The following is a 72,089-nucleotide window of genomic DNA, read 5'->3' as shown; positions in this document are numbered from 1 at the left end:
TGTTAAGGATATTGGTTTGTAATTTTGACGATCCGTCCTTCTACCCTTCTTATATACAGGCGTCACCTGCGCTTTTTTCCAGTCGCTCGGTACTTTACGTTGGGCAAGAGATTCGCGATAAATGCAAGCTAAGTAAGGAGCCAATGCAGTAGAGTACTCTCTGTAAAACCGAATTGGAATCCCATCAGGACCTGGCGATTTATTTATTTTCAACCCATTCAGCTGCTTCATAACCGCAGGGATGTCTATTACTATGTCCTCCATACGCGAAACTGTACGAGACTCAAACGGCGGTATGTTTGTACGATCCTCCTGCGTGAAAGATTTCTCAAATGCTAAATTTAAAATTTCAGCTTTCGTTTTGCTGTCTTCCGTTGCCAGGCCAGACTGATCAGTGAGTGAATGGATGGAAGCCTTCGACCCGCTTACCGATTTTACGTAAGACCAGAATTTCCTTGGGTTTTCAGCAAGATCTTTTGCTAAGGTATGACGGTGGTAGTGGCTGTATGCTTCGCGCATCGCTCTTTTTACAGCAGCACGAATCTCTACTAACTTTTGCCTGTCCTCATTCTCCCGATCTTTCTTGTACCGCGAGTGCAACTGTCTTTGCTTCCTGAGCACTCTCCGAATTGCGCTGTTAAACCACTGTGGGTCTTTTCCGTCCGTAACCCACTTTTTCGGCACATACTTGTCCAATGTTTGATTTACAATGTGTTTAAAATTTGCCCATAATTCTTCCACGTCCATCGCACCGGAAGTAAATGAAGTCGATTCTTTTACTAAGTGGGATGCTAACAATTGCTTATCTGCTCTTTCTAGTAAGAATACTCTCCTAGCCTTCTTGACCGACTTTTTAACTTTTGTAACCATAGTCGTAATGACAACATCATTTCAAAATAGTGCAGTTCAAAATAATGAAAATACTATGTCTAATGATACTAGTAGGATATCAAGTGGAAAGTATTGACGTTAGTAGTGCTGACGTTGTAATTCAGGAAACAAGTTGCGTCAGTGTGAGTGGAGGCTCAGGTGGCTCTGAAGTGGTGACGTCACTTGAACCCACTGGCAGCTATGAAGTTCTGTTAGGTAACTCGGTACCTTCTACTATCTGCAATGCTCACGTTGAACTTCCGAATGTTGTTCCAAGTGCCAAAGGTATTCTTAATCAGGAATGGTTGAGTGTATTACTGGTATCTATAGGGGAGAAGTTAGAGACTAACGCAAAGTAACAAAATGAAGAGTTAGTTGAATAACTGGAGACCAGCACAAGAGTGCAATTAGAAGATAATGCAAAAGAATTAAACGAACGGCAGAGATAGGCATGAGATGAGACTAGGACTAGCATTAAAGAAGTCAAGGGACTATTGCAAAATTTGGAAAACAAGTTCTTTAGTAGGGGGATATTTTGAGTGAGTTTAATGAGCTCAGTAATCAAATTTTGGAACAGCTGCAATTTGAATATGATGGAAGAGTTACTGGTGTTGAGAAAAAAAATCATGTTGAGTTGAGAGGAGCTGTGGAAGGTCTAAATAAATCATTACAAGAAGATTTAAGTGCCTTGCTCAAGAGCCATGCAAGAGACAAGACAGAAATTTCAAATAGGTTAGATGCTGCTCCAAGTGAGGAGTTGGGGATCAGATTATGGAGCAAGTAACTAGTCATGCTACAATTCTGCGAAACCTCATACAGAGAGTAGAAGCACTAAAAGCCAATACTGAAAATGGATTTTCAGGTAAGAAAGGGGAAGTGCAGAAGACTGCCATGGAGCTTGAGAAGCTTCCAGGAGAGGTAGCACAGCAAACTTAATGTTGAATGACCCTGACTTCTGTGAATGCAACGATAAACTCGAAATTTCGTTTCGAGTTGCCTAGTGCATTAACAACGCAAACACTGAACATGAAAGTGGGTTCATTAGGCATTCATTGTAGCTCTTCGAAGTGAGTCATGCTGATCAACCGCCTGACCAAACATGTGTAGTTAATCAGTGACATAATTCTCACCCTGCCAACATACAAGAACACCACTGTGAAGACAGCATTGCTACAACAATTGCTCACACTCCAGAGCAAGAAGTGCGCCAAGTGATCTACACTCCTGGAAATTGAAATAAGAACACCGTGAATTCATTGTCCCAGGAAGGGGAAACTTTATTGACACATTCCTGGGGTCAGATACATCACATGATCACACTGACAGAACCACAGGCACATAGACACAGGCAACAGAGCATGCACAATGTCGGCACTAGTACAGTGTATATCCACCTTTCGCAGCAATGCAGGCTGCTATTCTCCCATGGAGACGATCGTAGAGATGCTGGATGTAGTCCTGTGGAACGGCTTGCCATGCCATTTCCACCTGGCGCCTCAGATGGACCAGCGTTCGTGCTGGACGTGCAGACCGCGTGAGACGACGCTTCATCCAGTCCCAAACATGCTCAATGGGGGACAGATCCGGAGATCTTGCTGGCCAGGGTAGTTGACTTACACCTTCTAGAGCACGTTGGGTGGCACGGGATACATGCGGACGTGCATTGTCCTGTTGGAACAGCAAGTTCCCTTGCCGGTCTAGGAATGGTAGAACGATGGGTTCGATGACGGTTTGGATGTACCGTGCACTATTCAGTGCCCCTCGACGATCACCAGTGGTGTACGGCCAGTGTAGGAGATCGCTCCCCACACCATGATGCCGGGTGTTGGCCCTGTGTGCCTCGGTCGTATGCAGTCCTGATTGTGGCGCTCACCTGCACGGCGCCAAACACGCATACGACCATCATTGGCACCAAGGCAGAAGCGACTCTCATCGCTGAAGACGACACGTCTCCATTCGTCCCTCCATTCACGCCTGTCGCGACACCACTGGAGGCGGGCTGCACGATGTTGGGGCGTGAGCGGAAGACGGCCTAACGGTGTGCGGGACCGTAGCCCAGCTTCATGGAGACGGTTGCGTATGGTCCTCGCCGATACCCCAGGAGCAACAGTGTCCCTAATTTGCTGGAAAGTGGCGGTGCGGTCCCCTACGGCACTGCGTAGGATCCTACGGTCTTGGCGTGCATCCGTGCGTCGCTGCGGTCCGGTCCCAGGTCGACGGGCACGTGCACCTTCCGCCGACCACTGGCGACAACATCGATGTACTGTGGAGACCTCACGCCCCACGTGTTGAGCAATTCGGCGGTACGTCCACCCTTCCTCCCGCATGCCCACTATACGCCCTCGCTCAAAGTCCGTCAACTGCACATACTATTCACGTCCACGCTGTCGCGGCATGCTACCAGTGTTAAAGACTGCGATGGAGCCCCGTATGCCACGGCAAACTGGCTGACACTGACGGCGGCGGTGCACAAATGCTGCGCAGCTAGCGCCATTCGACGGCCAACACCGCGGTTCCTGGTGTGTCCGCTGTGCCGTGCGTGTGATCATTGCTTGTACAACCCTCTCGCAGTGTCCGGAGCAAGTATGGTGGGTCTGACACACCGGTGTCAATGTGTTCTTTTTTCCATTTCCAGGAGTGTATATTAAACAGTTAAGTAGGTGATCTTTACAATTGTGGTGCCAAGCACATTCTCTGGTGGACCCTCACTTTGATGCTGGCCTGATACTCTGGATATCGTGGATTCTCGATCTCCTGCCTTAGCTACACCTTGCATATGAGGCACAACCGTTGGATAAGAAACTCGCCTTGATGGACAGCACAGGCAATGCACCTATGTGTGTAGTGTCCTGCGGTAGTCAGGAAAGAAGTAACAGTCAAGTTTGAACACACTTCATTATAATTAAAGAAAAACGCCTTCTTGGCATGCACTATTTTTTAAGCGCAAGAACAACAAGAAAACCCCCACAATTCTTGCTGTGGCAAAAACCAGATAAGAATACAGGACAACGAAAGAAAATTATGACCAAAATCTACCCTGCCAAATACGAGATACAACGTGCTACTGAATGCTACGGTGAGTGTATACTATGCTAGAGTCGGCGTAAGTACTGGCCGGAGCTGTTCTAGTGGTAAATAAACACTGCCGGTCTGACTGTCCGGGCGTGCTTATAAGGCAGAGTCGGCGGAGTGCTACATGGGTTCACATCAGTTCCGATTGGTGGAACACTGTCACATGTTGTCAGGCGACGTAGTTCCGTGTTTATTCGGAAAGCCTGTTATTGATGTTCAGATGTGTGTGAAATCTTACGGGACTTAACTGCTAAGGTCATCAGTCCCTAAGCTTACACACTACTTAACCTAAATTATCTTAAGGACAAAAACACACACCCATGACCGAGGGAGGACTCGAACCTCCGCCGGGACAGCCGCACAGTCCATGACAGCAGCGCCTTAGACTGCTCGGTTAATCACGCGCGGCGAAGCCTGTTATGGTTTAGATCCACTAGCGATGTTTCGCTCTGCGCTCTTGAAGGAAGGTTGGCAGCCCATCTTGTTTGTCCATTGTGCAGGCCCTCTAACTGATAAGGGGCCACTACGACAAGTCAGTGACACTGCGACCACCACCCAGTCAGTCGGCATGCACCCCGAACAAGTACACCCCTCCAAGCACTGGACAGCAGAATTCACATGGCACCACATCACCAGCAGACAGCATTGCGTTAGCTGATCCCGTCATCTTGCAACTCCAGCATTGTTGAAGTCATGTGCAATTTGGCGACGGTGCACGCGACAGTCAGCAGCTCTACTCTTACCCAAATGACAGAGGCAGGCTGCAGAAGGTGCGACAGCTCACACCACAACAAGTCGCCTCTCTTCCACGAAGTTGACACCTGTTAAGGCTGTTTGTTTATCTAGGTTCAATCTACAAACAGGTACAGTACTTTCTTATTGATACTAGTTCAAACATATGCAAGGTACTCTGCTAACTGTTCAAACCGTATTCCAAAGCTCTTGAGTTGCAGCTCTATACATCTAACGACGCTAGCATCTGTATGCATGGCATTACAAACCATGCCATACAACTTAAGAACGAGCTACGCTGCCGTTGGGCTTTCTGCAACACCGACATCACTGAATCTGTACTAGGGATCGACTTTCTACATAAATCCGTCTTTCCATCTATATCGATCATGTCAGTCAACCCTGACAATGGCAGAGGAGATCTCTGCCGAAAGTTCGTGGGCAGTAAACCACTTGACGCGGCTTGAAACCCGACAATGTTTTATTATCTTGACGTTATTGTTCAATTCGTCCAAACAGGACCAGCGTGCTGTTCTTCTTTTCTTGTCTGCCGAAGTACAAACACCAGTAAAGATCCATCGAAGAATGAAGAATGTGTGCGGGGCAGCTCGCCTGCATCATTCTGGAATGCTGCTGCGTCATGACAACCCACATCCCCCTTTCGCAAATGTCGTAACGCAGAAGTTACGCCAACTCAGGCGGGAGACATTCGAGCACCCGCCCTATAGTCCTCATCTCTCCCCATGCGATTATCACAACTTCAATCCTTTAAAAAAAGTCCTTGAAGTGTCAACGATTCCCGTCGGATAAGAGGTGCAGCTGGCAATAACTGACTTCTTCAAGCAGCGGAACACAGTATTTCACCAAACAAGTATCTTTACCCTGGTGCGTAGGTGGGATAATTGTCTCAATGCTTACGGTGATTTTACCTGATTGGCATACCGATTCTGGATAGTAAGGCCTACGAGTGGGAACTTTTTGATCGCCTATTATATATAGATTGCTAACACATAGGTATACAAGGAACGCGATTGAGCTCAAATATTAAGCCATAAAATGGAAATAAGTGTGGAAAAATACTGACAACCGCATCCTTAATTCCCGCATACTTTCAGTTGGTATGCAATGGTAAATGAAACAGTACCAATACCACAGAAATCATACAAAATAAAATAAAGTCACATGCTATGCTGTGAATATTGACTGATACCATAGCTCACAGAGTAATATCCTGAGAGAAAATGTAGGTTTGGAAATGGACACTCTTCATTATGAACAGGATGCCAGAGGAAGCAATACGTTTATGAACAGTACGTCTGAGGAAGCAATACATTTGAATCCGGTCAGCTTGGAGTGCTTACCCTGAATGAAAGAACAATACTACAATATGGCCTACAGGCCATTACGTATATTTTTTCCTCACTAACATGAAAGCAACAATGCAGGAATACGTCCAGCACATTGCAGAAGAGCCCTTATTTCGCAAAGAAATAGCCGAACTACAAGAAAATGTCCCAAATATGTCTTTACCCGACCTGACCTAGCCGAGCGGTTTAGCGGCGTTTGTGTTGTATTATATTTACTTCATGTTTCAGCTTCAATGTGATAATCCATCCAACTGTTGTGTACCTTGCAATACAGACGTAACATATATGACGTAAAGAAATGTTTGTTGTAATTATATTTTTTGTGTCAGTCATGTAGTATCCTGGCATTTGTTTCATGATGTCATGGCCCGCATCTCGTGGTCGTGCGGTAGCGTTCTCGCTTCCCACGCCCGGGTTCCCGGGTTCGATTCCCGGCGGGGTCAGGGTTTTTCTCTGCCTCGTGATGGCTGGGTGTTGTGTGCTGTCCTTAGGTTAGTTAGGTTTAAGTAGTTCTAAGTTCTAGGGGACTTATGACCACAGCAGTTGAGTCCCATAGTGCTCAGAGCCATTTGAACCATGATGTCATGAAATTGCATACTACTGAATACCATTCAATAAAAGTTCATAACTGAAAAAACTAAAAGTCAGAAAATACTCGACTACTGTTCTGCAACGCTGGGTTTCAATCCCATTGCCGTGCTCCTTTCACCTGTGGCAAAGATTTACTAACGTGAAAAATGTCTAGTAGCATTGGGGCACGGAGCACACTGGATTTCCAGTTCTGAGGTTAGGTTAGTATCCCCTGTTAGTGCTCTTTGATATGGAACCCACGTGTTCGATAAATATTCAAAAATGAGACGCACAAGTTTTTTCTAAGCATTCCCCCGTTCAAAAGCTCTCATTAATTCTTCTCGGAACATGCTGCTTTGGGAAACTACAGTGCTTTCCTTTTCATTTGGGGTCTTCCATTTTTCTTGAAGCTTGCAATGTCTGATCCCAAAATCTCGGTCCTCACAGGAATCCCATGTTACTCGCACTGTTATGCAGTGTTTTCTAAATCTCATTTGCATCCACAAACTGGGCACATCAGTTATTTCACAGATATTCTGTTTATCATGTACCGAGCAAACACGATGCTTCAAATGAAAAACACCACAGTTGTGACTGTAAATTTAAAACAAACGATGTTCTCGTGCTAACAAGAAGTTTCGTGGATCTATCTAATTTATGCGATGCACGTGTCTGAAAACTTTGAAATTCATTTAACACTTCGCTACAAAATCCAAATATTAGCGCTATGAAGGGGCACAGTACCGTGAACAAATTGCAAACATCGATTACCACGAATGAAATTTAACTGCAAAGAATGCCAATACATCTATCGGTTAGTACTAAACCAGCAAATCGTCTATCTTATGAAGTGAAGAAGGGTACCCAATCTGAACAGCTGATACCCTGGCTGCCGCAAGCGGCAGGTGAGTACCTCAGCACGGGTGTCCACGGCTGAGATTGGCCGGCTACGTCTCCAGCTACGAGGCGCCCGAAGGTTCCGTTCCAGCCCGGCGGATGGGCGCTAAAGCCGTCTTCCTTGAGTGACGCCGACAGCCGGTCTTGTCAGCACAGCTTGCGACGGTCAGGCACTTCCATGGGCTCAACTGGAAGCGTAGCCGAATGACGACATGCTTGTGGCATGGGGAGAGCTGCGTGGGCTTGCTGGACCGCTGCTCGAAAGTTCGGGCCATTGCAGTACTAGTTAAAATCTCGCAGCCGCCGTTCGTCGCATTAAATTTTCGACCAATGGCAATCCTCATCCCACACTGCAGCGTACAACATTATTTTTCCTTCATACATTCACTGTCTGCTTCAAATGGTGCAGGTCGTAAACAATAGCATGTTATGTCTCATTATTGTCCTTCCTTTATGTACAATATTTTGTCTATATTTTGTTTATACACTCCTGGAAATTGAAATAAGAACACCGTGAATTCATTGTCCCAGGAAGGGGAAACTTTATTGACACATTCCTGGGGTCAGATACATCACATGATCACACTGACAGAACCACAGGCACATAGACACAGGCAACAGAGCATGCACAATGTCGGCACTAGTACAGTGTATATCCACCTTTCGCAGCAATGCAGGCTGCTATTCTCCCATGGAGACGATCGTAGAGATGCTGGATGTAGTCCTGTGGAACGGCTTGCCATGCCATTTCCACCTGGCGCCTCAGTTGGACCAGCGTTCGTGCTGGACGTGCAGACCGCGTGAGACGACGCTTCATCCAGTCCCAAACATGCTCAATGGGGGACAGATCCGGAGATCTTGCTGGCCAGGGTAGTTGACTTACACCTTCTAGAGCACGTTGGGTGGCACGGGATACATGCGGACGTGCATTGTCCTGTTGGAACAGCAAGTTCCCTTGCCGGTCTAGGAATGGTAGAACGATGGGTTCGATGACGGTTTGGATGTACCGTGCACTATTCAGTGTCCCCTCGACGATCACCAGTGGTGTACGGCCAGTGTAGGAGATCGCTCCCCACACCATGATGCCGGGTGTAAGCCCTGTGTGCCTCGGTCGTATGCAGTCCTGATTGTGGCGCTCACCTGCACGGCGCCAAACACGCATACGACCATCATTGGCACCAAGGCAGAAGCGACTCTCATCGCTGAAGACGACACGTCTCCATTCGTCCCTCCATTCACGCCTGTCGCGACACCACTGGAGGCGGGCTGCACGATGTTGGGGCGTGAGCGGAAGACGGCCTAACGGTGTGCGGGACCGTAGCCCAGCTTCATGGAGACGGTTGCGAATGGTCCTCGCCGATACCCCAGGAGCAACAGTGTCCCTAATTCGCTGGGAAGTGGCGGTGCGGTCCCCTACGGCACTGCGTAGGATCCTACGGTCTTGGCGTGCATCCGCGCGTCGCTGCGGTCCGGTCCCAGGTCGACGGGCACGTGCACCTTCCGCCGACCACTGGCGACAACTTCGATGTACTGTGGAGACCTCACGCCCCACGTGTTGAGTAATTCGGCGGTACGTCCACCCGGCCTCCCGCATGCCCACTATACGCCCTCGCTCAAAGTCCGTCAACTGCACATACGGTTCACGTCCACGCTGTCGCGGTATGCTACCAGTGTTACAGACTGTGATGCAGCTCCGTATTCCACGGCAAACTGGCTGACACTGACGGCGGCGGTGCACAAATGCTGCGCAGCTAGCGCCATTCGACGGCCAACACCACGGTTCCTGGTGTGTCCGCTGTGCCGTGCGTGTGATCATTGCTTGTACAGCCCTCCCGCAGTGTCCGGAGCAAGTATGGTGGGTCTGACACACCGGTGTCAATGTGTTCTTTTTTCCATTTCCAGAAGTGTATTATGCTAATGTTTATTTCTGACGTTTCTGCCGAATATGAACCCATTCTGTGCACGTAATATGAAAGGAATCCGTCAGAACCATTGCGTACATTTGTGTTACCTAATTCTGTTGTTTCTGGGGTTTCGGTGCCTCGGGCTTGCTGTAAGTAATGCAAGCGAATCTTAAGGAAGGAAAAGAGCCGTGTTGCTTTTTCTCACATATTGTATCTATGTTTTGTTATCATAATTCTTTTTGCCATGCCCCAACCCAGTGTTTCCATTGTTCCATTGTGCTTGTCTAGCTTGAGCGTGTGAGACGACTGTGTTTTCTTGTAGATGAAGAGAGTCTTGTAGTCTGCAAGGGCAGTTTAGCCAGCGTAGAGGGTTAGGCAGAAGGGCAGAAAGGTTTATCAACAGGCAGAGAGAGGGGATTTTGCACGAGAGGTTACAGAAGGGTTGGTATCCGGTAGCAGTGGTCTTTGCCTTAGCGCTCACACTCTGTCTGGCTTCTGGAGCAGAGGAGTGCTGGTCAGTAGAACCACTGCACACTCTTGTTCGAGCTCTCGGTAAGTCACGTTGCATCTCTCGAAGACACTCCGAGATGTGGATACAGGCACTGGAACGGTCATGGTATGTTTTAATTTTGTTTCACAGAGAGTTTTCAGATTTACAACGTTAGAAGAAAATGTGAGTAATTTTGAGTATGATTTCGTATGTGCACGAATCTCTATAGACTGTATAACTACCACCTGGGGTGGTAAGGCAAAGGAACTATGCTTAATTAGATATTTTATTAAATCGTTTCACCCTCAATGTTTTAGATAAATTAGAGGGGTCTATTTACTTTTAACACGGGTTTGGTATTATAAATTTCCCGAGTTTTAAACGACTTAATCATTGGGTCTATGTTTCAGTCAAGTTTCCCTGTGATACTGTAATAGGATCGATGTCTCTTGCTTTCGTTGTCTTTCATAAGTGTTCAAGACTTCTGTGCTTGTCTAGGATGCAGGCAATTTTTCATCAAGATTTAGTTTTTGTGGATAAACGGTAGGGTTCCGTACTTCATGTGGTCGTCAGAGTTTTGCCAAGTATTTACGTTTAGCTGTCTGTTCGTATTCACTATTGAAATGTGCAAAATTTGCTTCATAAAATGAACACCTATTCGCGTAGATGAAATTTGTTTTTCTGATTTCCAGTTTAATATCTTTTCATGATTTTCTTATGCGACTGATTCTGTCTGTCCACTCTCTTCAGATTGTGGTGGGGCATGCTACAGCTTTCTGTAAACGACTGCTCTTTTTCTTTGACGCAGAACGACTACCTACATGTGCAGCGGGGTTTTATTAATTTAGGAATCTCCAGGGTTTTCGTATTTGTTCATTGTGAAGCCTTGCTTCTCTGTCTAGTCTGCAGTATGCTGGTGTGGCAGCTTCTCTCTTGCTAATCGTGTTTTTGTATGACTAATCGAGTGCTTGATTCTGTTTTCAGTTCTTTTGCTTATTAATCCAAATATTTCCTACTTTGCCCTCACATTACTAAGCAATGGTTCTAGGTTTGAAATAAACCACAGTACGTTCCCTATAATCTGATATTTATGGTTAATCTTATTATGAATGCAGATTATTGGCTTACATAAAGTTCTGATTGCCTCATATAAATTGTGGTTTCCGTTGAAATTGAAAATAAATCTTATTTGTGAAGTCTTAAACAAAGCTTAGGTCTTCTACTTTGCAAGCCATGTCCCATCCTGGTCCATTCAGACGTAACTGATGTACAAAGTAGTTGCCCTAAATTCAGACAAAAAATGTTGCATTTCCTTTACCCAAATTAAATTTGAATGTTACTGAGCTTGATTTATGGTCAATGATAGTGAATTTGTCCCCCAGTAGTCACAGGATATGTTGCACATTTCAGAAAGGATGTTCCGCTAAGCTACAAAGCTCAGAGTAAATTAAATTCTTTTACTAATAACAGTATATAGCTTTAAAATGTTATGTGTGAAAATATTGTATGGTTTACAGCGCCGATAGACTTTTAAGTATAGGTTAAGAAAAGCTGGGGGCACTCCTTCTGTGTTAATGAGGCAAATGCACCCACATGAGTAAGGTGGAAGGCACATGGAGAGACTGCCAACTAATGACAGCTAAAGATAGTGAGCACATTCTGACTTGGATATGAGGTTAAGAGCTACACAGCTACATGGAATTATTTTCTCGTATCGTCATTAGCACCGATGGTAAAAATGTGGAATGTTTAAATAGTAGCCATGCCACCTGTTAATTAGAACGCGAGCCATGTAAACGGTGATGATAAAACCACGTAATACTCTATGATACCTACACAAGGCTTCACATAGTCGCCTCCCTGCATTGTACTGTTTTGTTTAATATTGTAAATCACGTGGGCCAGTAGTTATTGTGTGTTATTTTGTCAATATAGACTAATTTACGTGTGCATACTGACTGTTATTTAGCCGATTCACATTACCTGTGATAAATTCCTTGTCCAAATCCAAAAATTTACCTGAGCACCACGTACAAAAGGAAAAACTGTCATATTTTCTCGACAAAGACTGTCAGGAATTTTTGCCGATTGAGACTACGTAAGTGGCACAGTGACTGAGTTGTACAGTGTTCAAGAGAAGTTAACTATTAATCCAAAAGAAATTAAATCTGACGGTTATATTCAACAAAAAGTTGTGATAAATGAAGAAGTTCGGTTTAGCATTTCATTGTTTGGGAAATGTAGAAAGTGTACATCCATTTACTTGTATTTGTAAATATGTTAGGGCTGCAAATTAATTTCCTCGGTTACTTTAGAGGTTGCTTTACTCAAAGCCTAGTAGAATTATTTTTTAACCGTTAATGTGATTTTATGGCTAGTTAGTGTCTCACAATAAAGTGCATAATCAACAGTAACACGTAAAAGTTGCCTCAACAGCTGTATCATGAAATATTTTATGTAGACAGTTAATTAGTCATTGAAATTCCCGGTTTAATTACTAAAGTTTTATAATTCAATGAAAAAATTGTCCGAATTGGACCGACGATCATAAGTTTACCTTGCTATGACTCATAATTACACTTTTGTATGACCTAACAGAAATGATTTACAATTCGCTTTGTTTTGTGTACTGACTGCGGCATACTTCAGGAAAAAATACGAGGTATACAGGGTGTTTCCATAATACTTTTACAAACTGGAGACAGGTTTCTTACAACAAAACAAGAAAAACAGTTCTTACAATATGTACGAAACCCCTTCGTTTTCGAGTTATTAATAAAAGCTGGCACCTAAGGAGCGTCAGAGGGGTTGCCTCCCCTCAGGCGCTACAGCATCCGCGGTGTACCACTCAGCTGAATGGGTGTCGAAGTCTCTGTACAGGTACATTTTTAACGTACTCAACAAATGTGCGTGGATGCACAGAAGGAATTGCCGAACTGGAGGGTTCTTAAAGGACCCCTTTGCCCTTTTATTCACGCACATGTCAATGTTGCATCCCTCCATGATCACTCAACAGGAGGACACGAAACAGGGGCATTGAAAAACCATAAACACGCTTCGCCTCTTCGGATCACGTTCGAATTTCGTCGAGTGCTTTAGAAGGGTCCGTAGTGGTTCCACCTGGTACACCAGAGCAAAACTTGCGGTCTCACTACACTCCAAAGGGGTTAGATCTTCTTCAATGGGGTTGCAACCCCACGATGTCCTTGGAGGAGGGCTGAATCGTCTGGGGCGTGTCAGCAATGTCTAACGTTGTCAAGAACATCGTTTTGTTGCTCATGACTCTGCGATCTACATCTACATCTACATCCATACTCTGCAAGCCACCTGACGGTGTGTGGCGGAGGGTACCTTGAGTATCTGTATCGGTTCTCCCTTCTATTCCAGTCTCGTATTGTTCGTGGAAAGAAGGATTGTCGGTATGCCTCTGTGTGGGCTCTAATCTCTCTGATTTTATCCTCATGGTCTCTTCGCGAGATATACGTAGGAGGGAGCAATATACTGCTTGACTCTTCGGTGAAGGTATGTTCTCGAAACTTTGACAAAAGCCCGTACCGAGCTACTGAGCGTCTCTCCTGCAGAGTCTTCCACTGGAGTTTATCTATCATCTCCGTAACGCTTTCGCGATTACTAAATGATCCTGTAACGAAGCGCGCTGCTCTCCGTTGGATCTTCTCTATCTCTTCTATCAACCCTATCTGGTACGGATCCGACACTGCTGAGCAGTATTCAAGCAGTGGGCGAACAAGCGTACTGTAACCTACTTCCTTTGTTTTCGGATTGCATTTCCTTAAGATTCTTCCAATGAATCTCACTCTGGCATCTGCTTTACCGACGATGAACTTTATATGATCATTCCATTTTAAATCACTCCTAATGCCTACTCCCAGATAATTTATGGAATTAACTGCTTCCAATTGCTGACCTGCTATTTTGTAGCTAAGTGATAAGGGATCTATCTTTCTATGTATTCGCAGCACATTGCACTTGTCTACATTGAGATTCAATTGCCATTCCCTGCACCATGCGTCAATTCGCTGCAGATCCTCCTGCATTTCAATACAATTTTCCATTGTTACCACCTCTCGATACACCACAGCATCATCTGCAAAAAGCCTCAGTGAACTTCCGATATCATCCACAAGGTCATTTATGTATATTGTGAATAACAACGGTCCTATGACACTCCCCTGCGGCACACCTGAAATCACTCTTACTTCGTAAGACTTCTCTCCATTTTCGACGGCGAAACGTGTGGGAATCAATGCCCCAAGGGAAGAGTTTTTTCATTGACGACCTCTTTGATCCCTCCTGAGGACTTCTCGTGTCGATTCTGAGTGGCGTTTTACCTGAAATGTTTTCCTCGGCAACCCAAAAGGAAACCGTGTGGCGCCAGCGCTGGATGTCGCAGTTCTGACCTGCATAGCAGAGGCATCAAAAGAAGCGACGAAATGAGGGTAAGAAGAAGTGTAATGACCTTCCAGTCGCTTGACACGTCCACGATCGTCTTGGACAGAACTGTGGTGTAATTTGGTGCTAACGTGACATCATTAACCCATTTACACCTCATATGTTCTTCTGAGCTGTAGCTTTTTTCCTGTATGTTTCGACACTATGCTGTTTGAAGCTTCTCCCAGTCCGAGTGTTACGTCATCGGTTGCTATGCTTTTGCATCATTACAGAGGAACGTTGTATGCACCCTTGAGCCAAATGTCAGACTTATACTTCGCATTGGGATATAGTTACAGGGGTTTCGCAGAAGTGACAACTATTTTTTTTAAGTACTTGCAGTGCATATTTCGTCCATAAGGGACGTCATTATGAGGGCTGCAACTTTTGATCAATGCAAATAAAACAGTTTCTGTGTGACTGACGCAGTAACTCTTTTATTTGTACCGGTAGTGTATATTCATGTGAAAGTAGGCTGTTTAGGTTTTTATGTTGGTAACGCCATGTAGCGCTCTATATGCAAATCACTGACTTGTGCTGTGTGCAGTCTGTGGCTGGTTTGCATTGTTGGAATTTGCTATTGTAGTGTTAGGCAGTTGGCTGTTAACAGCGCGTAGCGTTGCGCAGTTAGAGGTGAGCCGCCAGCAGTGGTGGATGTGGGGAGAGAGATGGCAGAATTTTAAGAGCGGATGATCTGGACGTGTGTCCATCAGAGACAGTAAATTTGTAAGACTGGCTGTCGTGAACTGATATACATATTATGACTTTTGAACACTATTAAGGTAAATACATTGTTTGTTCTCTATCAAAATCTTTCATTTGCTAACTATGCCTATCAGTAGTTAGTGCCTTCAGTAGTTAGAATCTATTATTTAGCTGGCAGTATTGACGCACGCTGTATTGCAGTAGTTTGAGTAACGAAGATTTTTGTGAGGTAAGTGATTCATGAAAGGTATAGGTTATTGTTAGTTAGGACGAGTCATTTGTACTGATTATTGAAAGTCAGATTGCGTTACGCTAAAAAAAAAAAAAAAAAAATTGTGTGTCAGTTAACTGTTGAAGAGAATAAGTAAAGAGAGAAATGTCTGGTACGTTCAGTTCTGCTCAGCTGTTTGAAAATCAAATAATGTAAGAGGTTTATCAGCACAGTCATTCATAAATTTTTCTAAGGGGACGTTACACATGTATGGTTTTGATAAGTTGTACATAATAATGTCTTTGATAATAACGAAGCATGTTGTCCAATAATCAAGTTAAGAGTCCTTGCCAACTTACCATTGTCTAAAAATAGGCAAATTGTACTGAGTAATACATGCACCTCTGTTTGCATAATCATCTGCACTTCATCATGCTATGGGCCTTTTCTCACCTACATGATAAACGTTTCGGCCCTGTAACTTTAATGTTTAAGTCATACAAGTTATTTTATGTAGTTGATGTAAGAACGCTTGAGTCAGACTTCTACAAAAAGAAATAAAATGTCACATCTTTCTATTAATGGGCTTTATTAATTAACTCACAGCCAGAATACAATTGACAAATGAATCCATAGGCTATCCAGGATATCTTTGGCTACTGGATAATAACATTACTTTTATAAATACGTATGGTTGTATAGTAAAAAGATACTGGACCTCTGGTAACGTTATTAGATTCAATTACAGATACAATGTGCAAGACACCATGATTCAAAGTTCACTAAATGAAAGAGAAGGGAAAATACCTATATGATTAATATATCACATGTTTATTCATTACTAATTTTAATATCTTTTTCTTTGTTATAACAATACGGCGCTGCCGAAGCACATTTTATTCATCAGTTTTTCCATGATCAACACGTTTAGTGTTTGGCGTCATTGAAATCGGCGTTTCATCGTTCACATTGTTATGGTTCTTGCTTAACTATAGAATCTTAAGTACAAATATTATAGTAAAAATGCTGTGTGGTGGCGTGTTACAGCAGCATCCTTACGCGTAGTGGGAGTAACGAATGTAAATACGGTAGCGAAAGCCTGGAAGCGACTTCTTGCAGCAGTCACCACACAGGGACCTGCGTTAAGCGTGATCGTCAAATCGGCCGTACGTCTGTGGAACTGAGACCATATATTTTGTTTTTCTTTTTTTTTGTAATATTTTCGTAGGTGAGAGTCATGATCTTGAGCTTTTGAAAATGTTTTCTGTGGGAAGATTATCATTTCGCGGTGCAGTCGGCACTTTATAGCTGTAGCGTAGGTAGTTGCTTTGAACTATGCACTATTTTCTGAAACAGCTCACATGCAACTTGGGCAGAATTTTATTCTGTGGTGGACTATGAATTGTGTACTAAATTAAGTGATACGCTTCTTGAATTACAAATTTTGTTATAGTTCGCTCCACCCTCCAATAACAGAGCACAGATTTGCATTTTTTAAATAAAACTGTGGCTACACTAAAGTTTAATTGTGGCGAGAATTGGCTACAGTTTTGCTGCAACGACTGTCGGATTAGTAACAGTGATGCTACGTTGTAATCGAGAGCTTTACTAATACAAGTGCAGTGATAATACTACCAACAACCATTCAGTCGAAATAGTCTGAATGACCAAAAAATTTCAGTTTGCTGTAAACGTTATTCAGTGGTCCACGACAAAATAAATACGAATTAAATACTGCCGTTTATATCCGTAAAGCATTTTGGCTCTGACTGCTTTATGGCTATGTTATGAGACCCCCTTGAGATCATCTTTGGCCAGATTGAGGACATTAGATAAACTGAGTAACATTTAATCTGAAGAAATCAGGTAACTTTTTGTTGTCTTTTAATAAATAGAAACTAATGAGTGTAGTGAGGATATCTGTGTCAAGCCTTGCTCTATGCATGGTATGTGTTTGAGTGTCTTAGGTGCCCACAGTTCGAGTCACGCGTCGAGGCAGAACTTCAATGGAAGACGGATTGTCTCAGTACGTATATGGCAGTGGATATTGATCAAAATGGAGAAAAAATCCTAGGTTTTTGTACGACGCATTCTGGTGCCACATGCACCTTCTATTTTGAAGACGTAGATGCTTTTTGAACACAGTCCACTTTCACTCATTTAATTCTCCAATATTTTCGAAATTAAGCAGGAAATGAGGCTGCTGGCCATTGACTATCGATTCAGCTCAGGCAGCATATACTTGGGAGGGTACTCAATAATCAACACATCATACAGTATAAAATGTTGAGCATCAATTAGTAAGCATTAACATATTAGCTGACCAATATTGGTTCAACAGGTACCAGTACATCTGATAATGACATTGTTTGAAAGCGACTTTTACATTTAATGAGCTGTCGGGCACATACACCAGTCTCAAAAACTAAGTAAGAATCCGGACCATTGTTTTTCTAAATGTATCTAACTCCGAAGGACTTGGTTGATCGTCCTGAGCAGAGGGTAAGTTGTAGAACTATTCAGGCCTTTGAAATCGTCTGTCTCCAGGCTCCAGATCATTCCACCAGCTAGGCCCATGTTGAGAACGTACTGCGACTGGAAACAAATACAAGAAATCATTGTTCTAGCTGATCTAAAATTTCTAATCAAGGTAGTTAACGTTTCGATATTTCTTATAGGATCGCAACAAAGAACAAGGAAAGATAGTAAGGAAGATTGCCATCAGTAGAAACTCAAACTCTACATGTTCTACTCTGTTCATTCATCATGTTAACTATTTTCTGGCTTGCAAGGCTAACTTCAGCGAATAGTTTCACTCCAACATACTTCTTGTAAGCAGTGTTTCCCAGCTTCTATCAGCTGAAGAAAGTCTTTAGTGACCACCAAAAAGCTGCTGCATAGAATTATTGAGACTGGTTTGCTTCAAAAGATCATCCGCAGTCGAGAAAATTTGTAAGCTTTTCCTGCAAAGAAAACTCTTGACGACTGAAGATGATTTTTTTTGATCGAAACTAGCCTCTACAGTAAAGAATATATCATTGCAACATCTTTAGATGGTGAATGTTGACGGTCTTCAAATGCTACTGTCTCACTTATGGCCTCTAGGCGGGAAATTGGTTAACGAGGATCAGATATAGAGTAGAACGTTCGTAGCTTGTGTTTCAAATTTATAAATACCAAACGATTCTTTCAGGCTGTGAGAAAAGAATTCGACGCCATAAATAAGGAAGAGATGGAGAGTTACACTGTTCACTGTTACCTTCAGCCGGATGGACTCTTCGTTGTCATAACCAACCCACTGGTTTTCGTGAACTGCATACGGCACCTTCTGCTCTTCATCCCATGTGACTTTCCACCCTCCAGATTTTAGTTTTTCCAGGATCTGAAAACATGAATAAGTTTTGAGTATTTGCTGTAGCTGTGCTAAAAAATTGTGGCGTCGTGACCGCCCCTATCTGCGTCCTGATGTGAGCTCAAGATTTGGGTTCTTTTAATTAGGAGTACAACGGCAGAATCAACGGAATGAGAAGGATGAAGCTTTCTCATCGACTGCTTGTAGCAGATTTAGGAAAGAGTAGGGATTACAAGTACAATATGTTGTTCAACAACAAAATGAATTTATTAATTGTAAATTTTACAGTTGACACTGAGAGCAATACTGTTTGTTGCCCTTTTTACCATTTCTCTAGTTGTTCACTATTAATTTATTCACCATCTGCCACGTCCAGTGAAGAGGTAAAGAGGCATACGAAATGTTTAATGACATATATTTGAAATCTCAACTAATGCTAATCTTAAAAATAAAATGCAGAGGTGTTATGTCCTAGCATATCACTAAATGTATGGATGGGGAACTCGTATGCCCATCACATCTCACAGGTGGAACCGTCCTAATGGTAAAAGAGGACAACAGTATCACGTGGAACACCAACCATGATGAAACTTCTTTTTCCTTACATAGACAGGTATTCACATATTCCATAGATAAAAATTGCAATCTCTCATTATGACGTGGAACGTGTCGGTTAGTTTACAGCTGATGCATACTCTCTCAGTGAAAAACATGGCAGTATGCTGACCATTTACATAAACTACAGTGCCTTTAAATTATTTTTGTTCTGGTTTATATATAACTCCTCTCTCTCTCTCTCTATCTCTCTCTCTCTCTCTCTCTCTCTCTCTCTCTCTCTCACACACACACACACACACACAGTTCAGAAATTATTCTATGGGCTGTAGAAGTTGTCAAGCTTGAATGATTTAAGTTTGTGTCTGAAGTTATATAACTTTATTTATTTATTTATAAACTGCGCTACAGTCTGGAACCGCGTGACCGCTACGGTCGCAGGTTCGAATCCTGCCTCGGGCATGGATGTGTGCGCTGTCCTTAGGTTAGTTAGGTTTAAGTAGTTCTAAGTTCTAGGGGACTGATGACCTTAGAAGTTGAGTCCCATAGTGCTCAGAGCCATTTGAACCATTTTTATAAACTGCGAGTGACGTATGCTTTCACAACTGGAGGACTTAAACGTGGCGCAAGTGTTGATTTGTTTCATAACGAACTTTAGCGGACAGTGTGGCAGCATCACTGATGAACATTTACAGTACTGCACAATCGGGGTCTTGACTTTGGTTTAGCTTGGAGTTACCTGCTCTAACTGGCGAATCTCCCAAATATTATTTGCAATTCACTTTGGTTTTGCTATCTAACTGTCCGACTTAACTAGGAGGAGTCGGCTTGTAGGCTACTGATAGAAAACAGATAACTAGAGGAATCTGCCAGTGGATGCGGGTTGTTGGGTGGGGCCGGCCGAAGTGGCCGTGCGGTTAAAGGCGCTGCAGTCTGGAACCGCAAGACCGCTACGGTCGCAGGCTCGAATCCTGCCTCGGGCATGGATGTTTGTGATGTCCTTAGGTTAGTTAGGTTTAACTAGTTCTAAGTTCTAGGGGACTAATGACCTCAGCAGTTGAGTCCCATAGTGCTCAGAGCCATTTGCACCATTTTTTTGTTGGGTGGGTGTTGGGGGAAGAGACCAAACAGAGAGGTCATCGGTCTCATCGGATTAGGGAAGGAAGTCAGCCGTGCCCTTTCATAGAAACCATCCCGGCATTTGCCTGAAGAGATTTAGGGGAATCACGGAAAACCTAAATCAGTATGGCCTGACGCGGAATTGAACCGTCGTTCTCCCGAATGCGAGTCCAGTGTACTAACTACTGCACCACCTCGCTCAGCGCCAGTGGAAGCGGAAAGCTTTCATACAAATGATGTAAAACGTTCAGTCCGAATTGCGTTTATTGGGCCCCGCCTTCACTGTGAACTGTCACTGATTTTTTAATCGTGTTACCTTGAGCACTTATTATTAGTTATACAGTGATTCATACTACAGTACAAAGATCGACCCAACATGCATGAGTTAGCAGAACCATGCCAGAGATACTCAGTTAATCTCATCAGGACTTCACATTTTGAACAATAGTTGATGCATTATGGAGAGGGGAGATTCCCGTTCCTAAAGCCATCGGTACATTGGACGAGGCGGCTAACGTGGATGTGGAAGCAGACGGGATATCCCACGTCACGAGACACAGAGCCGTCTGGTTAACGTGATTTGCACTCTCAGCACTCTCCAGTTTGTTCACGAAAATGGACGCTCGTAGAATTCCTGCGTTAGCTGTATTAAAACTGACAATTTCTTTGTTGACCATATACTAGTCACGTTATCTGTCCGTGGTGTATAATTAAAAACTTCAATATCCGTGAATGTGTAATAAGAGAAAAATGAAAGATATATGTCCACTCAGGAAGGACATAAGCTTATAAAAGTTTACCAAATCGAACTAACTCACTCCTTATAGAGAGCGCACTTATGTTGACATAACAGTAACTATTACAGAAAAAATTGGATACAGCGAGACGCGAACCATCTTCGATACGCCCTCGGTTCCGAATCGTAATGCAACAAAGTGCACTATGCCGAAATTCATCGCCGCGCGGGGTAGCCCCACGGTCTCAGGGCGTCTTGTCACGGTCCGCGTAGCTCCCCACGTCGGAGGTTCGAGTCCTCCCTCGGGCATGGGTGTGTGTGTCGTCCTTAGTGTAAGTTAGTTTAAATTAGATTAAGCAGTGTGCAAGCTTAGGGACCGATGGCCTCAGTAGTTTAGTACCGTAAGACCTTATTACAAATTTCAAATTTTTTAGCTGAATTTCGGCTTCTATAGGCCCCATATATTAGCTCACAACTTCTAAATGCTTTAATCGCGCGAAACGTCATTGACATATAATTATAACAAATCCTAACAAGGACGAAACGTTATCGTGAATATTCATGGGTCATTGGATTAAAACAGCGTACTCTCATAGCACGCGAGTCATAAGGCGGAAACAACTAAATACGAAAATTCTTTGACCACCGATATGACGTTTCGCGTCATTTTTTTACAACAAATCGCACTAATAACGATTCGTTCTTGAGACAATCAGTGTTCTGGTGCTTGGAAATTACGTGTATTCATAGGGTGTACATGTAACGTAAAACACACCGTATATGGGCTTCTATTGAACATGACAAATACAATATGGCGTCTTGCTTTCTGATTGTGACGTAGGGAGCGGCATTGCTTCCTATTGGTTGCACTTTAGATGGCACTTTGCCAGAATATCGGCGAACTTACTGTTACGGCACACAATAGTAAGGAGTAGAAATTAGAAAAAAATGTGTTAAAACTCACTCACATTGCCTCAGGGAAATTCAAGTCATGTCAAAGACAGAAAAGACAGACGCGGAACAGGAACCGTGCCATTATCAGGGGATCAGGTCGACGACACTACCTGCTGAGTGAGGAATAAGCATTCAACAGGAAAGAGGATGGAAAACCAAATGAGGCAGATACGAATATTTGTTAGCTGGTTAGGAATGTTGCAAGAACCTGTTCTGTTTGATAAGAGCTTGCAGCCAGGGACCGACACAGCAGTTAACAGCCTGTTAAGTGAATTAAGCAGATTAAGGAGGACACAATCGGTCATTACGAACCGAGATTTGCGTCATAGCCTTGTAAGAAGTGTATATTTCTATTGTCTATTGTCAAACTACAATTTATGAAAGATGTTTATATTTTGTTAATAGGATTAAGTAGGAATAATTAATATTTGTCATTTTGGAAATAACTGTGGTAGCAGGGAATGTGTGCACCAAAGTATTGTTGGCAGGAGAGACCGCACATTGATATAGTTTTAAAAAGGGCGGGAGAGATCGCGTATGGATACATTTTAAGAAAAGAGCGGGAAAGACCGCGCATTGATACATTTTGTAATGGTAGCAGGGACTGTCTGCACCAGAAAGTACAGGGCTATTACAAATGATTTAAGCGATTTCATAAATTCACTGTAGCTCCATTCATTGACATATGGTCACGACACACTACAGATACGTAGAAAAACTCATAAAGTTTTGTTCGTCTGAAGCCGCACTTCAGGTTTCTGCCGTCAGAGCGCTCGAGAGCACAGTGAGACAAAATGGCGACAGGAGCCGAGAAAGCGTATGTCATGCTTGAAAAGCACTCACATCAGTCAGTCATAACAGTGCAACGACACTTCAGGACGAAGTTCCACAAAGATCCGCCAACTGCTAACTCCATTCGGCGATGGTATGCGCAGTTTAAAGCTTCTGGATGCCTCTGTAAGGGGAAATCAACGGGTCGGCCTGCAGTGAGCGAATAAAAGGTTGAACGCGTGCGGGCAAGGTTCACTCGTAGCCTGCGGAAAATTGGCTCATGCCACAACTGGAGACCGACAGCGCCGACTTCATCTTTCAACAGGATGGTGCTCCACCGCACTTCCATCATGATGTTCGGCATTTCTTAAACAGGAGATTGGAAAACAGATGGATCGGTCATGGTGGAGATCATGATCAGCAATTCATGTCATGGCCTCCACGCTCTCCCGACTTAACCCCATGCGATTTCTTTCTGTGGGGTTATGTGAAAGATTCAGTGTTTAAACCTCCTCTACCAAGAGACGTGCCAGAACTGTGAGCTCACATCAACGCTGCTTTCGAACTCATTGATGGGGACATGCTGCGCCGAGTGTGGGAGGAACTTGATTATCGGCTTGATGTCTGCCGAATCACTAAAGGGGCACATATCGAACATTTGTGAATGCCTAAAAAAACTTTTTGAGTTTTTGTATGTGTGTGCAAAGCATTTTGAAAATATCTCAAATAATAAAGTTATTGTAGAGCTGTGAAATCGCTTCAATCATTTGTAATAACCCTGTATTGTTGGCGGGAGAGACCGCACTATAGCGTTCGTAGGAAGTCAGTAGTAAGCGAGATGTGAAGCGAGTCGGTAGCAGGTCTGAAGCGAGAGGTTGAGAGGAGCGGTGTGTGTGCCAGCCACCAGCTATGATTTACAAGAGACTATAAACGGATGTACAGAGACATCAGCTAACTATTATCATAAGAGGAACTAATATTATTGGATTATTATTATTATTATTATTATTATTATTATTATTATTATTATTATTATTTTTGAGAAACTCAAGACTACTGAAGGTATGTTTGCGCAATGCTAGTTGTAAGATTATTGTAAAAAGTAAGTCCCATTTGAACGTTTATAAAATCATACCATTACCAACAGTAAACATTTGAAGAATCGTTTTCAGAGTATAATTAATTTTTGCCAGCAATATTGCATTACTGATTATAATCCATCCCAAAAACCATCAACGTAAAACTTTGCAAAATTTTATTGTTGTCAAGAAAAAGTTTAGCTATGAGTTACGTAACTTCAGTCAAATTAACAAAAGAATAACGTCAGCTATGCTATTAAAGAATAACGTCAGCTTTGGTAATAAATACAGCCACTTATTATGACAGCTCAGCAGCAGCTAATAGAGTATAGTAAAACAGAGTAAGTGTATTCATGTCGCAGTTCGATGTAGCAGTCAGATGGCGATCCAGTAACAGTAAAAAAGGTAAGGAACAGTTTTGGGTTATTGCATGTAACGACTGAGGGCCACGACGACGATGCATTCTATGTTTCGTCGAAATAATCGGCAAATCACTTTTGATAAGCAGCATTTAAATTTGTATGCAAAGATTGCACTTATTATTATTGAGACAGGCGAAATACCCTCAGACTTCAAGAAGAATATAATAATTCCAATCCCAAAGAAAGCAGGTGTTGACAGATGTGAAAATTACCGAACTATCAATTTAATAGGTCACGGCTGCAAAATACTAACGCGAATTCTTTATAGACGAATGGAAAAACTAGTAGAAGCCGACGTCGGGGAAGATCAGTTTGGATTCCGTAGAAATATCGGAACACGTGAGACAATACTGTCCCTACGACTTATCTTAGAAAAAAGATTAAGGAAAGGCAAACCTACGTTCCTAGCATTTGTAGACTTAGAGAAAGCTTTTGACAATGTTGACTGGAATACTGTCTTTCAAATTGTGAAGGTGGCAGGGGTAAAATACAGGGAGCGAAAAGCTATTTACAATTTGTACAGAAACCAGATGGCAGTTATAAGAGTCGAGGGACATGAAAGGGAAGCAGTGGTTGGGAAGGGAGTGAGACAGGGTTGTAGCCTCTCCCCGATGTTATTCAATCTGTATATTGAGCACGCAGTGAAGGAAACAAAAGAAAATTTTGGAGTAGGTTTTCAAATCCATGGAGAAGAAGTAAAAACTTTGAGGTTCGCCGATGACATTGTAATTCTGTCAGAGACAGCAAAGGACTTGGAAGAGCAGTTGAACGGAATGGACAGTGTCTTGAAAGGAGGGTATAAGATGAACATCAACAAAAGCAAAACAAGGATAATGGAATGTAGTCGAATTAAGTCGGGTGATGCTGCGGGAATTAGATTAGGAAATGAGACACTTAAAGTAGTAAAGGAGTTTTGCTATTTGGGAAGCAAAATAACTGATGATGGTCGAAGTAGAGAGGATATAAAATGTAGACTGGCAATGGCAAGGAAAGCGTTTCTGAAGAAGAGAAATTTGTTAACATCGAGTATTGATTTAAGTGTCAGGAAGTCGTTTCTGAAAGTATTTGTATGGAGTGTAGCCATGTATGGAAGTGAAACATGGACGATAAATAGTTTAGACAAGAAGAGAATAGAAGGTTTCGAAATGTGGTGCTACAGAAGAATGCTGAATATTAGATGGGTAGATCACATAACTAATGAGGAGGTATTGAACAGAATTGGGGAGAAGAGGAGTTTGTGGCACAACTTGACAAGAAAAAGGGACCGATTGGTAGGACATGTTCTGACGCATCAGGGGATCACAAATTTAGTATTGGAGGGCAGTGTGGAGGGTAAAAATCGTAGGGGGAGACCAAGAGATGAATACACTAAGCAGATTCAGAAGGATGTAGGGTGCAGTAGGTACTGGAAGATGAAGAAGCTGGCACAGGATAGAGTAGCATGGAGAGTTGCATAAAACCAGTCTCAGGACTGAAGACCACAACAACAACATTATTGAGAATTAATTTCAAAGGGGAGATTTCATTTGTTATCATTAAGCAAGAGATGGAAATCCTAAGGGGAGGTTTCATAGGTTATTTGTAGAAGGGAAGGTTGAATAATAAAAGAGATATAGAGGAGACGGGCAGGCTTCAGCCTCGCGCTAGCTCCCATTATATACTCCAGCTCTTGTCATGAATTGATCACTGGAATTGAAAGCATTCACAGTAATAGCACTCGATTTCATGATTACGATAGTGTAGAAAATCTGCGTCCTAGATCTTCCAGCACAGTGTATGAAACTAGCGGAAGATCTACTCAAAATTATGGTCTTCACCAGATGAATCTCATGCAGCTCGCCGCCTACTATCTACTGATGCAGAAACTGGCAGTCTTCTGAGATCACGACATCGCAGAATGCTGCCAGTACCTAACATCAACGTGGAGGCCAGCAACACGGCCTCTTTGGGTCCGTGTTCCTGCTAAACATACACACGCCTTCGGGTGCTGAAACCTACCAGGGGTAGAGAGGAGATCAACCGACCACACGACATCGCAGATGGGTCATCAAGAATCATCGTAGGATTCGGGATGGGACCGAGCAGGTTCCGCAGCCGGCGCGAGGACCACTCCGCGCTGCCCGGCAGCCGCCGTGCTAGCCGGCAGCCGGCGCGTAGACGGGGTCGCTGACACCACCACCTGAGCGTGGAAACGCTGAGCTGACTAGACGGACGACAGCAAGAACCCAGCACGCAGCTGGCTTAGCAACAGCCAAGGAAGCTACAGAAGAACAACGACTTGTAAACACTGTGAATAAGCAACTGACCCCTAATAATGTTTTATAGTGTTGTTAGGCTTCAAGGGTTCCCAACAAGGGTCCATTAGTACACTACTGGCCATTAAAATTGCTACACCAAGAAGAAATGCAGATGATAAACGGGTATTCATTGGACAAATATATTATACTAGAACTCACATGTGATTACATTTTCACGCAATTTCGGTGCATAGATCCTGAGAAATCAGAACCCAGAACAACCACCTCTGGCCGTAATAACGGCCTTGATACGCCTGGGCATTGAGTCAAACAGACCTTGGATGGCGTGTACAGGTACAGCTGCCCATGCAGCTTCAACACGATAACACAGTTCATCAAGAGTAGTGACTGGCGTATTGTGGCAGCGTCAAGGGTAACCGCAGCCATGGTCTCCGAGCTGATAGTCCATGCTGCTGCAAACGTCGTCGAACTGTTCGTGCAGATGGTTGTTGTCTTGCAAACGTCCCCATCCGTTGACTCAGGGATCGAGACGTGGCTGCACGATCCGTTACAGCCATGCGGATAAGACGCCTGTCATCTCGGCTGCTAGTGATACGAGGCCGTTGGGATCCAGCACGGCGTTCCGTATTACCCTCCTGAACCCACCGATTCCATATTCTACTAACAGTCATTGGATCTCGACCAACGCGAGCAGCAATGTCGCCATACGATAAACCGCAATCGCGATAGGCTACAATCTGACCTTTATCAAAGTCGGAAACGTGATGGTACGCATTTCTCCTCCTTACACGAGGCATCACGACAACGTTTCACCAGGCAATGCCGGTCAACTGCTGTCTGTGTATGAGAAATCGGTTGAAAACTTTCCTCATGTCAGCACGTTGTAGGTGTCGCCACCGGCGCCAACCTTGTGTGAATGCTCTGAAAAGCATATCACAGCAACTTCTTCCTGTTGGTTAAATTTCGCGTCTGTAGCACGTCATCTTCGTGGTGTAGCAATTTTAATGGCCAGCAGTGTAATAAAAATATCGTGTGGCGAGGGCCTCCCGTCTGCTAAACCGGTCGCCAGGCGCAAGTCTTTTGAGAGGACGCCACTTCGGATACTTGCGTGTCGATGAGGACGATATGATGATGAAGACATCACAAACACTCGGTCCCCGAGCGGACAAAATCTCCGACTCAGCCGGGAATCGAACCCGGGTCCCTCGCATGGCATTCTGCCGCACCTGCCCACTCAGCTGAGGAGGCGGACAAACAGGTGTCCTGACTTCACGCAAAAAGGTCTCCGCTCAGCCCTTTGTATTATATTGTGTTTCCCGTGACGAAATAGCTCCTCATCTAGAAATAGCAGGTAGTGACGTCACAGAACTCATAGAGTGTCACGTCAACGTTAACTAACTCATCCCGTGTACCGACGGCTGAAGATCAGTTGTTTCGTTATGAGTGACGTATTACTGTCGACATAAGCTCACCAGACAAAATATTGGTCAGCCCATTAAACGAATTTACTAGTCGTTTTGGAGCGCTGTACACGTTGCAGAACTGGTTCCAGGCGGCCACGTGACCCTCCCACCACTGATGTACGTCATGACAGTGAATTGGTGTCTGCGTGCCAGTCGCTTGTATGGAATCAGCGCAGCAGACAGGGTTGACAAGGAGACATGGCAGAATGGCAGAAAGCAGCTATCGTGTTTCGACATATCCATGATCACAATATGTAAGTAGGATGTTTAGGTTTTTATGTTGATAACGCCACGTAGCGGTCTGTATGAAAATCACTGACTGTACTGTGTGCAGTCTGTGGCTGGTTTGCATTGTTGGAATTTTCGCTATTGTAGCGTTGGGCAGTTGGATGTGAACAGCGCGTAGCGTTGCACAGTTGGAGGTGAGCCGCCAGCAGTGGTGGATGTGGGAAGAGAGATAGCGGAGTTTTGAGAGCGGATGATCTGGACGTGTGTCCATCAGAGACAGTAAATTTGTAAGACTGGATGTCATGAACTGATATATAAGTTATGACTTTTGAACACTATTAAGGTAAATACATTGTTTGTTCTTTATCAAAATCTTTCATTTGCTAACTATGCCTATCAGTAGTTCAGTAGTTAGTGCCTTCAGTAGTTAGAATCTTTTATTCAGCTGGCAGTATTGGCGCACGCTGTATTGCAATAGTTTGAGCCTATGGACACCACACACATCCATGCCCGAGGCAGGATTCGAACCTGCGACCGTAGTGGTCACGCGGTTCCAGACTGTAGCGCCTAGAACCGCTCGGGCACCCCGGCCGGCTAAGGGACGTCTCAAATGGAACGAAGTTATATGGTTTGTTAGTGTATGAACTTGGAGTGTCCAACAAGTCGACGAGGAATGCTGTAACACTCGGTGTAAGAACAACAGTCGTTGAAACATCCTAACCACCAGTCAGCCAGGGCGAGTGTGAAGCCTTCTAAATGACGATCGGTTTCAAATCCGACAGGAATCGCTGCTCTCGATGAATGCAGGTTCACCTCAACCAGTTTCCGAGCGATGGAACTGGTTACCGAATTGCAGCAGGCAACGGACATTTAGAGCTTGGCACCCTCAAGACACCATTGCTTACAGTGATACATAAAGATGCACGTGTTAAAATTACCAAAAAACGCAGAAATTGTACAGCAGCTAACTGGAGCCGTGTACAGGTAGTGTGGTCAAATGACGTTATCAACACTCGAGTTGTTGTTACACGTTATTAACGTTGCGTATCCTCGTGTGCCTAATTTTTTCTAACAAGGGAACATCCCCATCGCACCCCCCTCAGATTTAGTTATAAGTTGGCACAATGGATAGGCCTTGAAAAACTGAACACAGATCAATCGAGAAAACAGGAAGAAGTTGTGTGGAACTATGAAAAAATAAGCAAAATATACAAACTGGGTCGTCCATGCGTAAGATAGGCAATATTAAGGGCAGTGTGAGGTGAGGAGCGCCGTGGTCCCGTCGTTAGCGTAAACAGCTGCGGAACGAGAGGTCCTTGGTTCAAATCTGCCCTCCACTGAAAATTTTGCTTTCTTTATTTTCGCAAAGTTATGATCTGTCCGTTCGTTCATTGACGTCTCTGTTCACTGTAATAAGTTTAGTGTCTGTGTTTTGCGACCACACCGCAAAACCGTGTGATTAGTTGACGAAAGGACGTGCCTCTCCAATGGGAACCGAAAACATTTGATCGCAAGGTCATAGGTCAACCGATTCCTCCACAGGAAAACACGTCTGATATTTTGTATACGACACTGGTGACGGCATATGCGTCACATGACAGGAATATGTTGTCGCCCCACCTAACTTGTACACTTGGCAAATGGGTAAAAAGATTCTTCTACCTTGCCCGATTTAGGTTTTCTTGTAGATGTGATACACACTCCCAAAAAAAGTGATGAAAACATAAGAGTTTTTCACATAAACTGAAAATAAAAAGTTAAAATTTTCGGTCGAGGGAAGATTTGAACCAAGGACCTCTCGTTCCACAGCTGTTCACGCTAACCACGGGACCACGGAACTCCTCGCTTCACATTGCCCTTAATATTGCCTATCTTACGCATGGACGACCCAGTTTGTATATTTTGCTTATTTGTTCATAGTTCCACACAACTTCTTCCTGTTTTCTCGATCGATCTGTGTTCATTTTTTCAACGCCTATCCACTGTGCCAAATTATAACTAAATCTGAGGGGGGTGCGATGGGGATGTTCCCTTGTAAGAGGTGTGCTTATTGTTGTGGCAGGGCAAATATACAGGGCGATACAAAAGTTATCTCCCACATGACAATCGGGTGAACCAGAACTCCAATGAGAAACTTTCACATGTGTTAGTATGGATGAAAACAAGAACAAAATGTATAGAAAAATATGGGCTCTAAAATCCATGCCCTAAGAGCTATGAGTACTTCTTCGTTTTCGATATTGTGAAACAAATCTCTTATGCCCGGTGGTTTTAATTAAACTTCCCCAATTTAATACGTTATAACACAGAAACTAATTACCATACAAGGACCAAACTTCGTAGCATTAATGTCAAGGACATGTGGAAGAGGAATAGTGCCAGGGTTGCCACAAGTTCTGGAAATCAGGGAATTTCAAACGTGCCAGAGAAATATCAGGGGAAAAGAAAACGCTGGAAAAATCTGGTTTTTATCTCAGTAGATGAAATGGTTCGTTCACTGTAATGTCATGCATCGTCGCTGGCTGGGCGCAGCTGAGAAGTGCGCCGCTTCCCTACTCCCTCATTCTTACTGCGTCTCCCCATGCTACCACTCCCCACAGCTTGCAGGCAGTGTTGCCACAACTTCTTCCCGCTGGCCTAACAAAACAGCCAGGGAGGCTTGAGGAATGGTTTGTTCGAATCTGATTCTCAGAGAATGTTGACGCAGCGGCCGCAGACGGCGGTCATGTTGTGAGTGAGTTGTGCCTGTGTGATTGTGTGAATGTGTGTGTGCTCTTGTTTTCTGACAAAGGCTGGGGCTGATAATTTAGTTGTGAGAGTGTAATTGTCTTTTCTGCGTGCCTGTCTGCGGCTCAGCTATCATCTTTACGGTGAGTTGCTACTTATCCTTAGAAGTATTCATTCTCAGAGTACTTGCGAAAGTTATCTGTTGCATGGATTGATCACCGAGGTCTCATTTCATCAGCATGTTGTCTGTGACACGTGAATAACTGGCCGCACGAGTGGATTTCCGCAACGGGCAAAAATCGCAGACCATTTCTGCGGGTATCTCTAACGTATCGAGCGTGCCGATCTGAAGCCCGTCGTTTCCCACGAAGGTGCAGGCCCTGCCCGTCGGATCTAGTCACATCGATCTGCCTGCATGCCGGGTCTGTTCGTGTGTGGCATAATGCGGCGGATTTTCATGGACCCAGGACCGAGGTGGTCCTCGACAGGGGGGCGATGGATTTCAGGAATTGCGACTGTCTCACAGCAAGTACATCGTACAGCGCGGCGTTTTATAGACTTTTTATTTATTGTAGTACATTTTGGTACTTAGAAATTAGTTTATATATTAGAAAGTGTGGTCGATAAGAAGAAGAAAAATGTGCAGTCTCTGGCGGTTTGTACGCTATGTACTGAAATATTTCTCGAAAGAAAAATCACACAATACCTGTAAAATAATAGATACAACACAGTGGGAAGTAACCATTTTATTGGCGGTCACCTATAGTGTTGATTTACACAACTCTTCCCTGTCTTACACACTTCTTTCAAGAGGTCTACTTTTTTCTGAGGTTATTTGTCAAATCAGTGAAGGTATTTTAAACCTGTCTTGCGACTCCAAGGAAATGCGTATTTTTGTCACTAGAAGTCTTTCGTTTCATTGAAATGAAATAACAACAGTGGTCTTAATGAAACACATATACCATTTGGCTTGCTTTCTCCATCTGAAAACAGTTCATTACAAAAGATGGTGTTGATGTTAGTATTTAAGATTTTTGCTGACACGGGGAAGAAATAACGTCCTCACATTTTTTGTCAACTTATGTCTTTATTTGCCCTTGAGATCTCAAAATTTGTCGGGGTAAATGCTAAACTTGTCTATAAATCAGGGAAATATCAGGGAATTTCACTAGAAAAAACTTGTGGCAACCCCGAATGCAGAATCAATTCAATTGAAACACTTTTAATGTGCTGCTACGGTACATGATACCATTACATACCGGTTCCATTACTGCTACTAAAGGGGCTCAATGTGGCGTCCATCAGTGTCCAGAAGAGATTGAAAGCGCAGGATTGCATTCTGCACAGCAGAACGAAGCATGTGCGCAGGTATGCTCGCTACCTTTCTTGATATGCTGCGCTTCAGATCAGCACATGTGTGAATGTTCCTCTGGTAAACCCTGTCCCCACAACCAGAAATCTCAGGGAGTGAGAGCAAGTGAGCGTGCCGGCCTAGCATTTCGAAACGATCGGCTCATAATTCGATCGTTTCCGAATGTGTTTCGGAGAAGCAGGTGAACTTCACGAGCGATGTGTGGTGGGACCTCATCTTGCATGAAAACTGTTGAGTTCAGTGCATCTCTCTCCTGTAGGACGGCTATGACATGCTGGCGAAGCATATCGCAGTAACGCTGGCCACTCACACTGCACGTCTTTGGTCCCTCAGCGCCAAACTGTTCAAATAAGAATGGAAGAAAGATGAACGTGGCCACGAAGCCACACCATACGGTGACACGTTCATCTTGCAGAGGAACTTTATGCACAGTGAAGATCCCCACACTTGGCAATTCTGTGTGTTCACATCACCCTTCAGAGAAAAATGAGCTTCGTCTGTCCATAGGACGCTCCAGGACCAGTCCTTGTTAACTTCAGTCCCTGTGAGAAATTGGAGAGCGAAGTCAACACGTCGTTGTGCGTTCTGTGGTGCAAGCTGCTGTACGATATGGATCTTGTACGGATACCATTTGAGAATGGTTCGAACAGCCTTCCTTACAGTGGACCACGGAATATTCAACAGTCGTGACACAGCACGATCGGGAATTGCACGCAGCGTTGTCTGCCATAGCAACAACGATTTCTTCAACCACCTGTGGTGCAACCGGCTGTCTGCCTTTTCCTGGAGTGTCGCCGAGTTCGTCCAGTTGATTCGAACTTCTTCATCGTGCTCCGCACAGCAGGTGGAGAAAGAAGGCCCTTCCGTAATGCTTTCAGCAGCTGCAGCGTTACCGTTGTTTTGATAATAGAGCTTCAGCAATAATGCTCTGCTCTTTTCGTCCAAGCTGCTGTTGATAAGCTCAACAAGTGCAATGCGATGGTCAGGAGTGTGAGACTATGAATCACGATGACTGATCACGGCACCTGGTGGCCATAGTTGGAACTGGACGGTGGCGCTGTGACGCATCGAAATCGTGCACCCCGTACTCTGGACATTAATGCTAGCCGTACGTTAATTAGTTTCCGTGTTATAACGTGTTAAACAGGGAAAGTTTAATTATAAAATCCTAGTACTACAAGCTCTAGTTTTCCATATTTTGAGAAATGGCAGTAAGGAGCAAAACACGATAAAATGTCCGGCAAACTTGGGCTTTAAAGTGCATTCCTGTACCTTACGAGCTATGAACACTTCTTCGTTTTCTATACTGTGAAACGCGTGTCTTCTACTGTACAAGTGTCCAAACTTCTTAAGGTATGCATTTTAGTGCTCTAGATTACTAGACTTTTTTATTTGTTTTGCTCTATAGCACCACCTCTCTAAATATGGAAAGCAAGGAGTGTGCAGTAGAAGAGATTTGTTTCACAGTATCGAAGATGAATTGTTCACAGTTCTTAATGTAAGCATTTTAGAGCCCATGTTTACTAGACATTTATTTCTTTTTTTGGTCCATACTACCACCTTTGAAAGTTTTTCGATGGAGTTCTGATTCACGTCATTTGTCCTATGGGACCCTGTATAAATAAGCAAACAGATTTCCGCTGAGAGCTATATCTTTAAGTGTAACTGCTTTTGTTGATAATCAATAATCACTCTCGGCCTTTTGTCGCCTGTAGCGTAGCCCACGTCCGCTCTCGTACCCCCCTCTGCCAGGTTTCGAGACAAAGTTTCGTTGTGGAAACAATTATAAGCATCTCGCATTGAAATCCGCGCTAAATTTCGAGCTTCTGCAAAAGATCGCCGCTCTCGGAGATTTTGCGTTCGTTTAAATTTGGCAACAGTCTTCTGACCCGTTTTGTGTACCATGGTGCATCAGTACCGTGGGTTGTTAATTTATTTGGTATAAATGTCTCAACTGCTGTCGATACTATTTCTTTGAATTCGAGCCTTACAAGCTTTTCAGACCGTTTCTGACAACCCTGTACAGTACCGCTGTTGCAGCCTTAGACGGGGGGCATTCTGGACGGACCGACCAAAGTGTAATCCTCGGGCAATGATGTCATATGGGCGCGATGTGTGTATGTAGGCGTGAGGCGAAAGGGGGGCGGGGGACGGGGTGCGGGATTGGGGTGAGGGTTAAGAGGGGGCGTGTGGTTTGTATACCGGTCTTCCGGCCGTTGTCGGCTTTGGAGACCTTAGAACCGCCACGTCTCATTCAAGCAGGTCCTCTGTTGGCATCACGAGGTTGTATGGAGCCTGTTCCAGTCCTCCCACCAGAGAAAAATCCTTCACATTATCGGGAATCCAACCCATGTTCTCTGCACAGCACTCAGCTACTACGGAGGCAGTCAAATAGCAGACATGTTGGATCGATAACCGCTAAACTTGGACGAGAGACTCTTGAAGAAACGAAAGAATTTTGCTTTCTCGAAAGCTGATTAGATCAACGAAGATGCGATAAAGACACAGCAGCAAGGATTACACAAGGGAAAAGGGCTTCCTGTGAATAGAAACAACTGCTGAGCTCAGAAAATGATTACTGAAAAGCTATGTTTTGCGGACACTTCTGTATGCGAAACGAGGATAGCGATGAAGACAGGAATGAAGCGATTGGAAGCCTTTGAAATGGGGTATTACAGGAAACAGATTGAAGGTCAAATTGATTGATAGAGCGTGGATAGAAGAAATGCTGCAACGAGTCATTGAGATGAAATATCTAGCAGGAAAATTAACAGGTAGAATGACTGGACAGATATCATGACATGCGCCACTGCTGAAAATTGTAGTTCAGGAGTGGTGGAGCGACTGTTGACAATACAGGATGCAACTGTTTTGTAGAAACGCCAATGACAGCTGGAATGAATAACTGCATTAAACATTTGAGGTGATGGATGAACAAAACAACAACATTGAAAAAGCCGCCTGAGGGCAGCAAGCCAGTAATATGTAAGTGTTGCAGTACCTCATTGTAGCCCATCATGCCAGCCTCTTTGGTGTACGGCCCAGCGGTGCCAGGTCCATTTGTCGGAACCCCGACGCCGGTGTGGGCGGTGCTGGCCAGAGTGAACGTCCTCCCGTAGGTGCCCATACCCAGTACCAGTTTTGATGGGTCTGCGCCATTCTGGATCCAGTAGCGCACGCTGGAGTCCTGGGGGCCATACAGAAATGAGGAGTGAGCGGCCATTGTCCTCTCTGCTTTGCTGTGGGAGTCTCCAGTTATGGATTGGAGTTGGAGGGCAGGGCATTTTGAGGGCGGCGGGGGAAGGGGGCAGCAAACACTCACCACGTTCAGCTGCCTCTCAGCCTCCGTCTTGTCAGCAGAGCTGGCGTACAGCGGGGAGTTTTGACCAGTCTTGTTGTCCCACGATCCGTGAAGGTCGTATGCCATCAAGTTGATGAAATCCAGGTATCTGTCGAAGGTTAAGTGATGAACATGTTTCGCTACTGTCTCCAAGCTGAGAATGGAAAGATGGGTACACTTATGTGACTCGTCGTTTCCACTTACCTACATAATTGGGGTACATCGTATGCAGTCCCAACTAGGTAACGACCAACACCCACTGCAGCTGTCAGCAGGTAACCGTGTTTATCAAATTCTGTTCTCAGCTCCTTGAGCAGTTCAACAAACGCCACCTGAAACAGAATTTTCCAATGCATCAGGTTTCCTGCATCTGTAAGCTCGCGGTGTGGATTATCCCACCTGTGGACAATCTGTGCATACTTCAACGATTTTTGAAAAAATAAAAAAGTAAGTCTGAAATATTCTGTTCTAATCAGAACGAATATTTTCTTCAAACCACTTATTTCTTGTCACGAAGAGGCAGGTGACGGAAATATACGCGTGTGGGTAAACAGCGATGCCTATGAGCCGGGACTTGAGCAGATGCAGTGAACACGGTGTGGACGGTAGAGAAGAGAGCGAAGCCTAGGTGATCGAGATCCCATTATCACGCACGCTGAAATGCATTGCTCTGTTGTTAGAGTATTCAGATAAAATTCGTTTGACTATAGCAAAGGTCCCGAGTACGAGTGTCGGTCCGGCACACAGTTTTAATCTGCCAGGAAGTTTCAAAAAACAACGTGTGTGGGGCAGCATGTATGTCGAAAACCAACGTTGTGGAATGGTACGTCGATGGTGCTGGTGCTTCATGATAACGCACGTCCTTATGTTGCAACGCGGCAGTTACTGCAACTCAAGTAGGAGGCACTGGGGCACCCGTTGTACAGTCCTGACCTCTCGACATACGGTTACCACACCTTTGGTCCCTTCAAAAAAGGCCTCGAAGGGTTGTCGATTTCTGTCGGACGTGGATGTGAAGTTACGGACTTCTTCACACAGCAAGACACAGTGTATTACCAAACGGGTATGGTCAACCTGGTGCGTCGGTGAATTCCTTCAATGCTCAAGGAGATTTTGCCTAATTGGCACTCAGGTTCTGAACTTACGGCGTTCGAATGAAATATTTTGATCTCCCTTTATAGCCCCTACTCAATGGAGGAAGTCAAGAGACTCTGTCCGTAATGTGGTGAAACCTCCCTCTCCGGACGAACCACTCCGTGAGCAGCACTGCCAAAGAACGTGGACAATCTAATTTGGATTTCCATTGAAACGGAATGACTGTAGCGGTCGACGCGTTCTACTCTCCTAATACCAGCAGCGTTCAATGAGCAATGCCACACATCTTTCTTTTCTGAAAGCAGGTTGGTTTTATTCAGGATTCCAATACACTATATTATTCCTCACTCTTCTGGCTAAAAAACCCAATTCTTCAACATAATCTCCGTTCAAGGCGACGGCCTTGCGGTGCCTTAGTGAGAGCCTGTATGCCCGCTCGGTACCATTCTTCCGGTCGACGGCGGAGCCAATGTCTTGCTGCCTCACTAATCTCTCCAGCATTCACGTACTGCTTCCCGTGGAGTGTGTCATTTATTGGGCCGAATAGATGGAAGTCGGAAGGTGCGAGATCCGGTCTGTAGGGTGGATGAGAAAGAGCAATCAACGAAGTTTTGTGAGCTCCCGTCGGGTACGCAGACCTGTATAAGGCCTTGCCTTGTCGTAGAAAGGGAAAAGTTCGTTTGCATTTTTCTGGCGACGAACACGGTGAAGTTGTTTCTTCAATTCCCTGACGGTAGCACAGTACATTTCAGAGTTGAACATCGCACCGTGATGGAGGACATCAAACGCATTAACTCCTTCAAGGTACCAGAAGACCTTTGGCATGAGCGAGGATGCGGCTTTGAATTTTTCTTTGGAGGAGACATAGTGCGGCGCCACTCCGTTTCGTTTCCGGTTCGAAGTGATGAACCCACGATCCATCGATCACCTCGAATGAGCACACGTTCCATCACTGCAGGAGTCACAGCTGTGTGCGGCCGACCGGGAGATGGGACAGGTCTGCGCGACGTTGTTGCGATAATGACAGACGCGTCACCCAACGAGTCACCGTGCATTTGTTCACCGTCAGGTCTCCGTAGACATTCTGCAAGCATTTATGAGTATCTGCGATGCTCGGGTTTTCCTCCAAATGAAAATCAGTGTCAGCTCTCTGCTTGGAACGCACTTCGGTCACAGACGCCATTTTGAAGGCTATATTTAGCGCCGCCACCTATCGGAACTTTCTGAAACTATTGGGGGCTGAAGCGGGAATGTTCCACCATGTCCTACAACAAATTCTCCATTACTTAAACCGAAATTGGCTGAGAAAAAAATGTTTACATTACTTATTAAATGCATCTCGTAAATTTTACGCAAACTATAAATTATACGCTTAATGACACAAATTACTGAAACAGTGCGTTTCAATTTCCTAGAGTGTTTCTAGAGCTACATGGACGGTTCCAAAAAGACAGCTAATGAAAGAGCGGTACGCGCATTCCCGCGTCTAACGTTCAAACAGCTGATTGCGCTTCCCAGTGAGACTTCCAGCTGTTCTCCAGAAGGCACAGATTTACAGCACAAAAAAAAAAAATCCTATGGGATTGGAGAAGATTGCTACCAAGTACACGTAGACTACATATTTTATGAAGAAATAAATCAATTGCGGGAATTAATTAGTTTGGGTTGAAGGTAAAACCGGTGCGCGTCGAGGGACTTGTTGGCACTGAATATAACTAAACAGTCAATGATCTAGTGAAGATGGTCAATAAAAGAGCTCACGTAAAAAGTATTTAAACTACCACGAGTAGACGTAAAGGCTGTTTCATATGGAGGAGTGAGTGCCAAAGGAATTAAACATCAAATCTTAAAACGCAGTAAGCAGAACATTGTGGACAAATGTAGCCCCGGTACTACACATTTAAAGTGAATAAAAATATAACTTCCAATTTATTGTCACTATTTTCACGAAATTGTACAGTAGTCCAAGCCCATATTTTTATAGTGATCTGCAGTCCAAAAGCTACTCTATCCTCTGCAAGTGTCTTCATCTTTTGATAAATACTGCAACCTATATCTAGGTGAACCTGCTTACTGCATTCATACCTTGGTCTCTCCCTCTACAATTTATACGCCCTCCCACTTCCTTTCATTACAAAATTAACGATCCCTTCATGCCTGAGGACGTCTCCTATCAACCGATTTGTTCTTTTAGCTACTTCGTGCCTTAAATTTCTTTTTTTCGCAATTCAGTTCTGTATCTCCTCATTAGTCATGCGATCTACTTGTCCAATCTTCCGCATTCTTCACTACTACCATACTCCAAAAGTTTGTATTCTTTTCTTGACTTAACTGTTTATCGTGCACGTTGCACGGAACCAAAAAAATGGGATGTTTTTGGCTGGTATCTCTGTCTTGCACTAGGCAAACGATAGATTAAATAAACATGAGAAATTAAAAAAAAAGACGCTAGATCGGTCGTCTTAGAGGCGACTTTCTATCGCTAAGAGGATGATGAGTCTGGTGTTCTCCAAGAGGACGTCGTACACCGATGCCACAGTGCTGTTATATTTCAGTTAGGAAGACAGGTTCTTTTCATTTTGATTCGGACAACCAACCATTGCATAATACAGTTCAGATTAAAGACTAAACTAAAACTAGACTCCGTCCGAGCAGGTCTCGAAAGGCCCAGTGATACCTACTGACAGCTGTGTCGTCCTCAGCCCGCAGGCGTCACTGGATGGGGATGTGGAGGGGCATGTGCTCAACTGGGACAGGAGATTTTCTCCGCTCAAGGACTGGGTGTTGTGTTGTCCTCATCATCATTTCATCCCCATCTCCGACGCGCAAGTCGCCCAATGTGGCGTCGAATGCAATTAGTACTTCCCCTCGGTGGCCGAACTTCCCCGAATGGGAGACTCACGGCCCACAATCCCGTACGCTCATTTTTTTTTTTTTTTTTGACTGGAGCCGCTACTTCTCAATCAAGTAACTCCTCAATTAGCCTCACAAGGGCTGAGTGCACCTCGCTCGCCAACAGCGCTCGGAAGACCCAAATAGTCAGCTATCCAAGTGCTAGCCAAGCCCTACAGCAATTAACTTCGGCGATCTTACGGGAAACGGTATCACGACTGTGGCAAGGCTGCTGGGAAGTTGACGAGAATAAGCTTAACTTATAGATATCAATTAATGTACAGTAAAAACTTTCTACGTTGTTGTTGTTGTTGTTGTGTGGTCTTCAGTCCTGAGACTGGTTTGATTCAGCTCTCCACGCTACTCTATCCTGTGCAAGCTTCTTCATCTCCCAGTACGTACTGCAACCTAAATCCTTCTGAATCTCCTTAGTATATTCATCTCTTGGTCTCCCTCTACGATTTTTACCCTCCACGCTGCCCTCCAATACTAAACTGGTGATCCCTTGATGCCTCAGAACATGCCCTATCAACCGATCCGTTCTTCTGGTCAAGTTGTGGCAAAAACTCCTCCCCAGTTCTGTTCAATACCTCCTCACTAGTTATGTGATATACCAATCTAATCTTCAGCATTCTTCTGCGGCACCACATTTCGAAAGCTTCTATTCTCTTCTTGTCCAAACTATTTATCGTCCACGTTTCACTTCCATACATGGCTACACTCCATAAAAAAACTTTCAGAAACGACTTCCTGACACTTAAATCTATACCAGATGTTAACAAATTTCTCTTCTTCAGAAACGCTTACCTTCCCATTGCCAGTCTACATTTTATATCCTCTCTACTTCGATCATCAGTTATTTTCCTCCCCAAATAGCAAAACTCATTTACTACTTCAAATGTCTCATTTCCTAATATAATACCCTCAGCATCGCCCGATTTAGTTCGACTACATTCCATTATCCTCGTTTTGCTTTTGTTGATGTTCATCTTATATCCTCCTTTCAAGACACTATCCTTTCCGTTCAACTGCTCTTCCAAGTCCGTTGCTGTCTCTGACAGAATTACAATGTCATCGGCGAACCTCAAAGTTTATATTTCTTCTCCACGGATTTTAACACCTACTCCGAATTTTTCTTTTGTTTCCTTCACTGCTTGCTCAATATACAGATTGAATAACATCGGGGAGAGGCTACAACCCTGTCTCACTCCCTTCCCAACCACTGCTTCCCTTTCATGTCCCTCGACTCTTATAACTGCCATCTAGTTTCTGTACAAATTGTAAATAGCCTTTCGCTCCCTGTATTTTACCCTGCCACCTTCAGAATTTGAAAGAGAGTATTCCAGTCAACATTGTCAAAAGCTTTCGCTAAGTCTACAAATGATAGAAACCTAGGTTTGCCTTTCCTTAATATATTTTCTAATATAAGTCGCAGGGTCAGTATTGCCTCACGTGTTCCAACATTTCTACGGAATCAACTGATCTTCCCCGAGGTCGGCTTCTACCAGTTTTTCCAGGTATAGAAATCGTCTAACTGCCTTGTACATATGGGTTCCCCTTATTTCGCCTCAGCTACACTAGGTCGGCGATTGCTGCGCAAACAAGTTCTCCACGTACGCGTACACCACCATTACTCTACCACGCAAACATAGGGGTTACACTCGTTTGGTGTGAGACGTTCCCTGGGGGCGGGGGAGGGGGGTGGGGGTTCACCGGGGGCCGAACCACACAATAGCCCTGGGTTCGGTGTGGGGCGGCGGAGGGGTGAAGTGGACTGCGGTAGTCGTCGTGGGGTTGTGGACCACTGCGGCTGGGACGGAGCCTCTCCGTCGTTTCTAGGTCCCCAGTTAACGCACAATGCAGTACAATACAATACCTCTAACTAATTTTATTTGTGTTGTTTTAATGACCTAAATATGTCTATTTTAAGGCTGAGTATAACACATATGTACAAGGCAGTGACGAGTTAACAACTGCGAATATTTTCGGAAGAAAGAAATATGGTAATTTTGAAATTTTGCACAGGTGAATCAGCACTGAAATTATACCTTGTCATTTATGGAAGCAGCAACATAAGATATTTAGTCAGACCAGATTTCTGCACGCTTTCCGTCAGAATGGCGCACTCGTCGATGCAGGCAGTGACTCACCTTGTCTCCTGGGGAACCGCCACGGTGCCCTGGGTACTCCCAGTCCAAGTCGAGACCGTCAAACCCGTAAGTCCTCAAGAACTGCACTGCACACTGCACGAAATGAGCCCTCAGCGACGGGTTGTTCACTACCTGTGCGGGATAGAAGAAGATGTGGTAATGCCGTAAGAAGAAAACAAAAGAAGCGACTGATTTGTACAGCGTTCTATGTGTCACTTACAGCTGAGATAGTAGCAGAGCTTTCATTCCAACCTCCGAGGGCGATGAGAGTTTTAGTGTTGGCCGATTTGAGCGCATTGAAACGCTTAAATCCGTCTAGTGGAAAAGGAAAAGAATAAGAATCATATGTTGTACATGTTATTGTAAAAGTAAAGCCATTCACTACAGCTTTGGAATAAAATCGCAGAGAATATAATATTGGGCATCCTACGCCAGTAAAGAAGAAAAATTTGATCCTTACCTTTTTCTCGTGTCTAGCACCAAGAACAACGCCGACAGGGTTACCCCGTCAAAGCAGGCTCAATGTTGCCAATTCACCTTTCCAAACATCACATTCATTTACCCTAAACTATGGCTATTTCCTTTGATTCGAGGTGTCAATTTTAGACTGGTCTCCCCCAGATAATATTTTTGGGGAATTTACTGAATCGTTTTGCACAAATGGGTAGCTTTATGTTTTGGAAAAACGCTGTTCACCCAGTTTTGTACTCTCAGAAATATCCCACGTCCTACTAACCTGGTATACCAACAACAAATAACAAACAGAATAGAAAATCGTAAGTTCTTAGGTGCATATATTGATGGAAACTTAAATTTTGAAAATCATATCGTATACCTGCTAAAATGTTTAGGGATGGATACTTTTGCTATAGCAAAAATAGCCAACTTTGAAGCTATAGAATTCAGTAAGTTAACATATGTTGCATATTTCCGTTCACTAATGTCTTATACCAATTTCCACCCAAGAAATGCAAGCATCTTATTTTGTTAATGGTGCTATGAAATAAACTATGTAATTCCGTCATAATTGTTTATTTCTTATACATATCTGCTGCTTTCAGGATAAAGTCAATCCAGTATGCTACAGACGTTGCATTGCTACTTTAGTAGCAACCCTGCCTTTATAATGACTTCCACTTCCGCATTAAGAAGAAATACCTCTAAACTAAATTTGCTATCTGCCAGACGTTTTCTTTGCATAGGCAGATTGTGAGAGAGTCTTATAAGTGCACATTTCAAACCCTCTTGTGCCAAAGGCAGATTTATTAAAGAATAACGCAGATAATTTTTCCTTCTAGTGTTGCACTTGTGAATACCTCTGTTACTCGTAAGTGAATAAATGTACTGTGAGGCTGTGGTTAATATTGCTATCTGCTACTTACAAGATGTATCGGGTGATCGAAAAGTCAGTATAAATTTGAAAACTTAATAAACCACGGAATAATGTAGATAGAGAGGTAAAAATTGACACACATGCTCGCAATGACATGGGGTTTTATTAGAACCAGGCGCTCCATCCCATATTGCTAGACGCGTGAAAGATCTCTTGCGCGCGTAGTTTGGTGATGATCGTGTGCTCAGCCGCCACTTTAGTCATGCTTGGCCTCCCAGGTCCCCAGACATCAGCCCGTGCGATTATTGGGCTTTAGGGTTACCTGAAGTCGCAAGTGTATCGTGATCGACCGACATCTCTAGGGATGCTGAAAGACAACATCCGACGCCAGTGCCTCACCAGAACTCCGGACATGCTTTACAGTGCTGTTCACAACATTATTCCTCGACTACAGCTATTGTTGAGGAATGATGGTGGACATATTGAGCATTTCCTGTAAAGAACGTCATCTTTGCTTTGTCTTACTTTGTTATGCTAATTATTGCTATTCTGATCAGATGAAGCGCCATCTGTCGGACATTTTTTGAACTTTTGAATTTTTTTGGTTCTAATAAAACCCCATGTCATTCCCAGTATGTGTGTCAATTTGTACCTCTCGATCTACATTATTCCGTGATTTATTCAGTTTTCAAATTTATACTGACTTTTTGATCACCTGGTATGTGTGTGAACTCCTATTGTTTATTGCTAGAACTGTGTCCAATCTCAAAAATTGTCTGCGGTATTGATTTTGTTACGGTTTTTAGTTCTTGTAATTAAATTGTCGCCCACCCTTTTCGTGTCGCACTTTTCAGCTTACATACGGCCTCAAATTGCCTTCCATTGAGATAACACCTTGCAAATATTACCCAAAAATTTACTATAGGGTTCATGTCATGCAGGCCAGGGCAAGACATCGGTATCTTCACCTTCAAACCAGTTTTGGTAGTAGCATAAACATACACAGATGCCTGATAACGACATGATTATTAGAACAGATGCACCAAAATAGCTGCTTGTAATAACTAATCTTTATTCACGACAGACTGTTTCGGCATTTATTGCCATCGCCAGTACGCCTAGACTGATGTGACGTCCATATTACGTCGTTAATGAACTGTCTTATAACTTTCACTGTTTTAATAAGATGGTAAATGACGTAAATACATTGAAAATAAAATGTTAATTACGTGTGACAGCAGTTTGACAGTTCCACTCTTACGAGTAATTACAACCTCGGAAAAAAAGTTACGTAATTAACTTGCTTGTTTGCTCCTCAGGTAAACACCTGCAGTGCTGGTTCGCATGGAAATCCCTGCGCCACAGTACCGTAGAACGCCGCTAGCCGATCCAAAACAAACGGCACAGCCAGTAGCCACTGTTTCAATGGGCTGAGCCGTTCGTTTTGGTTCGCCTAGCACGTTCTGCAGTACTGGACCGCAGGGATTTCCATGCGAACCAGCACTGCAGCTGTTTACCTGAGGAGCAAACAAGCAAGTTAATTACGTAACTTTATTTTCCGACATTGTGATTAAAACTTTTCGAATATCCTTCGGCCCACAGCTCGTGGTCTCGCGGTAGAGTTCTCGCTTCCATAGCATGGGGTCCCGGGTTCGAGTCCCGGCGGGGTCGGGAATTTTTCACCTGCCTCGAGATGACTGGGTGTTGTGTCGTCTCCACCATCATCATTCATCCCAATAGCGGGCGGAGGAAGGCAATGTCAAACCACCTCCGCTAGGACCTTGCCTAGTAAGTGGAGCGGGTTTCCTGCATCGCCCCCTATGCTCTGTCAAGGAAGTATGGGACCTCATCATCATCAATATCCTTCGCGCAACTACAGAACATTCAAATTTGCATTTATGTATACATGGTCCAGTCACATTAATGTGATTACTGCCTGTGTTCGAAGTCAACGTGCAATAACCACTCTCAGGCAGCAGCTGGCAACACTAACAATGGAGGTATATAAAAGGTGTCGGGTGATGCGGAAAACAGTGAATTTGTTGTCATAATGCGGAAACGGATTGATATATCTAACGTCCAAAAGGGCATGATTTTTTTTTTTTTTTCTAGGCGCTTCAGTCTGGAACCGCGCGACCGCTAAGCTCGCAGGTTCGAATCCTGCCTCGGGCATGGATGTGTGTGATGTCCTTAGGTTAGTTAGGTTTAAGTAGTTCTAAGTTCTAGGGGACTGATGACCTCAGATGTTAAGTCCCATAGTGCTCAGAGCCATTTGAACCATTTTTTTTTTCAGCTTACTGTCTTCCAGACCGTGCCCATTAGGCCGCTTCAGTTATGACGATGTGACGTAAGGACAACCAACACCCAGTTTCCAAGTGAAGAAAATCCTTGGCTCGGCCAGGAGGACATGACCATTGGCTTCAGGACCAAGGTTGGAAGCATTTCTGAAGCGGTTAAGTTTGTAAACCGCTCGCTTGCTGCCTTGGTTAAAGTACACCATGCTTGGCAAAATGATGCTATCCAAAACCGGCACCAAGGCAATTGTGGTGCACCATGAGCCATGCATGACATGGGTGAACGACTGCTGCGAAGATGTGCATGGGCGAACAGAGACGCAACTGTTGGGCGACCGATCGCCCAGATGAATCAAGGGGCTACGAAAAGTGTCTCCTCAATGACCGTTGAGGGAGGGCTGCTGCATATGGGGCTTCGCAGCAGGCGGCTGGTTAATGTCCCCATCTGACTAGGGTTCATGGCTAGAATTTGCATGCCAATATCCCAACCGGGTCCGCAGCTCATGGTCTTGCGGTAGTGTTCTCGCTTTCCGCGCATGGGGTCCCGACGGGGTCAGGGATTTTTCCTGCCTCGAGACGACTGGGTGTTGTAATGTTGTGTCGTCTTCATCATCATCATTCATCCCCATTACGGTCGGAGGATGGCAATGGCAAACCACCTCCGCTAGGATCTTGCCTAGTACGGTGGTGCGGGTCTCCCGCATCGTCCCCTACGCTCCTCAGAGTATGGGACCTCATCATCATCATCCCAACTGGACGTCTAATGAGTGGCGATAGGTGGCCTTGTTCTCCTTGTTCTAGGCTCCATCGAACAGATGGCCGCCGGCGCGCACAACGTGAAACATCTGAAAGAAAAGGGACCCAGGCCGCATAAACGAGCATTATGGTCTGGAAAATATTTTTGTGGCATTCCCTGGGTAATATCGTCATTCTGGAAGGCACAATGAATTAGTATAAGTATGCATCCAACCTTGGAACCCATATTCACCCTTGCGTGCAGTTTGTTTTTTCTCGGCACGATGGCGTCTGTCAGGAGGACAATGGAATGTGTCACACAGCTCGCTTTGAAGCTGCATGGTTCAAAGAGCACCGGGAGGAGTTAACCATACTCCACTGGTCACCGAACCCAATGGAGAATCTGCGAGACCACCTCGATTGGGCTGTACGTGAAATGGGCCCTTAGCCGAGAAATCTAGCTCAGTTGGCCACGGCACTGAAATCGGCATGGCTCCACGTCTCTGTTGATACATTACATTACATTACTGACTCTCTTCCTGCACCTCTGCAGCGGTCCGCGCTGCAAAAGGTGGTTATTCAGGCTTCTGACAGGGGTCACATTAATGTGATTGGACAGTGTGCCTCTGTTTACTCCTTATCACTAAAATGTGTGTTGGAAAAGCAGTTGTTCTCTTCTTAAGATTACTTACTTTTTCCTTCAGGAAGATCCAGCCACGGATCAATAATCCTGACCTCTCCTTCAGGCGTCATTCCAACGAAGCTGTAGATGAGATGGGTGGCCAGTTGGGGCTGTATGTACTCTATCTCAAACTTGCCGTTGCCGGTCCTGTAGGCCGACCAGCTGCCGTGGTAGCACACGACCTTTTCTGGAATAAAAGATGGTGTCACTTCGCAGCTACGGATAGTAAAAGGAACAACAAACAACAAGTTTCACACACAACTATATTTTTACTCGGCAAAACATCTTGCGGTGTGTGACAGAGGGTACTTCTGAGACCATTATCCTCTCCCCCCTTTCCTGCTCCATTCGATAACGATGCGTGGGGAGAACGAATATCGACATTCCCTAATAGAAGCTCTAATTTCATTGGCTCTCTCCTTGTGATAATTGCACGAAATGTACGTGGCAGGTGGTAATATGTTGGCTGATTCTCCTTGGAAAGAGTGTCATCAAAATTTTTAGAGTACGGTAGTAATGAATTTTATCCACAGTGGATGCTGTTGAACTCCGTGACTGTTCCTTTATAGGTTGCAGAAAAATTTCCGCTACCAGTCATAATAAAAGGTTATTTATTTGTCACACAACCTGTTTCGGGACTGCGCCCATCCTCAGGTGTTTATACATGCATGTACATGTTTATATTGCTGGAGATCACTGTATTGTCCCACTTGTATCTGTTTAGTCACTAGAAAATAATTTTTTTGTATTTATTCAGTGATCTCCAGCAATATAAACATGTACATGAATGCATAAACACCTGAGGATGGTCACAAGCCCGAAACCGGTCGTGTGACAAATAAATAACCTTTTATTATGACTGGTAGCGGAAATTTTTCTACAACCTATTTTAGAATAATGTTTCCATTTGCAAAACGCCTCTTTTGCAGCGTTCGACGAGCATCTCTGTAACGCTCTCATCCTTACTAAACGAAACCGCTGTGGAGACCAGCCCTCTTCTTTTGATCTCCTCTCCTCTTCGGTTACTCCAACCTATTAACTCGAGCATCAGTCGCAACTGGTGTTCTGTAAGCCACTCCGTTCGTGAATAAACTGCATTACCTTAGGATCTTGTGATGACTCTCAGCCAGGTATCCGCTCTCCTTACGACTAAGCTGCCAGAAAAAAATGCAGCAACCTCGAGGACTTTGTTCAGTGACAGCAGAATATAATGTGTTGTAACGTGCCCTTTGAAAAATTAAGCATGACTGTGCTGGTAAATTTCTACGTTATTTGATTTTCAAATAGCTGAGCAAAACTCAACGTACTCAAACAGTTTTCTCTTTACTTATTCTGATCATCACTAAACTGACACACAATACTGCGAGCTAAATAAAAGATTCTAACTACTGAAGGCTTTTTCTTTCTTTTTTTCCTTTATTGTAATTTTAATCACCCCATACAGGCGGGCTGTCAGCAGCATATTACGCTGCTCTTCAGCCTTAAGTGGAACAATAACATGACATATAGGTGATACAGACAATACAGTAAAAACGGCGGGCAAAAAAAGGAGATACAAAAAACAATAAACATGAAGCCGTTCACGCTGGACGCGAAAAAACAGTAACACTTGGTGACACGGCGCACAGAACACGGATGACGGCGACGGCACACGTGAACAGTGGAGGCGTGACGGTGACAGAACACTAAACACAAATCGAGGCACACACACGACACACAGATGGCGATGATCTCCGGCGCGCGAAAGTCCACTGAGCGTGTACGAGTCCGGGGACCTGCCAAGAGTGGAGAAGGAGGAGGAGGAGGGGAATGGGAGAGGGGAGAGAAGAGATGCCATGGGCAGCGGAGAGAGGGGGAGGGAGGAAGGGGGAAGGGAAGCCCGGGGGAAGAGGGGAGGAGGAAGGGGGGAGAGGAAAGAGAAGGGAAGGGAAGGGAGGGAGGGAGGGTGCCTAAAGGGAAGGACACAGGAAGTGGGGGGAGGGTCAAAGTTGATAGGAGGGGTAGATGGAGGGGAGGAGGACATCATCAGGGAGGGGGAGCTGGCGGAAGCCACCTTGGGAGAGGGTAAGGAGGGTGGAGAGATGGAGACCGGGTGGGACGTGGGAATACAGGCGCGGCAGCGGGCGGGGGTGGGAGAGGATCGGGGATACGAGTGGGTGAGGAGGATCAAGTTTGCGGGAGGTGTACAGGATCCGTATCCTTTCAAGGAAAAGGAGGAAGTGGGGGAAGGGGATGAGATCATACAGGATCCGCGTGGGGGAGGGGAGACGGATGTGATAGGCAAGGCGGAGAGCATGGCGTTCAAGGATTTGGAGGGATTTATAAAAGGTAGGGGGGGTGGAGATCCAGGCTGGATGGGCGTAACAAAGGATAGGGCGGATGAGGGATTTATAGGTGTGGAGGATTGTGGAGGGGTCCAGACCCCACGTACGGCCGGAAAGGAGCTTGAGGAGACGGAGTCGGGAACGTGCCTTGGCTTGGATTGTCCGGAGATGGGGAGTCCAGGAGAGGCGACGGTCGAGGGTGACGCCAAGGTACTTAAGGGTGGGAGTGAGGGCGATAGGACGGCCATAAACGGTGAGATAGAAATCAAGGAGGCGGAAGGAAGGGGTGGTTTTGCCGACAATGATCGCCTGGGTTTTGGAGGGATTGACCTTGAGCAACCACTGGTTGCACCAAGCAGTGAACCGGTCAAGATGGGATTGGAGAAGGTGTTGGGAGCGTTGCAGGGTGGGGGCAAGGGCAAGGAAGGCGGTGGCATCGGCAAACTGGATAAGGTGGACGGGGGGTGACGGCGGCGGCATGTCCGCCGTGTACAAAAGGTACAGAAGGGGGGAGAGGACGGAGCCTTGGGGCACACCGGCGGAGGGGAAAAAGTTGTAGGAATCTGTGTTATGGATGGTGACATAGGAAGGACGGCGGGAGAGAAAGGAACCGATCAGACGGACGTAGTTAATGGGAAGGGCGAAGGTTTGGAGCTTGAAGAGGAGACCGGAATGCCATACGCGGTCATAAGCGCGTTCGAGGTTAAGGGAGAGGAAGATTGCGGAGCGACGGGAATTTAGCTGGTCGGAAAGAAGATGAGTGAGGTGAAGGAGAAGATCGTCGGAAGAGAAGGACGGCCGAAAGCCACACTGGGTAACGGGAAGGAGGCGGTGCTGGCGGAGATGCTGGTGGATGCGTCGGGTGAGGATAGATTCCAGGACGTTGCTGAAGACCGAGGTAAGGCTGATGGGACGGTAGGAGGAGACGGCGGACGGCGGTTTGCCAGGTTTAAGGAACATGAGGATACGGGAGGTTTTCCATAGGTCGGGGTAGTAACCGGTGGACAGGACTACATTGTAGAGCCTGGCCAGGGTGGATAGGAACTACTTAAGGCACTAACTACTGGTAGGCATAGTTAGCAAATGAAAGATTTTGGTAGAGAACAAACAATGTATTTACCTTAATAATGCTCAAAAGTCATCATATATACACTACTGGCCATTAAAATTGCTACACCACGAAGATGACGTGCTACAGACGCGAAATTTAACCGACAGGAAGAAGATGCTGTGATATGAAAATGATTAGCTTTTCAGAGCATTCAGACAAGACTGGCGCCGGTGGCGACACCTATAACGTGCTGACATGAGGAAAGTTTCGAACCGATTTCTCATACACAAACAGCAGTTGACCGGCGTTGCCTGGTGAAACGCTGTTGTGCTGCCTCCTGTAAGAAGGAGAAATGCGTACCATCACGTTTCCGACTTTGATAAAGGTCGGATTGTAGCCTATCGCGATTGCGGTTTATCGTATCGCGACATTGCTGCTCGCGTTGGTCGAGATCCAATGACTGTTAGCAGAATATGGAATCGGTGGGTTCAGGAGGGTAATACGGAACGCCGTGCTGGATCCCAACGGCCTCGTATCACTAGCAGTCGAGATGACAGGCATCTTATCCGCATGGCTGTAACGGGTCGTGCAGCCACATCTCGATCCCTGAGTCAACAGAAGGAGACATTTGCAAGACAACAACCATCTGCACGAACAGTTCGACGACGTGTGCAGCAGCATGGACTTCCATGGTATGGGTGATGGTATTGGGTGATGGTATGGGGTGCCATTGGTTACACGTCTCGGTCACCTCTTGTTCGCACTGACGGCACTTCGAACAGAGGGCGTTACTTTTCAGATGTGTTACGACCCGTGGCTCTATCCTTCATTCGATCCCTGTGACAGTGTATTTGGAGGTATGTCATGGCCGTGGTTTTTACATCTACATCTACATTCATACCCCGCAAGCCACTTGATGGTGTGTGGCGGAGGGTACGTTGAGCACTTCTATCGGTTCTTCCTTCTATTCCAGTCTCCTATTGTTCGTGGAAAGAAGGATTGTCAGTATGCCTCTGTTCGACGGAAATTATTATGAACAGACAGTTGGCGTCGCCATGGGATGCCCGCTTTCACCGGTTGTAGCCAACTTTTTTATGGAGAATCTGGAGGAGAAGGCACTAGAACAAGCCAAACAAAATCCAACTTGCTCTTCCGCTACGTGGATGACACGTTCGTTCGTTCGTTGTTTGGCCACATGGACGGGACAGCTTAAATGAATTTCTCGAACACCTCAACTCGCTGCACCCCAACACACAGTTCACGATGGAGGTGGAGCAGGATGGTGCCCTACCGTTTCTTGACGTACTGGTGGAACGGAAACTTGACGGCAAGCTGGGACACAGTGTATACAGAGAACCTATAAACACCGATTTGTAGCTAAATGTCTTCAGTTGCCACCACAACTCCCAGCGTGAAGGCGTTTTGCGCACACTTGTTCACAGGGCACGATCGTCTGCTATCAGGAGAGCCTTCCAGCTGAACTGCAGCACCTCGAGGCAACATTTCGGAAAAATGGGTACAACCAGTACGCGTACGTGGAGAACTTGTTTGCGCAGCAATCACCGACATAGTGTAACTGAGGTGGAATCTACATCTCTACATCTACATCCATACTCCGCAAGCCACCTGACGGTGTGTGGCGGAGGGTACCTTGAGTACCTCTATCGGTTCTCCCTTCTATTCCAGTCTCGTATTGTTCGTGGAAAGAAGGATTGTCGGTATGCTTCTGTGTGGGCTCTAATCTCTCTGATTTTATCCTCATGGTCTCATCGCGAGATATACGTAGGAGGGAGGAATATACTGCTTGACTCCTCGGTGAAGGTATGGTCTCGAAACTTCAACAAAAGCCCGTACCGAGCTACTGAGCGTCTCTCCTGCAGAGTCTTCCACTGGAGTTTATCTATCATCTCCGTAACGCTTTCGCGATTACTAAATAATCCTGTAACGAAGCGCACTGCTCTCCGTTGGATCTTCTTTATCTCTTCTATCAACCCTATCTGGTACGGACCCCACACTTCTGAGCAGTATTCAAGTAGTGGGCGAACAAGCGTACTGTAACCTACTTCCTTTGTTTTCGGATTGCATTTCCTTAGGATTCTTCCAGTGAATCTCAGTCTGGCATCTTCTTTACCGGCGATCAACTTTATATGATCATTCCATTTTAAATCACTCCTAATGCGTACTCCCAGATAATTTATGGAATTAACTGCTTCCAGTTGCTGACCTGCTATATTGTAGCTAAATGATAAGGGATCTATCTTTCTATGTATTCGCATCACGTTACACTTGTCTACATTGAGATTCAATTGCCATTCCCTGCACCATGCGTCAATTCGCTGCAGGTCCTCCTGCAAGAAAAGTCCCAATATGTTTGAGACAAACTATCGCAGGATGCAATTCGGCATTTGTACGATCGTTTGTGTGCGAGAATACACGCTTGCTTTGCAACCAGAGAGGGGCACACTGTGAGTTGATGTGATTGTACACCGTTTGTTGTGACGAATTTTTCATTTGGTTTGCATTTGTTATCATATACTCCTACAATGAAGAACTATCTGTCACCTCACTTGTCAATAAAGTTACCTTTTCCTTGAGGGTGATGCATTTTTTTTCCGGCGTGTAATTACCTCCACGTAGGGTTATTAGTCGAACCTATCGTTCCTGAGGAGGGACAGAGAGTTACAATGCAACCCAGGCGACCCAGGATAAACTGACTACTTGAGAAATGCAGGAACATGCGAAGCAATGCTGATCCAATGAATTATCTTAGAAGACAGACCGAAGGAAGAAAAACCCATATTTATAGCATACGAAGATTTAGAGACAGATTGTGATAATTTAACTGGAATACACATTGCCAAATTCTGAAACTATCATGGGGGAAAATAGAGGTAACGAAAGGTTATCAATAATTTGTACAGAAACCGATCTATAGTTAAGTGGTGAGAGACATGAAGTAGAGGCAGCAATATGTATTCAATCTGTACATTGAGCAAGCAGTAAAGAAAACCGAAGATAATTTTTGAAAAGTGAATTTAAGTTCAATGAGAACAACAGGAAAACTGCTGGTGAATCCTGTGGATGCCTTGGGCAGATGGAGGGAATATTTTGAAGAGTTGCTCAGTGTAGGTGAAAATGCGATCAGTAATGTTTCAGATTTCGAGGTAGAATGGGATAGGAATGATGATGGAAATAGGATCACATTTGAGGAAGTGGAAAAAATGGTCAATAGATTGCAGTGCAATAAAGCGGCTGGGGTGGATGAAATTAAGTCGGAACTCATCAAATACAGTGGAATGTCAGGTCTTAAATGGCTACACAGGATAACTGAAATGGCCTGGGAGTTGGGACAGGTTCCATCAGACTGGACAAAAGCAGTAATCACACCAATCTTTAAACATGGAAACAGAAAAGATTGTAACAACTACAGAGGTATCTCTTTAATCAGCGTTGTGGGTAAAATCTTCTCACGTATTGTTGAAAGGAAAGTGCGAGTATTAGTTGAGGACCAATTGGATGAAAATCAGTGTGCGTTTAGGCCTCTTAGAGATTGTCAGGACCAGATCTTTAGCTTACGGCAAATAATGGAGAAGTGTTATGAGTGGAACAGGGAATTGTGTCTATGCTTTATATATCTAGAAAAGGCATTATACCGGGTTCCTATGAGGAAGTTATTGTCTGTTCTACAAGATTATGGAATAGGAGGCAAACTTTTGCAAGCAATTAAAGGTCTTTACATGGATAGTCAGGCAGCAGTTAGAGTTGACGGTAAATTGAGTTCATGGTTAAGAGTAGTTTCAGGGGTAAGGCAAGGCTGCAACCTGTCTCCACTTTTGTTCATATTATTTATGGATCATATGTTAAAAACAATAGACTGGCTGGGTGAGATTAAGATATGTGAACACAAAATAAGCAGTCTTGCATATGCGGATGACTTAGTTGTGGTGGCAGATTCGATTGAAAGTTTGCAAAGTAATATTTCAGAGCTAGATCAGAAATGTAAGGACTATGGTATGAAGATTAACATCTCCAAAACGAAAGTAATGTCAGTGGGAAAGAAATATAAACGGATTGAGTGCCAAATAGGAGGAACAAAGTTAGAACAGGTGGACGGTTTCAAGTACTTAGGATGCATATTCTCACAGGATGGCAACATAGTGAAAGAACTGGAAGCGAGGTGTAGCAAAGCTAATGCAGTGAGCGCTCAGCTACGATCTACTCTCTTCTGCAAGAAGGAAGTCAGTACCGAGACTAAGTTATCTGTGCACCGTTCAATCTTTCGACCAACTTTGTTGTATGGGAGCGAAAGCTGGGTGGATTCAGGTTACCTTATCAACAAGGTTGAGGTTACGGATATGAAAGTAGCTAGGATGATTGCAGGTACTAGTAGATGGGAACAATGGCAGGAGGGTGTCCACAATGAGGAAATCAAAGAGAAACTGGGAATGAACTCTATAGATGTAGCAGTCAGGGCGAACAGGCTTAGATGGTAGGGTCATGTTACACGCATGGGAGAAGCAAGGTTACCCAAGAGACTCGTGGATTCAGCAGTAGAGGGTAGGAGGAGTCGGGGCAGACCGAGGAGAAGGTACCTGGATTCGGTTAAAAATGATTTTGAAGTAATAGGTTTAACATCAGAAGAGGCACCAATGTTAGCACTGAATAGGGGATCATGGAGGAACTGTATAAGGGGGGCTATGCTGCAGACTGAACGCTGAAAGGCATAATCAGTCTTAAATGATGATGATGATGATGAGAACAACAAAAATTAAATTTTCTGGAGTTGCAGCTCCTCCATAGTTAAAAAGCATCGTCCGCGAAGATCACACGTTGACGAAGCAGATCACAGTATCCGTTCACGCTGCATGTCCTTGGTCCTTGGGACCTGAGCTCGTCAAAGAAAAATAGACCAGTCACGTACTGTGCCGTGAAGCCACACCACACAGTGTCGCGTTAATTTTGCAGGGGAACTTTATGCACGTTCGTTGGCCGTGACGATCCCCAAATGCGACGATTGTGAACGTTCACTGCCCCAGCGAACGCAAAGTGTGCATCATCACTCCACAAAATGTTCCAAGACCAGACGTCATCAACTTCACCCCTTGCAAGTAAAGTAGAAGCAAAGTGCACTCGAATGTCTGCGTCACGTGGCAAAAGTTGGTGAGTAATGCGAAGTTTGTACGGATACAGTTTAACAATTATTCACAGCACATCTCGAACGGTGAACCATGGGAAGTAGAACATTTTAGTTGCCACGTGAGAGGATTCAGATCCGGTGTCTTTGTAGTAACGCAGTCGACACAACTCGTGCACTGCTAGGAAATCGCACGTTGCGTCCAGCATTCTCAGCCACGGCAACAGTGACTTCTTCAACAATCTGGTGCGCAATTACTGTTTGGCATCTCCCAGGAGCAAACCAAATCATTGGCCGATCGTTCCAGACTGCGTAACCACCAAGATTATCAGATTTGAACTCTATCATGTGCAAATTAAAATGCGTTTCTTTCAACGGTTTATTCGTTATTTGTCTTCTGCATATCCTAACAAATGTTTTAACAAAGTTTCGTTGTTCTACGATAACTTTTCATAAGGGACGTCTCAACCAGGGGAAGTTTAATTATAACCACCCTGTACATGCACGCATGTATTTTGTTCATTAAAAGACAGTTCAAACTGTCTCGAATGCCTTCTCGAAGTCAAAGAACATAGCACCACCTCAGTGCTGTTGTCTACGGCCCTCTGAATCTCATGGACGAGCTGATTTTCAAAAGATCTCTGTTTGCAGAATCGATGTTGATTCGTATAGAGATTTGCTTTCTCCATAAACGTCAAAAATGTTCAAATGTGTATGAAATCTTATAGGACTTAACCGCTAAGGTCATCAGTCCCTAAGCTTACACACTACTTAACCTAAATTATCCTAAGGACAAACATACACACCCATGCCCGAGGGAGGACTCGAACCTCCGCCGGGACCATCCGCACAGTCCATGATTGCAGCGCCTTAGTCCCTTGGCTAATCCCGCGCGGCCCATAAATGTCATAACACGTGAGAACAAAACTTGCCCCCATAATGACTTCTTTTGTTATAAAGAAATATTTTGCTTCCACCAGTAACATTTTTTCTTTTCTTCTACCGACGCGGTTTTGGAAATAATTCTCAGTATTACGTAAGTTTTTTCGTGTGACTTCACTGTAATATAAACATGCGCAGTTTTGCAGTTACTGATGAATCTTTCTTTACAGATTGAGAGTAAGTTTCGTGTGCGAATTTCTTCTTGCTTTCTTGTATAGAAACTCATACACATAATGCATAACTGTTACAGTGCACACTCTACGGCACGTGTTAAAATCACAAAGTCCCATGCAGAAACAGCCGCAAAGATATGTTACGTATGGACAGGGTGCTTCAAAGCAGCCGCCAGGGTATCCGAGAGCACTAACGCGCTGCTTCCTGGGCTCGGGTAGGCGCGCCGGCCGCGGATCGAATCCGGCCAGTAAATTAACGAGGGCTGGTGTGCCGGCCAGCCTGAATGTGATTTTTAGGCGGTTTTCCATTACCCTCTAGGTGAATACTGGGCTGGTCCCCACGTTCCGCCTCAGTTACACGGCTCGCAGACGTGCACTATTCCATGGATTACACTAGATGCAGACAGTTGGGGTACATTAATTTCTTAATTTCTTCCCGGGGGGGGGGGGGGTATAGGGTGGCGACAGGAAGGGCACCCGGTCACCCCTTAACATTAGCATGCCACATCCGATTACCCAGCAGACTCGCCAGTGGGGATAAATGCTTAGAGAGAGAGAGAGGGTGCTTTTAAGTCTTTGCGACAAACGTCTAGGGATGATAGATCAAGTAACTTTTGTTCGAGACAATTCACTGACGCTTCCCAGCGATGGTACGTGCTCCTTTAGTATTAGCCGGCCCTCGGACGACGAGATTCATCAAACTAGGAGCGTCTACTAACTAGGTGTACTGCGTAGAACCTACCCCCCCAGTAAACTGATAGAATGATTTTCAACAAGAAAACCATAAGAATGAATGTCTCTAAGCGCAGAAAGATATTTTAGAAGCGAATCGGGAACATCAATTTTGATCGGCTTGCAGTCTTCCACGCTGCAGAGAGCCTAAGTCATGCCAACTCAATAGAGCATAACCAATCTTGAACGATGCCTAGCACCACCAGGAGGTAGGTATCAACGAACATTTTGTCTCTAAGAAAATCTGATCCCCGTTACTTGATCTATCATTCCTTCACGTTTGTCGCAAAGACTCTGAAACACTCTTTATAGTGCCTCAATCAACAGAAACACACTGATGAGCCAACGCAGAACGAACACTTGCTTAACAGAGTGTTTTTACGTCTTTGGATCTAAATACACCACTGATTCTGCATGTCAGGGATCCGACAGTTTGTTGGTAGGTTTGTGGAGATATGTGGTATTAGATGTCTATGCACAGGTCATGTAATTCGCCTAAATAACTGTCCGCTGATTTGGTTCAAATGGCTCTGAGGACTATTCGACTTAACATCTGAGGTCATCCGTCCCCTAGAACTTAGAACTACTTAAACCTAACTAACCTAAGGATATCACACACATCCACACCCGAGGTAGGATTCGAACCTACGACCGTAGCGGTCACGCGGTTCCAGACTCAAGCGCCAAGAACCGCTGGGCCACAGCGACCGGCTCCGCTGATATGCGTACGTTGTAATGGCACCCGATAGCGACCCATATGGGATCAATAGGACTTACATCAGGTGAATTTCGTCGCCGAGACATCGACGTGAGCTCACTACAGCGTTCCTCAAACCACTGCAGCACGGTTCTGGCTCCGAGATACTGCTGAAAGGTGACATCGCCGTCGGGGAAGATTTCAAGCATGAAGTGATGTAGGTGCTTCGCAATGGTCAGCGTGCCTTCGATTACGACCATAGATCTTATGCAAGCGCAGGAGAATGTCTCCCGCAGCATAATCGTACTTCCACCAGCCTGGATCCGTGGCGCGCTGCACGTTGCGAGCCACCATTCACCTCGATGAATGCTTTGTCGAGACAACCAGCGACTTAGTGTAGCAAAAATGTGATTCACCCGAAGAGCCAACACGTTTCCATTGATCGACGGTCGAATCCCGATGGATCCATGCCCACTGCAGTCGTAATTGACGATTTCGTTGGGCAGCATGTGAACACTTATAAGTGGCCGGCCGCTGTGGCCGAGCGGTTCTAGGCGCTTCAGTCCGGAACCGCGCTGCTGCTACGGTCGCAGGTTCGAATCCTGCCTCAGTCATGGATTTGTGTGATGTCCTTAGGTTAGTCAGGTTTAAGTAGTTCTAAGTTCTAGGGGACTGATGACTTCAGATGTTAAGTCTCATAGTGCCTAGCGCCATTTTTGAACTTAGAGGTGGTCTGCTTTGGCGCTCCATGTTCAACAACGTACGACGAGCGGTGTGCGTGCACCGCCATTGTGCTCTTTCGGAAGAGAAGCCATCGATCAGGATCTATCCTACTTTACAGAACGGCCAAGCCACCGAACCCCACCGGTTAAAGGCGCTGCAGTCTGGAACCGCAAGACCGCTACGGTCGCAGGTTCGAATCCTGCCTCGGGCATGGATGTTTGTGATGTCCTTAGGTTAGTTAGGTTTAACTAGTTCTAAGTTCTAGGGGACTAATGACCTCAGCAGTTGAGTCCCATAGTGCTCAGAGCCATTTGAACCATTTGAACTGAACCCCACGTTCTGTGGAGAATCGTGAGCGTCCACCCATTTAGCGCTTAGCGTCTTTCTGCAGATATCACAACAGTAGCACGTGACCAATCGGCCAATTTCCCCGTTTTCGAGATACTCGTTCACATTCTCTGCGCAGTAGTAATCTTCCCTTTGTGAAAATCGCTTATGCCGCCCACATGTTCGCTAACGTGATCCCCGCCCACGTCTGCTCCGCTTACACACTTTTGTTACCGCGTCACGTGCCCGCAAAGCCACCAGGAGGCATCTAGCGTCGCGGTGGGTACTGGTCATAATGTTGGCTTATCAATGTACACTACTGGCCATTAAAATTGCAACACCACGAAGATGACGTGCTACAGACGCGAAATTTAGCCGACAGGAAGAAGATGCTGTGATATGCAAATGATTACCTTTTCAGAGCATTCACACAAGGTTGCCGCCGGTGGCGACACCTACAACGTGCTGACATGAGGAAAGTTTCCAACCGATTTCTTATACACACACAGCAGTTGACCGGCGTTGCCTGGTGAAACGTTGTTGTGATGCCTCGTGTAAGGAGGAGAAATGCGTACCATCACGTTTCCGACTTTGATAATAGTCGGATTCTAGCCTATCGCGATTGCGGTTTATCGTATCGCGACACTGCTGCTCACGTTGGTCGAGATCAATGACTGTTAGCAGAATATGGAATCGGTGGGTTCAGGAGGTAATACGGAACGCCGTGTTGGATCCCAAAGGACTCGTATCGCTAGCAGTCGAGATGACAGGCATCTTATCCGCATGGCTGTAACTGATCGTGCAGCCCCGTCTCGATCCCTGAGTCAACAGATGGGGACGTTTGCAAGACAACAACCATCTGCACGACCAGTTCGACGACGTTTGCAGCAGCATGGACTATCAGCTCGGAGTCCGTGGCAGCGGTTACGCTTGACGCTGCATCACAGACAGGAGCGCCTGCGATGGTGTACTCAACGTTCAAATGTTCAAATGGCTCTGAGCACTATGGGACTTAACATCTGTGGTCATCAGTCCCCTAGAACTTAGAACTACTTAAACCAAACTAACCTAAGGACATCACACACATCCATGCCCGAGGCAGGATTCTAACCTGCGACCGTAGCAGTCGCGCGGTTCCGGACTGCGCGCCTAGAACCGCTAGACCACCGCGGCCGGCTGTACTCAACGACGAACCTGGCTGCACGAATGGCAAAACATTTTTTCGGATGAATCCAGGTTCTGTTTACAGCATCATGATGGTCGCATCCGTGTTTACCGACATCGCGGTGAACGTACATTGAAAGCGTCTATTTGTCATCGCCATACTGGCGTATTATCCGGCGTGATGGTATGGGGTGCCATTGGTTACACGTCTCGGTCACCTCTTGTTCGCATTGACGGCACTTTGAGCAGTGGACGTTACATTTCAAATGTGTTCCGACCCGTGGCTCTACCCTTCATTCGATCCCTGCGAAACCCTACATTTCTGCAGGATAATGCACGACCGCATGTTGCAGGTCCTGTACGGGCCTTTCTGGATACAGAAAATGTTCGACTGCTGCCCTGGGCAGCACATTCTCCAGATCTCTCACCAACTGAAAACGTCTGGACAATGGTGGCCGAGCAACTGGCTCGTCACAATACGCCAGTCACTACTCTTGATGAACTGTGGTATCGTGTTGAAGCTGCAGGAGCAGCTGTACCTGTACACGCCATCCAAGCTCTGTTTGACTCAATGCCCAGGCGTATCAAGGCCGTTATTACGGGCAGAGGTGGTTGTTCTGGGTACTGATTTCCCAGGATCTATGCACCCAAATTGCGTGAAAATGTAATCAGATGTCAGTTCTAGTATAATATATTTGTCCAAAGAATACCCGTTTGTCATCTGCATTTCTTCTTGGTGTAGCAATTTTAATGGCCAGTAGTGCATATGCTATAGATAGACCACAAATACATACGCTCTAATTATTTCTTTCTCTGAATAGTATGTATTTTGCGCATTTACGGAAAGTATCGAAACATCTGACGAAATTCACTCTGTTGCTTTCGAGTTCTTCATTCACTATTTTATCTCCATACTTTTTGTAGTGTGAATGCATCACCAGTTCTTGTGACACATTCTTTTTATGACCTTTATTTAATCTGTGACGTACTTACACGTCTTGCTCTACTTTACCAAACGTGTATTTGTGTGGCTATTTGCTGCTATTGTGTGATTACTGTGTACGTAGGCTCTAATGCGCTCTGCATACCTACTGTGGAAATCTCGGCCTGTTTGTCTCGGGAAGAACACGGGGCAGTCTTGGCATGCTACATTCCAGAATCTGAATAAGCATCGTTCGATCACACTTTGTATTATGTATTATATTCTGTCGTAGTTTTTAGGTGGAGTGAATCCAATTTTTAATCTTGTGTTTTTCAGGACATTTGCAACTTTCTGTCGTCTGCTGCAAGGAATGTTCGATGTATATATGTATGTACTGTGGTTAGTACTTGGTCGTCTTCCATAATTTTACGTCAGATTAACATCAGCCACATAGTCCCATAATTATGCCCGTGTGTCAGACATATCTAAACACATTTCAGTCCACTTAGTCCCGAAAAGCTTAAAAGTCCACGGACAGAAAGCAGGCAAGAATCGAATACCTGCAAATATTCAAAACGAAAGCAAAAGAGCACCTCTTTAACCACTGCTTCTATAATTTATTAGAATATTATCTGTTTTCCCAGGCGCTGGCCAGTTTATTTATTAACCTCCAGTCTTAAACAGAGTGTTAAAAAAAAGTATTCCATATTTTGCCAGGCGATAATATGGACCAAAAAAAGGAAAAAATGTTCAATAAATATATAGTCAAAACGCATACCTTAAGACCCATGAGTACTCGTTCGTCTTCGTTACTGTGAAACACATCTCTTCTACTGCCACCTCTTTGCTATTACGAACAGCCTACCGAATGCATTAAACAAATGACACATTCCTGTTGCTACTGTCCATGGATACAGCATGACGTAAACATCTGTTAGTGTTGTTACTGTAAACCGTATTCACAGCCACGTTAAGTGCGGTACATACATTAGTTCTAATGGAACCAGCTTATTATTTCAAAAGTTTGCGAAATGCTTTTACCTTATTGTTATATCTTTGCACTTACCAACATAGCGGAAGGCTATTATTCCACACAGGAAATGCTAGACATACATGATCTTCTACCACTGATTTCATTAGCCACACGATAACAGAACATCATTTCTAGCATTTTCTGTGTGGAATAATAGGCTTCCGTTATGATGGTAAGTGCAAAGACAAAACAGCAATGTAAAGGCATTTCACAAACTTGTCAATTCGCAAACTGATTCCACCAGAAGTACTGTATATGCTACATTTACCCAGAACTGTGAATATGGTTTAAAGTAACATCATTATTGTATGCTATATCCATGGACAATAACAGACAAATGTATTCTCATTTGTTTACTGCATTTTGTAGCTCTTCCACAGTTTCAGAGAGCTTCCAGCAGAGTAGATGTGTATCACAGTAGTGAAAATGAGCAAGTGCTCATACCTCTAAGGTATACATTTTAGAGCCCATGTCTACGGGACACTTTTGTCTTGTTGAGTCCATACTGCCGCTTCTCAGAATATGGAATAGTTTTCTAACACCCTGTAGAAGACAGTGGAAAGAAGGAAATCCATCTATTAGAGTAGGAGTATGTTGCAACACCTACGCATCTGAACTGCAATATGCAGATGACAATGCGTCTTCATCTTAAACCCCTGTAGAGCAGCAAGCGTAAGTTGTTTCAGTAGTGCATATAAACGATCTTGCCTGACCTTCGGCATCCCAAAAACAAAGGTAATCGCAGAGCCAGCTCCTGGAACTGTTTTTCCAAATTTCAAAATGGCTCTGAGCACTATGGGACTTAACATCTGAGGTCACCAGTCCGCTAGAACTTAGAACTACTTAAATACTTAAACCTAACTAACCTAAGGACATCACAACATCCATGCCCGAGGCAGGATTCGAACCTGCGACCGTAGCGGTCGCGCGGTTCCAGACTGAAGGGCCTAGAACCGCTCGGTCACACCGGCCGGCTGGACATCTCAGACAATGGGTCTTCCTGAATAAAGACCTGACATTATGTACCAAACTGACAGGGTATCGAGGCATTGTTGTTTCTACCCTGCTCTACAGTTGCGAAACCTGGGCGCTAAATTATCGTGATCTTAACAAACTAGAGCGCTTCAACTAGAGCGCTTAAATACGTTATGAACATCAAATGGGATGACTTCATATCAAGTACAGATGTGCAAAAGGCGAAGATGAACAGTGCAGAAGCCACCGTCATTAGTCACCAACTCAGGCTGATTCGGCGTCTCTAGCGAATGAGGAACGGTGGATTTCCGCGAATATTTTTGCATACTAAAGTGAACACAGGTAGAAGGCTCAGCAGAATTCCTCTGAATCGCTTTAAGGAACAATTTAAGAAGGACCTAAGCGGGTTAAACATTGACACCAATAACTGGTGCGCCATTGTAGAAGATCGTACTCGCTGGTGTATAACTACCGTGTGGTTACGGTTATCTCGCACCTACTCACAGAGGTCCAAGTGGGCTGTAATTATCGTACAGCAGCGAAATGTGGTAGATACCCTGATGCGTTAACGTGGAACCGATATATGCTGGGAAAAAATTAGTTCCGGTTTTGGCCACCAGGTGGGAATCTGGGGCTGTACAGCATCTGGTCGATGTCTCTAGTGCCCCTCCGGAACAAACTGTGTAAGTTGTGGTCAATAATAAAATCAGCATTCTGCCTTTCTCACCTGTTTGAACTTTTCTGCACACATCTTGTTCCTAATCCTTTATGTATGGGAGCATTTCTATATGTCTTTCTTGCATTCAAAGAGCCAGATTTGCACGTGTTGATCAAAATTGAAACTAACTTATTTCCCAGTGTAAATCGCTTCCGCATTAGCTACCAAATTTCGTTCTCATACGATAATTGCAGCCTGCACTGGATCTCTGTGAGCAACTGCACATTAATTATAACCACCTGGTACGTTTTTTAAGGAGCAATCTCGAAAACTGGAAAGAGAAACGTCAGAGGTGCAAACTTCCTCAGGCCCAGCCACGTTCTCCACCCTCTACTGAGTGTAATCTACTGTATGTAGCCACTTGTTACATGCCAGAAATGATCTGCTAAGCCGTCAAATGCATCTCCACGGCAGAACTGCGGTGTAACAGAGAAGATAAATAGAAACACGGAAACGATTGCCAGCCGACGGCGAAGCTGCCAGCCTCGCTGCTCGCACTTCGCGGCATTACCTGACGATGACGAAACAAAATCCCACTGGAACTCACCGGCGCTTTTAACCTGCTGCATCGCTGCCCGCCAAGATTCACGCCAGTCGACGATGTAAACTCAGACTGGTTTGTTTTTCCAGCAGCGACCATCGGGGGCCCGTCCTGAAACGTGAGCCGTGATTGGCTGCTTCAAGGCCACTCTAGTCGCGCCGTTTTTGAGTTCTCCTCGTTGCGCGCTTTCTCGAGCAGTGTTTTTTGTTGCGAGCTTGTGGAAACAGTTTCAGTTACGATATTAAAAAGGCAGTTAATTCAGCCGTTTTTGAACGCACAGCCGTCTGGTACTAGAGACATAAACAACATCACAACCGCTGTGTATTGGACTAACAAAGAAAAGACGTTTCTATATAATGTGAAACACGTAAGTTACACTTTAATATTCTTTTATTTAATCAGACAATATTTTCTTCAGTAAGGGACAGAGAAACAGATTTCTTGTGTCGATAGCCTCTACAAAATCTGCATTGTTCCTTCTTGATGTGCCAACTACAGGAAGTATGTCTCTATAGTACGTAACGTTCAGTGTATTCTCTTTGCCTACAGCGGTATTATATAAAACACAAAGAGCTTTTACAATAAGCACTGTTGTCTCAACTTTCGTTTCATCGGTTTTTCTAAATATTCGCTAGTGTGTTACTGCAATTCCAAACGCACATTCAGCCATTCTTCTGAGTCCTTAAAAGGCTTTGTTAAACCTATTTTTCGAATGATGAGAACTTTTCCTGGCACAACCTATAATCTGGTGTCTGAGTTTGAGCAAGTTTCATCTCCTACGAAGACAAAGGGGACTTTGATAGTAGTACTTGGGAGGAAGTCGCCCACAGGAATTCAAGCATATCTTATGTCATTTTATGGTTCAGTACGTACCTCCTGAAACTGCCTTCAGCACTTGTTTTCCACATGGCCCTGACTTCCGCAAAAGTGTATTTGCAATGTGCATCACATAACCTGCAGTATTATTGAGGAGTAGCTTTTATAATTACGAAACTTTGAGACTGATCACTTAGAGCTAAGAATTCTGATATGTTCCCCACTGATTGAACTTAGACATTTCTGGAACGCTCATTTCTTATAGAACATAACAGCTATTTCTTTGAATTCTTGTGCCGATTGTGGCTTCATATACAAGAGTTGTAATTTTTGCTACAGCACCGATAAAACCTTGCTGACAATAAGAGATACGGTAGTTATTCACACTCTAAATTTTCCTGCTAGAAATGCATTCGACATCCCTCTTGCCATGAACATGAAATTAAACAGCAAGACTGTAGAACAAACGTACTCAAACGTAAATACTCCCTTAACCTTTCTCAAATTCCCAGTGGCAAAATATCATCGGGTCTGCTACCATCAGCCTACCAAACAACGAAACCTGAGGATTCGACAGTAATTTAGTTCATTTTGATTATTTTTACATGCCATCCACTCTGAACTCTCGCGTCACACCTAAGGGCTTAGACATATCTCCCCAACAGAATACGTTTTAGCACAGGAAGCCGTAAGTGTTCCAAGTTTGGTAGGTACTGCTCCAGGCATTCCTGAATTGTTGTTATTGTGGTCTTCGGTCCTAAGACTGGTTTGATGCAACTCTCCATGCTGCTTTATCTTGTGCGAGCGCCTTCATCTCCGAATAACTACTGCAACATACATCCTTCTCAATATGCTTACTGTATTCATCTCTTGGTCTGCCTCTACGATTTTTACCCCCTTACTTCCCTCCAGTACTAAATTGGTGATCTCTTGATGTCTCATAATGTGTCCTATCAGCCGATCCCTTCTTTTGATCAAGCTATGAAACAAATTTCTTGTCTCCTCAACTCTTTTCAGTACTTCATTAGTTACGTGATGTACCCAAGCAAACTTCAACATTCTCCTGTAACACCATATTTCAAAAGGTTCTCTCCCCATTTTGTCTAAACTATCATCCATGTTTCACTTCCATACATGACTACACTCTAGATAATACTTCCAAAAAAGACTTCCCAACACTTAAATCTATATTTGATGTTAATAAATCTCGCTTCTTCAGAAGTGCTTTTCTTACCATTACCGGTCTGCATTTTACATCCTCTCCAATTCGGCTGCCAAAATAACCAGAATTATGCTTACATATCTATACTTTCCCACCATAGCCCCACAAATAGGGGAGCCAGGGATGCTTTAACAGCCGGCAGGTGTGACCGAGCGGTTTTAGGCGCTACAGTCCGGAACCTCGCGACCGCTACGGTCGCAGGTTCGAATCCTGCCTCGGGCATGGATGTGTGTGATGTCCTTAGGTTAGTTAGGTTCAATTAGTTATAAGTTCTAGGGGACTGATGTCCACAGAAGTTAAGTCCCATAGTGCTCAGAGCCATTTGAACCTTGTGACTTTGATTTGATTCCGAACATGTAACTCTTCTGTATCGGTTGTGAATAAATAGTTGCCACTAAGTTCCAACCGTCGTTGTAAGCACGAAAGCGTCACAGAGATGATCAACTTGCTCCAGTGGCAGACTGCAAGAGAAGCCTTCTGCATCACTGTGTGTTTTATTGTTAGAAGTTCCGAGAGCGTACGTTGCTAGACGTGTCAACTAATATATTCCTTCCTCCTATGTACATCTGGCAAAAAGACTATGAAGATAAAATTAGGAAGATTCGAGTCCGACATAGAGGCTTCGGCAATCGTTCTCCCCGCGAATTATTCGCGACTGGAACAGGAGAGTGGGGAAGTGACAACGGCAAACTACTCTCCGACACACAACGCAAGGTGGCTTGCTGAGTATAGTTGTAGATATAAACGCAGCCCAATAGTGTAAATGGAAAAAGTGGCTTTTTTAAAAGTATCTGCTCTTCCGTTAATTCATATTAGTAATAAAGTAATTTAGAAGTAATTCCCGTAATTATCAAGATGAGTAGGTTTGCACTAGTCGTGACTGGTTATTAGTATACTTTACAAAAGTAGCCTTCAGCGATTGCTTTAGCCATTTAATATACAAACTGGAGCTACACTTACTGCCTTCCGCACAATGCATGTCGGGTGACGCGGCGAGACTGTCACGAGTGCAAGCGAGAAGTCACGACTTCCGCCTAAGATAGCAAGCGCTTCTGGTGGTACGCCTGCGTCAACTTGAGGCTATTGCGCATGCGCCAGGTTGCTGTCTCCCGTACCTGACTCACGCGCTGCGATCTGCATTGTTCCTTCGGTGAGCTTTCATTCATCGATTCTGCGTCTGAACTCTGCGGAATACTGTGAAGGGCATGGCGGAGGATACTTCCTATCGTACCAGTTATTAGCGAGCACAGGGAGAACTGTTGCTTTAACACCCCTGAGAGTGCTGTAATTATCTAACGTTCTCTCTGCAATCCCTGCGCGAGCGATATGTAGGCGGCTGTAGTACATTTCCTGATACCTCAAAGATGCTTCTGGAAACTTAGTAAATATGCAGTCGCAAGAAAATTTGAGTCTGCTCCATACGTCAGTCTGTTCAGTTTTTTCAACATCTTCCTGACGCTCGACAATGGCTCAAACAATTCGTACAAAAATGGTTCAAATGGCTCTAGACACTATGGGACTTAACATCGGAGGTCATCAGTCCCCTAGACTTAGAACTACTTAAACCTAAGGACATCACACACATCCATGCTCGAGGCAGGATTCGAACCTGCGACCGTAGCAGCCGCGTAGTTCCGGACTGAAGCGCCTAGAACCGCTCGGCTACCGCGGCCGGCAAACAATTCGTGCTGCTGTTCTTGTCACAACGACCAATTACCGGTTTTCTTTGTCTAATGCATAATTTTCTGATGCATTGTACACGGACATTATACAGTGACAAAACTTATGGGATACTTCCTAATATCGTGCAGTAGTGCAGCAACTCGACGTGACAAGGACTCAACAAATCTTTGTAAGTCTCCTGCAGAAATATTGAGCGATGCTTCCTCTATAGTCGTACATAATTGCGAAAGTATTGCTGGTGCACAATTTTGTGCACGAATTGACCTCTGGATTTTGTCTCATAAACGTTCTATGGGATTCGTGTCGGGCGATCTGGGCCGCCAAATGCTTCTCTCGAACTGTCCAGAATGTTCTTCAAATCAATCGCGAACAATTGTGCCCGGGTGACATGGCGCATTATCATGCATAAAAATCCCGTTGTTGTTTGGAAACATGAAGTCCATGAATGGCTGCAAATGGTCTGCAAGTTGTCAAACATAAACATTTCCCGTCAACGATCGGTTCAGTTGGATCAGAGGACCCAGTCCATTCCATGCAAACACAGCCCATAGCGTTATGGAGCCACCGTCAGCTTCCACGGTGCCGTGTTGACAACCTGGGTCAAATGGTTCAAATGGCTCTGAGCACTATGGGACTTAACATCTATGGTCATCAGTCCCCTAGAACTTAGGACTACTTAAACCTAACTAACCTAAGGACGTCACACAACACCCAGTCATCACGAGGCAGAGAAAATCCCTGACCCCGCCGGGAATCGAACCCGGGCGCGGGAAGCGAGAACGCTACCACACGACCACGAGCTGCGGACAACCTGGGTCCATGGCTTCGTGGGGTCTGCGCCACACTCGAACCCTACCATTAGCTCTTACCTACTAAAATCGGGACTCATGTGACCAAGCCACGGGTTTCCAGTCGTCTAGAGTCCAACCAACACGGTCACGAGCCCAGGAGAGGGGCTGCAAGTGATGTCGTGGTGTTAACAAAGGCACTCAAGTCGGTCGTCTGCTGCCACAGCCCATTAACACCAGATTTCTGAGCAATATTCTAACGAATATGTTCGTCGTGCTTCCCGCACTGATTTCTGCGGCTATTTTACCCAGTGTTGCTTGTCTGTTAGCATTGATATCAAACGCAGCTGCTCCCGGTCGCTAAGTGAAGACCGTTGGCCACTGCGTTTTCCGTAGTGAGAGGTAGTGCCTGAAATTTGGCATCCTCGGCACATTCTTGAAACTGTGGTTCTCGGAATATTAAATGAATTTTATCCACAGTGGATGCTGTCGAACTCCGTGACTGTTCCTTTATAGGGTGTAGAAAAATATCAGCTACCAGCCACAATAAAAGGTTATTTATTTCTCACGCGACCGGTTTCGGGCTTGCGCCCACCCTCAGGTGTTTATACATTCATGTACATGTTTATACTGCTGGAGATCAATAAAGATCATGCATCATTAGTTACACACTTACTTTACATACATGTAAACATAGTGTATTTCAAGAGTGCACATCGTAATAGTGAAATATGCAGCTAAACTTTATAAAACTGAAATATGGACGTGAAAATGATAAGAAGTGTGTAACTAAGTGGCAAAACTGTCACCACAGCGTAACTATAGTAATGATGCTTCATCTTGATTGATCTCCAGCAGTATAGACATGTACATGAATTAGAGTGTCCATTCGTCCCGTTTTTCCCGGGACAGTCCCGTTTTTTACCAAAATGTCCCGCTGTCCCGAAAGTTATTTTGGGAACGCGCAAATGTCCCGTTTTTTTATGATTCCGCTTGGCTAGACTATTTTACGCTACTGGTTGTCTGACTTGGTATTAACTGCGCAATTATTTACGCTAGGAAGCGTCTGATGACTTTCAGCATATCCCAAACATGTACCGAACTGTCAAAAATCGCAGGTAATTTTAAACTCACTATAGGTTACGAATAACAACGAAGATTCATCTCTTCTAAATCGATCCACTGAATCCGTCCTTTCGATCCAGAGATACTCTACACCACTGATACTTGCTCTCTGGCTTTCGTCACCACACTGTTAATGTTTTGCACTGTGCAATCACTGTTTCATTATGCCAAAACGAAAGTGTAATTTTAACAGCAATGTAAAAAACGAGTTTCCTTTTATCACTGGTAGTGGAGAAACTATAGAATGTATGTTTTGCAGATCAAAATTTGCTATTGGTCATGGTGGAACGTATGTTTTCGTTAGCGAACTCTCTGTGGTCAGACGAAAAAAAACAGAATGAAAGTTGAAACAGTGAGAGCCTTGCTCAATGTCAAAACACACTTTAATGGTGTATCGTGTACTGACTTTTGTGATACAATTTCAAACGAAAATGCACTTCTTGATAAAGTACATAAAAGTGAAAAGTACAGTGATAGTGTGACGGAATAATTAAAAAAAGTGATTTGGGATCATCTGAGTGCACGTTGTAAAAGTAAACTTGTATGTGTATTAAATTTAGTCAATACAATATTTATATCCCTTTTTTTTTTCTTCATTGTCCCAGGTTTTTCTCAAATTTATTTTAAATGTCCCGCCGGCCGCGGTGGTCTAGTGGTTCTAGGCGCGCAGTCCGGAACCGCGCGACTGCTACGGTCGCAGGTTCGAATCCTGCCTCGGGCATGGATGTGTGTGATGTCCTTAGGTTAGTTAGGTTTAAGTAGTTCTAAGTTCTAGGGGACTGATGACCACAGATGTTAAGTCCCATAGTGCTCAGAGCCATTTGGACCATTTTTTTAAATGTCCCCTTTTTCAATGAAAATGAAATGGACACCCTAACATGCATGTATAAACATCTTGGGATGGGTGCAAGCCCGAAACCGGTCTTGTGACAAATAAATAACCATTTATTGTGACTGGTAGCGGATATTTTTCTACATTCTAGCTCGGAATATTGATTTCCGAAATGGAATATCCCAGGTTTCCAGCTACCATTCCGCGTTCAAAGTCTGTTAATTCCCGTCGTGCAGCCATTACCGGGTCGGAAACCTTTTTACACATATCTCCTGAGTGCAATGAGAACTCCGTCAATGCACTGTCCTTTTATACCTCATGTACCTGATACTACCGCTATCTGTATACGTGCGTAACGCTGCACCGTGGCTTTTGTCGCGGCAGTGTAGGTGTGAAACAAAGCATAGAGCTATAGCTAGAGGGATGCTAAATGAAACGCTTTAGGCTGTCAAGAGCGCAGTGCGTGAAGCATTCAGTGATTATCGTAGCAGACTACTGTCAAACAATCTTTCACAAAACCCAACGAAGTTCCGATCGTTCGTAAAGACTGTTGGCGGCACCAACTTTAGCGTCCAGACACTCGTGGATGAGACAGGAACTGTAACTGATGGTAGCAAATCGAAAGCAGAAATGCTTAACTACCTTTTCAAATATTCCTTTACAAAAGAAAACGCAGGAAAATTGCCCCAATTTAATACTCATAATACTGAAAAGAAGAAAGAAATAAGTGTTAGTGTCAGTGCCGTTGAGAAACAGCTGAAATCATTGAACCTGAAAAAAGCTCCAGGGCCCAATGGAATCCCTATCAGATTCAATACTGAATTTGCAGCTGAGTTAGCCCCTGTGTCAACTATGGTCTGTCGTAGATTCCTCGATCAAAAAACAGTTCCCAATGGTCGGAAGAAAGCGTAGGTCACACACATTTAAAAGTCGGGTAGTAGAAGTGATCCAGAAAACTGCCGTCAAATATCCTTGACACTCATTTGTTGGAGAATTTAGAGCTTATTCTGAGCTCAAACGTAATGTGGTACCTCGAACAGAACGACCTCCTCCAAGGCAACTAGCATGGACTCCGAAAATTCAACTCGCTCCTTTCTCGCATGACATACTGGAAGCTTTGAATCAAGCCAGTCAGGTAGATACAGTATTCCGTGATTTCTAAAAGGCATTTGACTCGGTACCACATCCTCGCTTATTATCAAAAGCACGATCGTAGGCGGTATTAAGCGAAATTTATGACTGGATTAAGGATTTGTTGACAATATCGATAGTAACCGGAGACTTTTTGAAGTTGCTGCAGTTATGTATAATGAAGAAAGAAGCTGCGTAAATATTCAGACAGA

The 72,089-nt window shown here is 44.6% G+C and overlaps 1 protein-coding gene across 3 annotated transcripts; it reads right to left on the bottom strand.

Moving 5' to 3' along the window:
* Positions 1-16,850: 16,850 nt before the first annotated feature.
* LOC126188134 (acidic mammalian chitinase-like) lies at positions 16,851-67,346 on the bottom strand. 3 transcript variants are annotated; one of them, XM_049929624.1, is made up of 9 exons: positions 67,279-67,346; positions 46,835-47,011; positions 42,001-42,095; positions 41,781-41,912; positions 35,848-35,975; positions 35,626-35,752; positions 35,305-35,490; positions 18,527-18,649; positions 16,851-17,862 (listed from the first exon to the last, which is right to left on the bottom strand). In XM_049929624.1, the coding sequence occupies exons 1-9, from the start codon at positions 67,295-67,297 to the stop codon at positions 17,731-17,733; spliced, it is 1,119 nt and encodes a 372-aa protein (XP_049785581.1). In that variant the 5' UTR covers positions 67,298-67,346; the 3' UTR covers positions 16,851-17,730. The 3 variants fall into 3 exon arrangements, with proteins under 3 accessions (XP_049785581.1, XP_049785580.1, XP_049785582.1); XM_049929623.1 differs by lacking the exon at positions 67,279-67,346 and adding an exon at positions 64,287-64,341; XM_049929625.1 differs by lacking the exons at positions 46,835-47,011; positions 67,279-67,346 and adding an exon at positions 64,287-64,333.
* Positions 67,347-72,089: the final 4,743 nt, after the last annotated feature.

The sequence above is a fragment of the Schistocerca cancellata genome, chromosome 5 (assembly GCF_023864275.1).
Source record: "Schistocerca cancellata isolate TAMUIC-IGC-003103 chromosome 5, iqSchCanc2.1, whole genome shotgun sequence".
Lineage (NCBI taxonomy): Eukaryota > Metazoa > Arthropoda > Insecta > Orthoptera > Acrididae > Schistocerca > Schistocerca cancellata.
This window is presented reverse-complemented; position numbering and strand designations above follow the sequence as displayed.

Bases quoted from the DNA above. Each gene is read 5' to 3' on its own strand.
- LOC126188134 (XM_049929623.1), bottom strand. From the start codon at position 64,308: ATGCAGCAGGTTAAAAGCGCCG. The intron at 42,096-46,834 runs GTAAGTAATCTT...CTTTTCCACTAG, and splicing joins GGATCTTCCTGAAGGAAAAA to ACGGATTTAAGCGTTTCAAT. The intron at 35,491-35,625 runs GTGAGTGTTTGC...TATGGCCCCCAG, and splicing joins CTGAGAGGCAGCTGAACGTG to GACTCCAGCGTGCGCTACTG.